General features: G+C 45.4%; 2 protein-coding genes across 2 annotated transcripts; both read left to right on the top strand.

The window, feature by feature from the left end:
• Window positions 1-5,555: 5,555 nt before the first annotated feature.
• Window positions 5,556-25,467, top strand: Ddx21 (DExD-box helicase 21). The gene is made up of 15 exons (XM_021174467.3): window positions 5,556-5,710; window positions 8,479-8,916; window positions 11,852-11,927; window positions 12,736-12,914; window positions 13,760-13,877; window positions 14,936-15,121; window positions 16,203-16,348; window positions 17,042-17,191; window positions 18,140-18,301; window positions 18,845-18,964; window positions 19,445-19,518; window positions 20,836-20,995; window positions 21,773-21,907; window positions 23,421-23,465; window positions 23,868-25,467. Exons 1-15 carry the CDS (start codon window positions 5,624-5,626, stop codon window positions 24,123-24,125), a joined length of 2,334 nt encoding a protein of 777 aa, XP_021030126.1. The 5' UTR covers window positions 5,556-5,623; the 3' UTR covers window positions 24,126-25,467.
• A 2,578-nt stretch (window positions 25,468-28,045) lies between these two features.
• On the top strand, window positions 28,046-49,612 carry Kifbp (kinesin family binding protein). The gene is made up of 7 exons (XM_021174045.2): window positions 28,046-28,511; window positions 31,484-31,582; window positions 37,091-37,170; window positions 37,924-38,107; window positions 41,621-41,705; window positions 44,755-44,870; window positions 48,205-49,612. The coding sequence occupies exons 1-7, from the start codon at window positions 28,098-28,100 to the stop codon at window positions 49,078-49,080; spliced, it is 1,854 nt and encodes a 617-aa protein (XP_021029704.1). The 5' UTR covers window positions 28,046-28,097; the 3' UTR covers window positions 49,081-49,612.
• Window positions 49,613-63,200: the final 13,588 nt, after the last annotated feature.

Here is a 63,200-nt window from a genome sequence, read left to right as displayed (position 1 = left end):
TGGGAAAGGGAGGGGAAGGGAAGGGACAGAGAGATGGCTCAGTGGTTAAGAACACAGTGTTCGGGGGCTGGAGAGAGGGCTCAGCAGTTAAGAGCACTGACTGCTCTTACAGAAGTCCTGAGTTCCCAGCAACCACATGGTGGCTCACAAGCATCTGTAATGGGATCTAATGACCTCTTCTGGTATGTCTAAAGAGAGTGACAAGATTCGCATATATTCACATACATAAATTAATCTTTTTTTTTTTTTTTAAGAGTACACTGTTCTTGCAGAGGACCCAAGTTCCGAGCAGCTCACAATTGCCTGTTAACTGTAGTTTCAGGTGATCTGATACCCCTCTTACCTCCTGCATGCACACACACGCACGTATGCACACATGTACACATACAATTAAAAGAATATGGATTATTTTTTTTTAAAGTAGGAGTAAACCAGGCATATTCTTGCATACCTTTAATGCACGAATAAGGAAGAGGCTGGTGAGTCTCTGAGTTTGAAGCTAGGCTGATACATACATAGTAAATCCCAGGCCAGCCAAGGTGATATAGTGAGACCATGTCTAAAAGGTTAGAAAACACAGAAAATTCTGGTATGTAGACCAGTTGGTAACAAACATGCTTAATTGAGTATGAAGGACTGGGAAGTAACTGCCACACATTTGTCGACAGTGAAAGCTAGCATGAGGAAAAGACAAGACTGGAAGAAGATTTGACCCGATTCCAAAACGTCAGTGAAGGGTAGGTTTGGTAAGTTACTAGAAGAAGAGGATTATAACACCAGTTATATTCCGTTTACAAGGGCTTTCGTGTGAAAGTGAAGGAGAGTGTGTGGAAATGGGTTTGACAGGAGGGCACATGGACTGTGAAGGATGGAACAGCACGAGTATGAAGAGGCTGGGTGAAGTCTGCTAGACCCAGATAGATGTCAGCTCACCCAAGGAGGGGAGACAAGTACTGCTAGAGTAAGCCCTGGTTAGGAACCCACTGCTTATAAGATGGCAGTTTACAAGATGGCACCAGTAGCATTAATCTCCTGTCCCCTAAAACCAGATTCACGAAGCTTAAAAACATACTACAAAAATCCTGGGCAGTATGGTTATAAATAACTAACCTTGAAAAATTGTATGTAGACACTGAGATCGATTACCCATACAAATAGGAGTTGCTTGCACTCCCACAGTAGAATTCATAATCTCCTCCATAGGGTTAGCAGGCCCTTGGTCATAAGGACAAGGTAGTCAACCAAGAAGATTCACTAACCACCATATTTCCCCAACTTATTTGGAAGACTAGGAATATAAGCTGGTTTAGCTTGGGTTTTATTGCTTCGTATAGACACCCTGACCATGGCAACTCTTGTAAAGGACAACATTTAATTGGCTAATAGCTTGCAGGTTCTGAGGTTCAGTCCATTATCATGGCAGGAAACATGGCAGAACTCAGGTAGGTGTGGTGCAGGAGGAGCTGAGAGTTCTACATCTTGATCTGAAGGCCACCAGTAGACTGTCTCCCAGGCAGATAAGACAGGATCTCAAAGCCCATCCCCACAGTAACACACTTCCTCCAACAAGGCCACATCTAATAGTGGCACCCCCTGGATCAAGCATACACAAACCAACACATCCCACTCCCTGGCCCCCATAGGCTTGTTCAAATACATGAGTCTGGGCACCATATGTAGCCATAGCATAATGAGAAATAGATTAGTCCGATTTCAAAAGTCCCCATAATCTATTACAGTCTCAACAATGTTAAAAATTCAGTCTCGGCCTGGCGTGGTGGCGCACGCCTTTAATCCCAGCACTCGCGAGGCAGAGGCAGGCAGATCTCTGAGTTCGAGGCCAGCCTGGTCTACAAAGTGAGTTCCAGGACAGCCAGAGCTATACAGAGAAACCCTGTCTCGAAAAACAACAACAAAAAATTCAGTCTTAAGCTGGGCGTGGTGGCATACTCCTTTAATCCCAGCACTCGGGAGGCAGAGGCAGGCGGATTTCTGAGTTCAAGGCCAGCCTGGTCTACAAAGTGAGTTTCAGGACAGCCAGGGCTATAAAGAGAAACACTGTCACCAAAAAAAAAAAAAAAAAAGTCTCTTCTTACTGTAATCTATAAGTTAAAATCAGCAGATCACATACTTCTAACATCACAGGATATACAGTATTCCAAACATCATAGGAAATACTGGACCAACGCAAGACAGGAAACCAGCTGGTCGAACTCCAAACTCTGTCTCCATATCTGATGTCAAAGTGCTCATCAGATCTCAAACTCCTTTCGTCCTTGTTACTAGCATATCTGACATTCAGCAGCAGCATACTTCTTTTGGGCAGGTTTCACTGCCTGTTAACTTTCCTTGGCTCCATCAATAACACCTTCCCTAGTCTGCATCCTGATGTCAAGACGTCTTTGTAGTACACAGGCTGATTCAATTTGATAAGTTTTCTCCCCATAATTCAATGCCTTTCAGCAGCTGCTGTCCCTACTTCATAGTAAAGTATTATGCAATCTATCTCTCAGATTTCTCCGTGAGGAAGGTTGCTGATTATTCTCGCTGAGGGTTAATGTGTCTGCACCTTTGTGATGGTGAACTCTAACTTTATAGTCAAGTCTCTACTACACTGCCTGAGTACTAGTACATTCTCATCATGTCATGGTGTGTCCACAGTGTCCTGAGCAGTTTTGAGTGAATGAGCAGTGCCTGTTTTCTGCCTTCCAGAACTCAGAATCTGGTGAAATAGTAGAATATATAAGTCCAAATTCATGGCAGTGCAGTGACTAGCAAATTCAGAGAGCAAGAGACATGATAGACCTTCACTTGGCAGAGACTGAAGAGTTGGCTTAGCTTAAGACCCAGCCCCAAGGCATCCATTGCCCTCTTCTGGTCTCCAAGGGCCACAGAAGGCATGTGCACAACCACATAGACCCACACACATACACATAAAACCAATAAAAGGGCTGGGAATAGCCATTTAGGCAAAAGCACAGAATAGCTAAAGAAATTAACATTCTCTAAGTATTACTATACGTTATCTTTTATTGCTATAGTTTTTCTCTGGAGAAAATAGTGGTGAGTGAACACAAAGGTTTTCTGGGCATTGGTTTTGTTTTGTTTTTTTTTTTTTTAAGATTTATTTATTTTACTTATATGAGTACATTGCAGCTATTCTCAGACACACCAGAAGGGGGCATCAGATCCCAATACAGATGGTTGTGAGCCACCATGTGGCTGCTGGGAAGTGAACTCAGGACTTCTGGAAGAGCTGCCGGTGCTCTTAACCGCTGAGCCATCTCTCCAGCCCCTGGGCTTTGTTTTCATCAGCTATTGAAAGGCTTCTTGTGTCATCAATTCAACTGTGATGATAAGCATGTAGCTAAATGCTGGCAAGGTGCATTTCAATGATCTACCTGCTAAAGGTTACCTTTTCTATCAGTAGGGCTTCTAACAAAATTAAATAATAGCTTCTATCCTAAAAGAAAAAAAAATATTAGCTAGGCAGGGGTGACACACAACTTTCTTTTCTTTTTTCCTTGAGTATTTTGCATTTCAGCCTTCTGAGGCTCACCTCAGACCCCAAGTCCAAACGCAGTGCAGTGCTCAAGATTTGAATCCAGAGTTTCTTCCACTACACTCCGCTGTCTCCTCAAAATTAGCGTACATTACAGTGGATCCATTTAGAAATATCTTAGGGCCTGTGAGATGGTTCAGTCCATATGGCGCTTGCTACCTCTTGATGCAAGCTTGAAGAATGGAGTTCGATACCCAGAACTCACATAAAGAAGAGAATTGGTTTCACTTTCATTTTTCAAACTACTATGATAAAATGTCTCCCAAGTCCCCGAATCACTGGTTCTTCAGAAGAAGTTCTAAAACGTATTACCAGTGTGGTCGTGCAAATATTTAATCCCATCATAGGCAGATCTCTGAGTTCAAGGGCAGTCACGGGTGTACAGTGAAAGCCTGACTCAAAACCAGCATTGTCACTGATCATTCAATTGGCCTCTTTCCCTTATCCAATGGTAGTAGTAAACTCTCCAACTTAGGCATCTTTGGGAATCCATTCCTAGTCTCAAGGCCCTGTTATGGGGCTGAGTGTGCCCTCAAACCCATTGATAACTGTCCATCTCTTTCTTACATTAGTCTATAACAGTGGTTCTCAGTCTTCCTAATGCTGTAGCCCTTTAATGCCCCTTACGTTGTGGTGATCCCCAACCATAAAATGAATTAATTTTAGTTGTTGAGGATTTATCTCAGCCGTAGAGCGATTGCAAGCACAAGGCTCTGGGTTCAGTCCTCAGCTCTGAAAAAAAAATTGCTACTTCAAAACTGTAATTTTGCTATTGAATCTTAATGTAAATATTTGATATGTGATCCCTGGTAAAATGGTCGTTGAACCCCAACAGAGTGTCGACTCACTTGAGAAACTTTGGTCTGTAGTGCTTGAGGACAAGCAGGGCTTGGATGTTATTAGAATCCTGTCTGTCCACTCTGGAGGCAGAGGCAGGCTGATTTCTGAGTTCGAGGCCAGCCTGGTCTACAAAGTGAGTTCCAGGACAGCCAGGGCTACACAGAGAAACCCTGTCTCGAAAAACAAAGCAAAAAACAAAACAAAACAAAAGAACCCTGTCTATCATACAAGAATACCCGGGAAGTTTATAAAGTGCACACATGGATAAAGGGCCAGACTTTTGTTAATTGTGGGAACTTTTTTGTTGTTACTTGGGGTCGGGGAGAGAGCTGTTGAGACAATTTCATCATGTGTCTGGCTAGCCTTTAACTATGTGCACCACGCTGGACTCGATAGATTCGTCTACCTCTTGCTCCTGGGTGCTGACATTAGCGTCTTGCACCCCATATGCCCTGCCAATTCTGATTCTTTTAAATTGTTCATATTGGGGGGCTGGTGAGATGGCTCAGTGGGTAAGAGCACCCGACTGCTCTTCCGAAGGTCCAGAGTTCAAATCCCAGAAACCACATGGTGGCTCACAACCATCCGTAACGAGATCTGATTCCCTATTCTGGAGTGTCTGAAGACAGCTACAGTGTACTTACATATAATAAATAAACAAATCTTTAAAAAAAATAAATTGTTCATATTGTGCAGCACGCATATGCGTGTCCTGGGTGCCACTGCGCGCGTGCACGATAAAACTGCACAGCTGGTTCTGTTTTCCAGGGATCACAAATTCAGGTCACCAGGACTGAGGTATCTCGCCGGTCCCTGAATTCCGGTGCTCACCAAAGCACCTGGGTTTATCTGTCACCACCCAGCCGTTTTCCACAGGTAGCGTACACATCGCACAGCTTTTCATGGGAAAATGTTGCCAGCTGGTAATCCCAGACTAGGCAAGCGGAGGCAGCAGGGTGAGATTCAAGGTCGTTCTCCAAGTCTAGCCGTGGCGATCCCGCTGTAGTCAGACCGCGCAGAGCATCTCCACGCTGCACACACGGGTCTCACCCAAAGCCGCGCGAACCGCAGCCGTGCCGGTGCACACTACTTCCGCCGGATGCACTCCGTTGCGGAAGTGACGAATAGTCCGGGCTGAGGGGCGGTCCTCTTTCTCCGTCGCCCTCTCTCCTTCGCACGCGGTTGAGGAAGCCGGTAGGCCTGAGAAGCTGCTGCTGAATAATGCCGGGAAAACTCCGCAGTGGGGCCAAGTTGGGCTCAGACGAGGCCGAGGAGAGCATGGAGACGCTGCCGAAGCCAAGTGAGAAGGTGAGCCTGCTAGGGAGTGGGGGATCCCCGAACTGGGCCGGGCCGGGAGCTCGTGGCCGGCCCTCTGACACGCCGTGCCGGCTGGTCAGGCTTGGGAGTGCGGAAGGGATTGCCGATCGCGTCCCAGTGCGGACCGGAGCCGAAGACCGCAAAGTCTGAAACATGGTCGGCATCTGCTGTGACACACAGACACAGTTCCCTCTCTAAAAAAGAAAAGAAAAAGAAAAAAAGAAAACCCAAAACAGAAAACGTGGTTGGCTAAGTGATCACCCTATTATATAGAAGGATCTGTGTGAGCACTGTTAAATCGCCTTGTCTCTTCTTAATTCCTTGCATAAAAATATTAAACTTGTGACAGTATCTAACTACCAAAGTAGGAGGGTTCGGAAATTATCCCGGAACTCCTGTGTTGTACGACTTAGTTGAGCTTTTTTTTTTTTTTTTTTTTTTTGTTTTTTTGCTGTCTCCCGGGACTTTGAAGGTAGGAGCCTTTTAAAGGAGCAGCAGTAGTATTTGAATTAGGTGGAAATCACAGGGCGCACAGCGTTCACATCCGCATGTTCAGCCACCTGATGCTGAAGTCAGGAGGGAGGGACCTAGCTACACGTTTATATTCCGAACTCGACTTACTGTTTTTCATATATGTAGCAGATACATGTTCATGGGGCGGAGAGATTGTCCATGATACAGTATTTTTAAGATTTTTTTTTTTTGTGGTACCAGGGACCAAACCTTGGGCCGCTCACGTGTTGGCAGGTGCTGTCCCACTGTAGCTCTAGCCCTGCGGTTCTTAGCCTGACAGATAGTCTGCAGATGTTTATATTATGACTCATAACGGTAGCAAAAATTAAAGTAACAACGGGATAATTTTCTGGCTGGGGGTCACTACAATATGAACTATTTGAAAAGTTGAGAATCGCTGTCTTAGGCCATGATTTGAGAATTGTGATTTAGTCCTTACTGCCTGGAACACTACTAGAGTCTATCTAGTAGGTGGCTAATAATCCCTACCAATTTTCCATGATATGAAAAGTTGCACATTTAAATGAAGTCCAAATAAAGTTTCGCATACGCAAATGATAGATGAATTTTTTGGTAGTTTTGTTTCATATGGTGTCTACGAGAATCCACATTGAAGTACAAATTTCTTGAGTGTTTTACCATATAGAAATTTTGGAGGGAAAAGAAACCTGCTATTGCTGTTATGTCTGAGGGCACCCAAAGCTAGCTTGCTTGCTTTCTTCTTTCTTAGTTACCTTTTGGACAGTGCTTGCTCACTGATACTGTGTGTGTTCCTACATGGGCATGGATATGCTTGCCCCTGCGGGTACAGAAGTTTGAGGTCAATGTTGGGTGGGTGCCTTTATCACTTACTTTCCCCACTCTCACCCCACCCTCCACCCACAGACAGTTTCTCTATAGCCCTGGCTATTCTGGAACTTGCTCTGTAGACCATGCTGGCCATGAATTTAGAGATCTACTTCCCTCTAACTCCTGAGTGATGGGATTAAAGTGTGTATCGCCACTTCCCTGGCTTGTAGTAATACACACTTTTGGGGACGCCTAGGCTGGCTAGCTGCCCACTCCAGCCCCACCAGCTAGAGTGACAGGCATGTGCCACCACACTCATTATTCAGTGGCTGCTAGAGTTTCCTGTCAAGCCCTCATACTGGCAGAGTAAGCATTTTCCCCCTGAACCATTTTTTCAAGTATGTAGTTTAGAGCCTTGGTAGTCTCTTTCAAAAATTAGTCTGGCAGGGCAGTGGTGGTGCATGCCTTTAATCCCAGCACTTGGGAGGCAGAGACAGGTGGATTTCTGAGTTCAAGGACAGCCTGGTCTACAAAGTGAGTTCCAGGACAGCCAGGGCTACACAGAGAAACCCTGTCACGCAAAAAAAAAAAAGTTTATAATGGTTGGCCAATATGACCTGAAGACTTAGTTTGAAGAACTCTTTTATTTCCCCCATGTTAGTGACTATTGCAATATACTTCTTTTCATTTTAGCTAAGAAGTGGTATTAAAAAGCGTACGTACTGTGTGACCTTTTATAATTAAAATTACATTAAACCAGGTGTAGTAACATGACTTTAACTCTAGGAAGTCAGATCTCTTATGAGTTTGATACCAACCTGGTCCTGCAGAGGTCATTCCCAGGACAGCCAGAATTATAATTACATCACTCCTCCTCTCTCCTCCCTCCAACTCCTTCCATAGAATTCCCACCTTGCTCATCCCAAATTCATGGTCTCCTGGTTTTTTGGTTTGGTTTGGTTTGTTTTTTTCGAGACAGTCTCTGTATAGCCCTAGCTGACCTGAACTCACACTGTAGACCAGGGTGGCCTCGGAACTCAGAAATCTGCCTGCCTCTGCCTCCCAAGTACTGGGATTAAAGGCGTGTACCACCATGCCCGGCACTCCTTTATTTATTTATTTATTTATTTATTTATTTATTTATTTATTTATTTATTTATTTAATGTAAGTACACTGTCCCTGTCTTCAGACACACCAGAAGAGGGCGTCAGATCTCATTATGGGTGTTTGTGAGCCACCATGTGGTTGCTGGGATTTGAACTCTGAACCTTCGGAAGAGCAGTCAGGTGCTCTTACCCACTGAGCCATCTCTCCAGTCCTGGGGGTTGATTTTTAACTTGTACAGTGTTGAAATGCCTAAAGCTGTGTTTTTCACAACTATAAATAGTTGTGAAATGCAAGTATAGCAGCTTTATTGTTTTTTGAAGTTTTTGCTGTGTCTTTCATAAATTTTTAGAAAACTAGAAAAGAGAAGACAAAATCAAAGACCGAAGAAGCAACAGAAGGAATGGAAGAGGCCGCTTCCTCCAATGCAAAGAAAACAAACAAGAAAGGGCCTTCTGAAGATGATGTGGATCCCCCTAAATCCAAGAAGGCCAAGAAGCAGGAGGAGGAGCCTCAAGACGACACTGCTTCTACAAGCAAAACCTCCAAGAAGAAAAAGGAGCCCCTTGAGAAGGAAGCAGCCTCTGAAACCAAAGAGATAATAACAGAGGAGCCTCCCAAAGAAGAGGCAGACATGCCTAAGCCCAAGAAGATGAAGAAAGGGAAGGAAGCAAACGGAGATGCGGGAGAGAAAAGCCCCAGGGTGAAGAATGGACTCTCCCAACCTTCTGAACCGAAATCCAACTCCAGTGATGCTCCTGGTGAGGAAAGTAGTAGCGAGACAGAAAAGGTGAGTGTGCGCCTGTGCATGGACAACACTTGCAGGAGTTGATGCTCCCTCCAGTGCGAGGGTCCTGGGGTGAGACTTGGGTTGTCAGGCTTGGGGATAAATGCTTTCCTTGCTCTTGTCCCAGCTGCTGGCAAAGTTGTACTAGGCTGTTTCATTGTTAGAGAGAAATAGGTAGTAACTAAGCATAATTGCAATCATTTTAAAAGTGTTTGGGCAGTGGAAGTCGAACCCGGGGCCTTGAACATGCATGCTATGTTAATAGTAGAAGAGAAGCCGGGCGTGGTGGTGCACGCCTTTAGTCCCAGCACTCGGGAGGCAGAGGCAGGTGGATTTCTGAGTTCGAGGCCAGCCTGGTCTACAAAGTGAGTTCCAGGACAGCCAGGGCTACACAGAGAAACCCTGTCTCGAAAAAGACAAAAAAAAAAAAAAAAAAATAGAAGAGAATTTGTTATATCAGCATCTCTTTGGGGTATATAACCCCTGCAGAGGGGCTCTGGCCTCCATATGCACCAGCATGTATGTGGTGCACAGACCTGCAGATAAACACCCATACTCATCCATAAATAAGTATACAAAGTATACAGAAACTATAGCCTGTCCTGTCAAGACACTGTTCACAAATGAGGAAGTGTGTTGAGGTTCAGGGAAAGCCTTGCTCCACTTGCCAAGTCTGAAGCAGCTGGAAAGTTCCAGCTGGGTAACTCGGTCCTAGGTTCCTTCCCTGTCACTGAATTTTGATCTCAGTAAATAAACCACCAAGATGAGGTGTGCTTACTGAGATTTTTTTTTCCCCTTGGCCATTGAGTTACTTGTGTTGAACACGGTGAAGTGTCCACTCTGGCATGGATTTTGTGATTGTCCAGAAACCTGGGGAAGAAGAGTGCAGGCTGGGTGTGCTGGCTCATGCCTGTAACCCTAGAGGCCAAGGCAGTGGGGATCTAGGGGTCCAGGCCAGGGGGCTCCACATGGGACCCTGTCTCAGGAAAGGAAACCTTCATCTATGAAAGCTTCTTGTGCTTAGGTTCATGTCAGTGCTTACTGGGTTTTCCTGACTCAAAAGTATCAAGAAAATCAGAGAATTTAATCTGAAGGAAAGAAGCTTCCTAGAATTTTAGCTAGCTCCCTCCCTCCGTACACTACCAAGTCCTCGGCAGGTAGAAAGGTAGCCAGTTGGCAGTTTTGATGTTTCCTTACAATGTATTTAATGTACATTTACAACATGCTGAGTATATTTAATAGGTATATAATGTATGTAATGTTTAGAAATCAACTTCCTCATTCCTTTTCTACTCAGTATTTGCTTTAATAATGTTACAGGTTTATGTTATTATTTTTGTGTGTATGGGTGTTTCACTTGGATGTGTATCTCTGAGCCTTGCTTGTGCCTGGTGCCCCTTGGATCCCCTGGAACCAGAGTTGTGGATGGTTGTGAACCTCCATGTGCATCCCGGGATGCAAACCTGGACCTCTGCTGTATGAGTGTGTCCTGTGTATGCTGTTCACTTGTCTATATGTGTGTATACCACATGTGTGTCTGTTGCCCATTTGAATCATCAGCCTCTGGAGTTGTACATGGAATTGAACCTGGCTCCTCTGGGATGGTTTGGTTTGGTTTGGTTTTTGAGACAGGATCACTACATAGCCCTGGTGGTTTTAGAATTAATTATGTAGACCAGGCTGGCTTAGAACTCACAGAGAACTATCTCCCCTGGTGTTGGGAGTAAGTAAATATATTCTTAATAATCAGTGATTGATCTCTTGGGTCTCCACTTTTTTAATACCCTTTTTTTTTTCCTTTCCTTGTGACGGGGTTACTCTGTAGACCAGACTGGCCTTGAACTCAGAGATTTGTCCAAGCACTGTATTAAAGCAGTGTGCCACATTGGTTTGTTTGTTTGTTTGTTTGCTTGTTTTAATGATGAGGTTTCACTTTATATTCCTGGATAGCCTAGAACTCAGAGATCTGCCTCTCAAATGCTAAGAATAAAGGCACACCCAGGCCTCTTTGTTAGGCATCCGGTGGGTTGAGACTGGGTCTTGCTAAGATATTTCCAGACTGGCCTTGAATTCACTGTACAGCACAAGAGAACACGCAGGTGTGTGTCTGGAAGTTGGAGGAAACTTTTCGGAATCTTTTTTTCTTTTTCTTTCTTCCTTTTTTGTTTTTTTGTTTTGTTTTGTTTTTTTTTTTAAGATTTATTTATTTTATGTATATGAGTACACGGTAGCTGTACAGTTGGTGTGAGCCATTATGTGGTTGCTGGGAATTGAATTCAGGACCTCTGCTCCCTCCAGTCTGCCCGGCTTCAGCTCCGCTCGCTCTGGCCTTGCTCGCTCTGGAGCAAATCCAAGGATTTGTTTATTATTATATCAAAGTACACTATAACTGTCTTCAGATGCACTAGAAAAGGGTATCACATCTCACACATTGTGGTTTCTGGGATTTGAACTCAGGACCTTTGGAAGAGCGGTCAGTGCTCTTAACCACTGAGCCATCTCTCCAGCCCAAATCTTTTGTTGTTGTTGTTGTTTGTTTGTTTGTTTGTTTTTTCTATCATGAGGTCTGAAGGTTGAACTCAGTTGTCTTGTCAGGTTAGCCAGGGCTTTTATGCACTGAGCCATTTCCCCAGCCCCTCTTTGATTGGTTTGTAAACTGGTGTGTTTAGGTGAGCTTTTTTCCTCTTTTTAAAAACCATTCAGTTTTTGTGAAGGGCTGGTGCACATACCATGGCGAGTGTGGAGGTTGGACAGTCTCTGGAATCAGTTCTCTGTCTGCCCTGTGGGTTCTGCTGTTCACACTCAGTTCCTCGGGGTTAGACAGCAAGTGCCTCTGCTCTGCTCCAGAGCTGTGCGAGGATGGCTTTTCTTTCTTCAAAGGTTTCCTGCATTCACTTGTGTGTGAATTACTGATTTCTGTGATCTTTTGCTTTGATAGGAAATACCTGTGGAGCAGAAAGAAGGAGCTTTCTCTAATTTTCCCATATCTGAAGAGACTGTCAAGCTTCTTAAAGGTGAGGTCCAGAACCTAATAACTTAGCTCTCTGCTGTGGCGAGTGGAGACCACTTCATCCCGCAGGCATCTAGGCTACAGTGGAGGAGGCCTGTGCATTAGACGTGGGGTTGTGCAGTTTGAGGTCAGTTACTAAAACGTAGTCCACATTCAGAAGTGTGATCTGTCATCTTCTCCCACCTAAGATTAATGTCCACAGGTGTCTTGGGTCTTCTGATCTGTGTGTTCCCGCTGAGTGGTTCAGATGCTTCCCCTAGCACAGCACAGTATTGAAGGGTAAATGAGTCATAGAGCCTCTTTTTTTAAAGTTCAGATGAGCTTGTGAGTGAAATTTGATCAAAAGTAACATCATACTTTAAATTACAATTAGAAGTTATTAAAAATACTTTTCAGTCTAGTGGGTTCCACTAGGAATATACTAGGAATATATTGACTCAGACTTCGTAGATGTTCATGAAAAGGTAGAATCTGGGCTGGAGAGCTGGCTCAGTGGTTAAGAGCACCAACTGCTCTTCCAGAGATCCTGAGTTCAATTCCCAGCACCCGCATGGTGGCTCACAACCATCTGTAATGGGATCTAGTGCTCTCTACTGGTTTGTTTGAAAGCAGATACAGTGTACTCATGCATAAGATGGGGGGGGGGGGGAGGGAGGAAGGGAGGGAAGGAAGGAAAGGGTAGAGTTCCCTAATTCTGCAGGACCACGAGTATGACTGTATTAAAGTTGGGGGTTGATATTTTAGCAAAGGCTCGGGGTTTGCTCCCTGATACTGAAAATAAAACAAAGGTAACACAATTGATGCGTTCACAGCTCGTGGGGTGAACTTCCTGTTTCCTATACAAGCCAAGACCTTCCACCATGTGTACAGTGGGAAAGACTTAATTGCCCAGGCACGGACAGGCACCGGGAAGACATTCTCTTTTGCCATCCCTTTAATTGAGAAACTTCAAGGTGGGCTACAAGAGAGGAAGAGAGGCCGAGCCCCTCAGGTAACTATCTTAAGTGCCTCACAGGCTCAGGGACAGCTGACAGAACCTGTGAGGTCCTTGTTTCACTCAGTGTATCTGAGATAGGCAGGGGTGAATCTTTGAGACTGTTGGCCATCAGCTCTGTGTGTCGTTCCTGTGGCTGTGATCATCCATGCTTACTAATGTTCTTATTTCCTTTCAAATGTTGGATGTTCTTGGGTCTCACAGGCCTGGTCCTGGGTATTTATTTTTGACAGAGTCTCTATAGACTTGGCTGGTCCCTAACTCACAGAGATCTGCTTGCCTCTGCCTCTTGTGCTGGGAATGTAAGCCATGACTGGCTTCTGGATCAGTGTTCCTGCTATTGCCCAGAGTGAGCCGAATGAGTGTAAAGGACTTGTCTACCAGGGTTGGGCCTGCCTGCTGCAGTTTGAGTTTAAGCTTAGTCTCCATCTGGCCCTTGGACTCCAGTCATTTACTCTTTTAATGTCTGCCTCAAAATGTGTTGAGAATTAATTTGGAATAATAAGTAGAAAGTACTTCTCAGCACCTAGGGCAGCAGGGAAAACTGGAACATCAGCTAATGTTAGGTTGTTTTACTGGACCTCTGTAGTTGTTCACTAGTTCTCTGGAGCAGCAGTGTGTGAACACTTACTCCTGATTGGTGTGACCACAGGCTCTTAGAACACTGCTTGGGGATGGTATAGCGCCTGTCCATGTAGTGTGTGGGATTTCTCTCCGAGCACATGGTGACTGGTTCCATGTATGGCAGGATGGGGTAGGACGAACACAGCGTTGTGGATTCTGGAGGAGCGGAGAGACAAATACCGCATAGCACTTTGAAATCCTGGGTTTCTCTCTTTCAGGTGCTAGTCCTTGCACCCACAAGAGAATTAGCAAATCAAGTGAGCAAAGACTTCAGCAACATCACCAAAAAGCTGTCCGTAGCTTGTTTTTATGGTGGAACACCCTACGGTGGTCAGAGTAAGTGCATTCAAAAGCTGGGGAGGGGAGGCTGTTGTGGGTGCCTCCTCAACTTGAAGAGTATCACATTTTCGGGGTTTCTTGCCTGCTATTTAAGGATGGTGAAGAGTGGGGTCCTAGGTGATTCTAGGTAAGCCCTGGTTTGGGTGTTCAGTGCTCTAATGACTCAGAGGACAGACACGGTGTCAGTCTCACCCCTTTTATATGTGCATTTCTTGCTGCAATGGCCCTTTTTTTTTCACAAGCATCAGCCAAGGGTACAGTCCCTTTGTCCCATTCTAGTGCTTCCTAATTAGGACCATGCTGTCTCTTGGAAAGGAGAATCAAACATTGGCACACAATGAGGATGGCACACAGCCATCCTGCTTTGGAAGGCCTGGGTTTGATTGGCTCTTGACTGATCCCATACTAATTAGGTGTCCATGTTGCTTGGTTTTTCCTCTTTGTGAAGGTTGTGTTGAATAACGTAGGATGCCTAGTGTAGTCCATAGACTACAGCGGCAGCACAGGCAAAAAAGCCTCCGGATTGCCTCCACGGCAGGTGCAGAGGGTGAGCACCGTGGTCCCAGTGTTCCATAGAGTTCCATAGAGTAGTCGCCCTTCTGTGCCCTCTCACTTTCTTATGCCCACTCAGCCACACCACAGGAGGTGCCTGGTTTTTAGTCTTGAGTGAGTGATGGCAGGAAAGAGGGCTGAGTTTAAGAGCATTCTGAACTACATACTGATGCCCTGTCTCAAAACCAAAGTAATACTGTTTCTATTTCTCTAAGAGTATCACTTATGGCCTGAAGTCTTGACATTTTCTGCCAGCCAAACAGGAAGTCATTCTTGTGCCACTGTTTCCTGGTGGATCATTTTCCTATTGTGTTGGTGCGCTGGCCCAGCCATTCAGGCAGGGGTGGATGCACCCCCGGGGTTGTTGCTGTCATGACTTTGTAGCTGTGTATTACTATATATACTATATTTTAGAATAAAAAGTATTTAAATGGGTTTTCCATGATTGATAAAAGGAGTTTGAAAACAAGGCGGCATCTCTTTTCGTTGGTAATTTTTTACAGTTGAACGAATGCGGAGTGGGATTGATATACTGGTTGGGACCCCAGGTCGTATTAAAGACCACTTGCAGAATGGCAAGCTAGATCTCACCAAACTTAAACACGTTGTCCTGGATGAAGTCGACCAGATGTTGGATATGGGTTTTGCTGATCAAGTGGAAGAAATTTTATGTGTGGCATACAAGAAAGGTAAGCCCCAAATTTAAGGGACTGATGGAGGGGACCTCAGGAAGGGTCATGGTGATCTTGTCTTCTAGGAGATAATAAGGACACTCAGGAAAACGTGTTTTTTGATACAGGGTTTCTCTGTGTAGCCCTAGTTATCCTGGAGTTCAGTCTGCTCAAGGCTGGCCTTGAACTCAGACTCTCCTGCCTCTGCTCCCTGAGCACTAGGGAAGGCTTGTGCCACTACTACCTGGCTAAAGTTTGGAAAAATTAAAAAATTAATTAGAAGGTTATATAATTGGCAAAAGCTTGGGAGAATAAAAGAAAAAATTCATAATTGTGCCAGCTTGATCACTGTTCCTAACAGTTTTCAGTGTATTCCTGGTGTGTATGTACTGTTAGATACTAAAATTTTGTCAAGTGATTTATTCAACCACCTACCTCGTTTTATAACCGTCAGTCATATCAGAGGGTTCTGGTCACGGTTGGAGTTCTACAGTACCTAGAGTTGGTTCTATAATACAGACCTTCATAAGTAGAGCTACTGATCAGCTGTAAAGTGCACTGGACCTGTTCTGTCAGCTTGTATCCTCAGGGCTTCTGAGAATAGTAGTGTCCCTAAATCCAGATGAGCACATACATTGAGGGTCTTTTGTCGTTTGCGGGTGCTGAGAATTGAGCTGAAGGCTTTGTCACTGGATTGCACCCCTAGCCCTGGTTCTAGATTCTTAATCTACTAAACCGCTGTGGGATTCGTTTGATTGTGGGCTACTTGGTTAGCGGTCTATGCTGGTTGGTTCCTGGGCTTCCAGGATTTTTCATCCAGTTGGCAGGCCTCCTTCCTGGGATGGATTTCCTGTGAGTGACAGAGGCTGGAAATAAATCTGATTGCACATACTTTTGTCATTTGGGGATCCATTATGATGACAGATCATTTCAGTTTCTGTGTGGTGGGAGTGTTTGGCTTCTTTTTATTGTGTCTTTGATGCATGGCTGGCTGCCAGTGGTCCGTGGTAATGTGCTGCGGTGGAGGTGCCAGGTGAGGTGGAGTGCTGTGTATGCAGGCTTGCTTGGATTATTCACACTGACTTCTTTTTCCCCCAAGATTCTGAAGACAACCCCCAAACATTGCTTTTCTCTGCAACTTGCCCTCATTGGGTATTTAATGTTGCTAAGAAATACATGAAATCTACATACGAACAGGTGGACCTGATTGGTAAAAAGACTCAGAAAGCAGCTATAACTGTGGAGGTAAATGATTCATTTAGTTGCCGGAAGTAGTTAAATCATTCTGTTTCCTGTCTGATAGTTTTAACAGTAGCAAATCCAAGCTCTTTTTCCAGATAAATACTCAGTCCCTATGCAGAGCCAATTAACATTTCTTTTATGTATGGTGTCTGTGCTTTCTGGATTGCATCATCTAGCAGCCTGATTTCAGTCTTTGGAACCTTGCGTTTGAATTAGATAAACAAAGTGGTTACATTCGGAGTTCAGCCACTAGTGGGCAGCAGAGCAATCTGGTGCATCATCTTGAATCTGTTTCATCTTAGGCTCCGGTACCTAGATGAATTCATTTCACCCAAGAGCGGGCCTGTACAGTAGTTACTGCAGGTTGTATTTTAAGTGGATGAAGGGGCATAGCATGCACAGGCCTTTCTTGTCTGTTATTTGGTTTCCTGCGGGGGTGTGGGAAATAGTGTTTCCTGATTACATTAGAATGCAATGAAACCAGATGCTCTTTGGAAAAAGGATAAGCCTGGAGGTAGCCCATGCTGCTCCTGACTTGGGTTTATTTAGTTTCCTGTTTTCCCTTTAAGCCATGGTGGCAGCAGACAGCCCTGTAAGGTCTGCGTTTACTTCCTGTACCAAGCGTTAGATGTAAGAGTTGAGAAGGGAGCTGCAATGTCCAGCTAGGCTTTAGTAAGTGTTCCTTCTTTTCTTCAGCACCTGGCGATTAAGTGTCACTGGTCAGAAAGGGCAGCGGTGATTGGGGATGTGATCCGAGTGTACAGTGGTCATCAGGGGCGCACGATCATCTTCTGTGAAACCAAGAAGGATGCCCAGGAGCTATCTCAGAACACGTGCATAAAGCAGGTTGGTCCTTCTCATACCTGAAGCCTGGGTCTTCAGTGAGTCTTTATCTTGGACTCTACTTTCATTCTGGTTTTCAATTATCCAGTGACTTCCATGTTGTGTTAGATTACGGGAAGTGTCTCTGATGATCAGGGTTTATGTAATCTACCAGTCCTGCCTCATGGGTGGTGGTTCACTGTACAGAGTAGGTGTAGTCTCCTGTGGCTTATATTCTGAACCTTGGAGAGTGTAGTTAGAAACAGTTGATGTGGGCTGGGGAGATGGCTCAGCGGTTAAGAGCATCCACCCATGGAGCATCTGACTGCTCTTCCAGAGGTTCTGAGTTCAAATCCCAACAACCACATGGTGGCTCACAACCATCTGTAATGGGATCGAATGCCCCCTTCTGGGGTGTCTGAAGAGAGCTACAAAGTACTCATATAAATAAAATAATTCTTTAAAAACAAAAAACAAAAAACGGCTGAGAGCTGCAAACAGTTTGAAGATTTTTCCATGTAAGAAGCAGGTGCAAGGGGTTGGGGATATGGCTCAGTGGTAAAGGCCCTGGGTTTGGACCTCAGCTCTGGGAAAAAAAAAAAGACAAAAAAGAAGCAGGTGCAAGAAGACATCTGCTCTTCATAAATAAATCTTTTAAAAAAGGAAAGGTTTGGAGAGATGGTTCAGTGGTCCTGCTTGCTTTTCCAGAGGTCTTGAGTTCCCTGCAACCATGTGATGGCTCATAACCATCTATAGTGAGATCTGATGCCTTCTTCTGGCCTGCAGGTGTACTTGCAGACAGAGTACTCATGTATAAAATAAATAAATTTGAGAGAGGGGGGAGGGTGGGCGAGTGGGCATCTGTTTTCACTTTGTGTCATTCCCTGTCCAAGCTGAGCTCTTGTTGCTGGTGGAGAGTGTCATGTTGTGTCTGGAATTCTGAATTCTGAGGTCAGTTGATTTCTTTGGCAGGATGCCCAGTCCTTACATGGCGACATTCCACAGAAGCAAAGGGAAATCACCCTGAAAGGTTTCCGAAATGGCAGTTTTGGAGTTTTGGTGGCGACCAATGTTGCTGCCCGTGGGTTAGACATCCCTGAGGTTGACTTGGTTGTTCAGAGCTGTCCACCAAAGGTATGTTTGGTCTTGTGCTTGCTTTTTCTTTTAATAACAATACAAAATTACTGCTTTTGTTTCTTTGTGTTACTAAAAGTCCTTTTACTGACTTTTATGCAGTTTTCAGGCCCTTTCTGTTTTTCTGAATTCTGTACACAGTCAGTTTAGATGGTTGGATGGATGGATGGAGAGAAAGAGGGAGATTACAGTTAGGCTGTGCACTCAGTCTTCTGCGTCAGCTTCTCCATTTTCCCACAGATCTCATCATCTCACTGTTTGTGCTGTGTACATTTTCTTATACATTCATCTTTTGGACATGTGGATGGGTTCATGTCCTGTTGTGAATAGAAACATTCTAACTTGTGAGTGTACAGAGTAAACGAGACATATTACTAAAATATACTTGAACGCTTCTTCTGCAGCCACTTGAAGCTTGGAAATACACAGAACCTTGGGATCTTTGGACACAGGACAGGGACCACTCTTTGAGCAGTTTTGTCACTGAGCTCTGCACAGGCTGCCTGATCTTTGTCATGTCACTCATACACTTGGTTTCCACAGGATGTAGAGTCTTACATTCATCGTTCGGGGCGGACAGGCAGAGCTGGAAGGACAGGGGTTTGCATCTGCTTTTACCAGAAAAAAGAAGAGTACCAGTTAGCACAAGTGGAGCAGAAAGCGGTAAAGTGGTTTCCAAACTTGTATTCAACACATGCTAAGCTCTGAAGGCAAAGTCAGTCCTTGGAATCATGGCAGCAAGCTGTGTTTTCTTTGTTGGTCCATGGTAGAAGGCCTGCTGACTAACTTGCACTGAAGAGCTTCCCTAAAAGGCTGCCACACAGAGTAGAGAGGTGGGAGGAGGGGATCAGAGATGGATGAAGAGTCCATTGCCTACAGAGAGGGAAAAAGATGGGTGTTCACCTGTGGAATTAGTTCTGTCCCCAATCCCATAGCCTCAGTCTACGGGATGAGAAAAGCATCGTACAATTTCGCATTGTGGCTCACCCTCAGCCTAGAACATAACTCCTTAGAACTATTAATCCAGGAAACAGGGCACAGAGTAAAAAGGTTTATTTGATAGATTTAAGGAATAAATTACTTAACCTCAGTAGAAACAATAATCTTTGAAAACCGTGAAATTGTGGTTTGTTTTTTTTGTAGGGAATTAAATTTAAACGGATAGGTGTTCCTTCTGCATCGGAAATAATAAAAGCCTCCAGCAAAGACGCCATCAGGTACAGTCTATACCAACACCAAGGTCTGTTTTGATGCTGCTTTTTGGACCATTTTTGTTTTTCTTTTCTTTCTTTTTTTTTTTTTTTTTTTTTTTTTTTGTGGTTTTTCGAGACAGGGTTTCTCTGTATAGCCCTGGCTGTCCTGGAACTCACTCTGTAGACCAGGCTGGCCTCAAACTCAGAAATCTGCCTGCCTCTACCTCCTGAGTGCTGGGATTAAAGGTGTGCACTACCATGCCCGGCTATTTTTTATTTTTTAAGTGCATATGATGAGTAACATGGGACTGGAGAGATGTCTCAGTGGTTAAGAGCACTGGCTGCTGCTCTTCCAGAGGGTCTTGAGTTCAATTTCCAGCAACCACATGGTAGCTGATAACTATGATCACCCAGGATTTAGTAAGAAGTTGGTTTCTACTGAAGTGTATAGTTTGAATGGGTAGTAAATAGGCAAGGGAGTCCATAGGCAAAGGACATGTTAGGAGACCTTGGGAGTCTTCCCCAAGCCGCATTTTTAATTGATTTTATGGTAGCATGTTTTCCTTAAGGAATTGTGGCACCGTGGGGTACTGTGGGATACTGACTAGTTCAGGAAATATGGGCTTGGTGACCAGGAAGAAGAGGCAGATTCTAGTAGTGGGTACGCAATGTTCTTTGGGATATCAGCCCTTTGCCAGTGCAGCTTACCTTACTTAGTATACTGATGTGCTGATTTGTACGGCCAAGACAGAGCCAGCCTGCACACATACGGTGTTCTGAGATCTGCTGTAGAGCACTTGGGAAAAGTGTAGAATGTAACTGGCTATAGTTTTTTCTACTTTTAAAAGTAGCATCACATACTTGCTTGTGATCAGTGTTTTGTTTAGAGTTAAATACTTTATAATCTCTCACTTAAAGGTAGTATGTGGGCTGGGCATGGTGAAGCATGTCTGGAATCCCAGCAGGAACCAGGAGTGTCAGGCCAGTCTGCTCTGCACAGCAGGTTTTCAGGCAGATAAAGTCCTGTCCCAAAGGGCACAATAAAAGCAAACAAATGCACTACTGGAGCCCCATTGTATCTTATACTGAGGCAGAGTTTTATATCCCAAGAGTGCTTGGAACTCACTGTAGTAGAAGATGACCTTGAACTTAAGATCCTCCTGCCTCTGCGTCCTCAGAGCTGGGAATGTGGCAGCGCCTCCAGTTAATGGAGTGCTTGGGATTGAACCCAGGACTACTTCTTCCTGCCAGTTTAGCTACACCCCCAGCGTGCTGAGGCCCGTTCTAAACCTCATTCACTTTGTTACTGAAGTGTTCTTTGTCTTATTCTCTCACACACAGGCTCTTGGATTCTGTGCCTCCCACTGCCATTAGCCATTTCAAGCAGTCAGCTGAGAAGCTGATTGAGGAGAAGGGAGCTGTAGAGGCCCTGGCAGCTGCTCTGGCCCACATCTCAGGAGCCACATCCGTCGATCAGCGCTCCCTGATCAACTCGCAAGCAGTAAGTAAGGTTTGGTACTTTACAAAGGGGCTTAAGCAAAACTAGAAGAGTTCATTTAAACTTCCTCATTGGTTTCCCCTTTCTAGAGGCATGAAGGCACTGGCTGTGTTTTGCCATTTTCCTAATTAAAAACAGAATCAATAGGGGCAGAAGAGATGGGTGTTTCCCAGGGGTGGGTTGGAAGGAGAAATGACGCTGACTGCTATGGGTAATGGTTTACTACAGTTTTCTTTTAAATGAAGGGCCAGTGAGACTGGGCAGGTAACAGCCTGCCATCAAGCCTTACAACCACCTAAATCCCATATCCGGGATCTTTATAGTGGAGGGGGAGAACAGATTTCTGACCTGATCCCTGGCTTCTACACGGGAGCTCACAGACAAATGAGAAAGTTAAAATATGCTAAAAAACAGGTGCTAGCTAGAATGGAATTAAAATGCACTAACTTGTTAGTTGCAGTGGTGAATTCCTTTGACACTTTGAAATCTGGTGTGTTTATTGATTGTAGCCCCATGTGACATAAGAAGTTCACTGATGGATCCATTCCTCATGCCCAACCAGTCCCCTTCAGTGCAGATCCTTTAGAAAGCTAAGGACTGGGTACTGGTGATGGTACTCCCAACAGTCTTCCTAGGACTGCCCCAGTCTACTGGCATCCATTGGGTGACCGGGGGGGGGGGTGCGCTGTCATGGAGAGAGCTTCTCTAGAAGTCCTTCCCTCCCCAGAGCAAAAGCTTCTGCCGATTGGTTTTCAAGGTTGTGTGCCTTTCTCCCCCAAGGGCTTTGTGACCATGATCCTACGCTGCTCCATTGAGATGCCCAACATCAGTTACGCTTGGAAAGAACTTAAGGAGCAGCTGGGCGAGAGCATCGATGCCAAAGTGAAAGGAATGGTCTTCCTCAAAGGAAAACTGGTGAGTGCTAGCCCTCCGGGACCTCAGCACACCTCGGGGTTAGCCTGGGCCTCAGGGTGTGTCCTCTCCCTGCCTGATGGGGTGCTGATCTCACTCTCCACAGCTGTCCTCAGCGCTGTCTTCAGCCTAAGCTGGACGCAGTGCTAGACCCCGTCACCCCTTCACAACTTCAGTATTTTGAGTTAAAGTTTGAAACGTCTAGTCTTAGCACCCAAACATTTAAGCTTTTGCTACATTATGGGAAATGAGAATAAAAAGGGCAGATAAGTATTATTAGAGAAATAGTTTTGACTATGGGAATCCCTCTGTGGTCACACAGACACACATGTGTACATATGGAAAACCCAGAGCCCAGTATTAGGTAAAGATGTTTGTGAACTGGGTAATGCCTGATCAGAGAAGCCATGAGCCATCTTCAGAAGCTGAGGATAAACTTGTCTAGTTCCCCATTGCCACCCCTAGCACCCAGCACTACAGGATACGAAGCACACCATCTTATTCCCACTGGCAGCTGACCTTGGTCACTGTCTTGGGTTTCATTGCTCTGCAAAGACTCCATGACCAAGGCAGCTCTCATATAAAGGCAGACATTTAATTGGGGCTGGTGTACAGTCTGTTAGCATTATGGTGGGGACAGTGCTGTGTGCAGGCAGACCTTGTGCTGGAGGAGCAGAGAGGTCGAAATCATGATCCAAAGGCAGCCAGGAAGAAGCTAACTTCTGTAGCAGTCAGGAGGAGAATCTTCTGCACTGGAAGGAGCGTGAGCACTAGGAGGCCTCAAAGCCTGCCTACACAGTGACACTTTCTCCAGCAAGGCCATCCATCTTAATAGTGCCACTTCCCATGGGCCAAGCATGTTCAAACCACCACAGCCACAGCGTCTTCCACTCCTCGGTGTCCTTCACTGAGCTCACACTCAGCGCACTTTCCCAGTCCTTACCTGTATGGCAGAGTTCTTGGGGTATAATATTTTCTCCCGCTCTGATTACTTACAATGGACGGCCTCAAGCCTGTGACCCTACTCCAGGCCAGAACCTCTCTGGGATACCCGAATGCCCAGTGTTTTGGAGAAGCCCACAAATGCCAGAGTCCTTCAGCACCTGAGCTGTGGCTGGGTAAATTCATGGGTGGAAAAGTGTAGCTCAACTGTGCCATTACAGGAGTCATTTGGTGCTGATGGCGCCTTCCCCGACTGATAAGGAAGGGAAGTGCTTATCAAAGATCTGATAATGTGGACTAGATAGATCCCTTTTCTAGTGTTCTCACAGAAAACTGAATTATGAAAAACTAGAAGACAGTTTAATTTTCTTCTTTTCATTGTCATCCTGGCTCCGGGTTAGCACAGTACACTAGCCATGACTACTTGCTTGGGTAGCTGCAGACCCTTCCCCTCCTGCTGCTGTTCTCAGGAGTTAGCCATGCTCTAGGGTCCGCTGTCTCAGGGCCTGCTACTTTCTTTGTATTTTGGTGTGTCTGTGTTGGTTGGAATAACTCTACCTCCTTTGGTTTTTAGGGGGTTTGTTTTGATGTCCGCACTGAAGCAGTCACAGAAATACAGGTATTTTCTTCTTGATTTTACTATTTGTAGACCATACAGTATTTATTCTGGCAATGTGGGCTGCAGAGATCTGTCCCCCCAGCACTATTGTGACCTTGCTGCTCGGCCTGCCTTGCTCCTTCCAGGACCTGGGCCCAGCATCTGCAGAGCGCTCCCCTGCACACTTGCTGCTGCTGTGTTTTCTAGCGCTGTATTGAGTGTGTGCTTCAGACAGCTGCAGCAAACTCAAAATGTAGAATGAGGACTGGCCTTCAGAAGGCTTGTCCCCACGCTAGCCACATGGCTTTGGTACTAGCAGCTTTTTAAAACACGTAACAGCTTGTTCCTTAGAGACATGACAATTAGTTTTCTTGTGGCTTTACCAAATTTAATAAAACCATGGAACAAACCTTCTACCCACAGGAGAAGTGGCATGATTCGAGACGCTGGCAGCTCACCGTGGCCACCGAGCCGCCAGAGCTGGAGGGACCTCCAGACGGCTATCGAGGCCGCATGGGTCAGCGTGATGGCAGCCGCGGTGCTTTCAGAGGACAGCGGGGTGGAAGCAGGAACTTCCGGGGCCAGGGACAGCGGGGTGGAAGTAGAAACTTCCGAGGACAGCGACCAGGAGGTGGCAACAGGGGCCAGAAGCGGAGTTTTGGTAAAGCGTTTGGTCAGTGAGTAGAGGCCAGAAGGGACTGTTCCCACTGTGGACCCCAGGGTCCACCCTGCTGACAAAGCCCCAGTGCTTCCTTCCTTTTTTACCACTTCTCGGCGCCCCCTTTCTTGCAGAGAGGCTTCTGAACTGTCCGACTAACCATCACAAACTCTTCATTTTGAAAGAGGATAAGGATTCATTGCATCATTTTCCAACATACTTTTAGATTTACAAAGTAAAACCAACCATGAATCTGCCTATCTTGGTGTGTTGATCTTGTAATTTCATCTTGTGTGTGTGTATGTGTGCACTCACTGGGGCCTAAGCTCAGAACCTCACACAAGCAGAGCATACACATGCCCTGCAACTAAACTACATCTCTAGTCCCTATACACGTGTCCAACTCATCCTTCAAAGAGAGTCCCTAGGGGCTGCCTCAGTCTCAGGAGGATTGCAAGAGCCAGGGCGGAATGTGTTTGTTGCATTCCTTGGCATCCTGGACTCCTTGCAAACAATTGCTGTGTTTATATGTGTCTGCTGAGGTTTGATGCTGAGCAGTGCTTTTCAAGAGCCACTTCAGACTTAGCTGATTTGAATAGTTTGTGCCAGGCTCTGGATGTTGAGGGTAGAACAGACAGCATAGATTCACTCTAGTGTCTTCACATACTCATTAGGTGATTTGTGTTCCAGTGGATTCTCCAGACAAGTGTATATAGAAGTACATTTTTATAGGACCCAATGTCTGTAAAGTTCAAGCCCAAATGCCTGACATGTCTAGCTTTTCTTGTCAGTAATGAGACTGGATCCACTTTTGGAAGATTGATTTACCCAGAAGAAATAATGGAGCATGGGGCTCAGTTGGTGTTGCTGACAAATGTCTCAAAAAAGCCACAAAGGTGTCTTTGATTGTGACAGGGAAGGAGGTGGAGAAGCGTGCTCTGAGTGGTGAGCACGTCCTGAGTCGTGGCTCCTGGAGGGCCTGTGTCTGCTAGTGTGCAGTCTGGGGCTATTAAAGGGCACAGTGGGACAGGCTTGTTTTCAGTGGCTTGGATCTTAAACCACAACGTAAAATCTATTTCTGTTAAGCTGCTTCTCTGAAAAATTATCACAGCTCAGAGAGTCCTTCTACAACAAGGTGTGCCATTTTAAGCTCTTACTTTGAGGGAACTGAAGCATAGCCCCTGCCTACTGCTCGGTTTTTTATTTGGGAATCATCCCACCTAGCACAGAAGCTTGAGTAGTGGTGTCCTCTAGCTGTACCGGAGATTCTGTGCAGGGATCTTAGAACAGGCTTGGAAGGAAAGTCAGAACCACACACTGTCATTTTATTTTGTTATTTTTCTTAATTGTTTGGATCAACTAAGACCTTCATTTTAGTATGGTCCTTTACCGCCTTTACCAATCACCTGCCATTAAAGGGCTCTGATAACCCATCAGCTCCTGGTAGTTGAAACAATGCCCTTTTTTTTTTCTATTTAGATTCAGTTTTCCCCTTGAACTCTGACCAGATGGCTCATCCTCTGCTCAGGATTTGTTGGTTTTTGTTTTCTTTGTTGATAACTGTAGCTTGTAAGAAATGTGGGCATGGTTTAATGAAGCATTTCACTGTTGGGATAAAAGAGTTTGCCATTTCAAGATGATGAAAGGACATACTGGCTCTACTTGCAGGATGAAAGGCTAGAAAACATTTAAAATTTTGAATTAATGGGTTACCCTATAGAAAAATGATCTGTCATAAACCAAACAGTGAAGGGGAAGAAGGGAAGAATTTCAGTTGACACAATTTAAATGAAATATGACTTTTCAAGCAAATGAAGTTTCTTTTGGATTACAGAAACTAAACAATATTTATTATTTGGTTTAAATGGGCTTATTGGGAAATGTTATCATTTTTACTATTTTCTACAGAGAAAATATTTTCCACTTTATCAAATAACTCTGGACTTTGAAATTACAGCCCGTTTTTATGTTCCAGCTGTCTACGTAGTTGTTTTCCTGAAACTGTACTTAAAATGTTTTTACATTAAAGTGAATTACTGTATAAAGTACTGCATTATGCCATAATAAAGATACCAATGCTTTATATTTAGTTCTTGGTGGCTTTTATTTTCTAAAACAAAAATAGCTTTACATTTTTATAACTGACTGCTAGGTCTGCAAATCTAGTAGCTTGGCTTGCCTTCTGTGTATATTGCATTAAAGCAGGGAGATTAGGTTATACGGGAAGTTAGCCTTGGCTAAATTGTCATAAAAATAAAAGCAATCCTATGTTAACATACCGTCACTGTCTTCAGACACACCAGAAGAGGGCATCGGATCCCATTGCAGATGGTTGCAAGCCACCATGTGGTTGCTGGGGATTGAACTCAGGACCTCTGGAAGAGCAGTCAGTGCTCTTAGCCACTGAGCCATCCCTCCAGCCCTTCCGTGGGCAATTTTATACAAGTAAATTTCTTGAATTATCCATTCATGTTTTGTGAATTGCTCTCTTTCCCTAACATTCTATGTTTACCTTCTGTGTGTACATACATACATTTTAAGACTTAAAAAAAATAATTTTACATTTAATAAACTTTTCAGGACAGATCTCACTGTGTAGCTCTGGCTGTCTTGGAACTATGTAGACAACCAATTCTGAGCTTATCCCTGACCGGCTTACAAATAAGTGAGATTCACACTATGGCTTTGACAGTTACTGGGGGATAATCTCTACTTTTCCAACTGCTGGCCTGGCTTCTTTCCCAGCAGTGTTCCCCCAAGTAATTGCTGTTTCTCCTGCCCTGTGCTCATGGTCCATCTCTCCTGTCCCTCTTGTTCTACCCCTCTCCAATGCTCAACAAGGAAACCCACCTACCTCCTACCTCTGATCCCTGCAGTTATTAGCTGTAGCCTTTTTTGTTTGTTTTTGTTTTTTCGAGACAGGGTTTCTCTGTATAGCCCTGGCTGTCCTGGAACTCACTTTGTAGACCAGGCTGGCCTCGAACTCAAATATCTGCCTCCCAAATGCTGGGATTAAAGGCTTGCCCCACCACGCCCTGCAGCTGTAGCCATTTTTATTTAACCGAATTAAGTTTTTTTTTTTTTTTTTAAAGATTTCTTTATTATATGTAAGTACACTGTAGCTGTCTTCAGACACTCCAGAAGAGGGCGCCAGATCTTGTTGCGGATGGTTGTGAGCCACCATGTGGTTGCTGGGATTTGAACTCTGGACCTTCGGAAGAGCAGTCGGGTGCTCTTACCCACTGAGCCATCTCACCAGCCCCCGAATTAAGTTTTAAATTAAGGAATAAAGTTTGTACAACAAAAGCTGGTAAGCATGAGAATTCAATCATAGGCTACAGAATTTAGCATTATAATACATATCAACACTGGCCCCTGTATCAGCCTGCAGATAATTGGCACCATGCCTAGCTCACCTTTATAGAATTTTCAGGGGCAGGGCGCGGTGTTGGTGTGAGGTGGCTCTAGTAAGTAAAGGCTGCGGAGGCTGAGCCTGAGGATCTGAATTAGACCGGGGTACACGTTTCCTACAACTATAATTTTTAACTGTGATAAACTAATACATTAATGGTGAAAGATTCCTGCCTATCAACTTAAGCATTTATCGAAAGATGTTGGTGTTAACAATATCCTGAATTTCATTTAAGCTAGGGATTGACTCTACGATAGCAAGTATCTTACCCCTAAGAATCATTCTGATTCTGAACATTTTTGTATAAACTACATTTTGGGATGAAGCAGGAGAAGCCATACTGCTCAAGGGTGGCAGCGGAAAGCTCTGTATTCCCTGACAGCTTCGTTTCCCTGACGACGGCTGTTGTGGCGACCAGAACGCCCTCCCATTGGCTGCTGCCGAGCGTCTAGCGCTCCCCTCTACCGACTTCATTGGTCGGCGCTCCACAGTCACGACACGTCGTAAGTGAAGTGTCGCAACGCGGAGGCCTCCAGTGACTGACGGTCCACGGGCGGGGAGGAGGCGGTCAGCGCAGGCTGCGATGGCGAACGCTCCTGGGCCAGAGATCCGTGAGAAGTTCCAGGCAGCGCTGGCCCTGTCGCGGGTGGAGCTGCACAAGAACCCGGAGAAGGAGCCGTACAAGTCCAAGTACGGCGCGCGCGCGCTATTGGAGGAGGTGCGCGCGCTGCTGGGCCCAGCGCCCGAGGACGAGGACGAGCCGGCTGCTGACGATGGGCCCGGCGACCAGGCCTTGGGCGCGGGTGAGCCCCGGGAGGCGGAGGGCCCCGGAGCGCAGCGGGTGCTGCGCCTCGCGGTGGTCGAGTTCCACCTTGGCGTGAACCACATCGACACGGAGGAACTGTCTGCCGGCGAGGAGCATCTGGTCAGGTGCCTGTCGCTGCTGCGCCCCTACCGCCTGTCGCTCGGCTGTGTGTCTCTCTACATCCAGGCGCAGGTGAGATGCTGAGGCGGGATTTCTGCATCCAAAACGCTCCTCCTGGCTGCGCACGTCTCTCAGTTGGTTCAGTCCCCAGCATCGCACAACACCCGGCCTGAAATCCCAGTACTAGGAAGGTTGCGGCAGGAGGATTGCTTTGGGTTCTTGGCTAGCCTGGGGTTCATAGCGAAGTTTAGTCCCTTTTAATTTGTCATAACACCTACCCTCCATCTGCCTGCCAACTCCCTCTGAATTCTCGCCGCCTACTCCAGCCTCACTTGCTACTTTCCGTAGTCCTGGGCAGAAAACCTAAGCGTCCGAATCAGCGCCTCCCAACCCAATGACAAGCTTAGTTTCATTCTGTGAAGAAATAATGCAACGGGATTCGAATGGAATGAACGCGACAAGGGATCGCAAGAATGATCCGATCTTAAGTGTTGTTGTTAATGGCCAAAATCTTTTTTTTTTTTTTTTTGTTTGTTTGTTTTTTTCGAGACAGGGTTTCTCTGTGTAGCCCTGGCTGTCCTGGAACTCACTCTGTAGACCAGGCTGGCCTCGAACTCAGAAATCCGCCTGCCTCTGCCTCCCGAGTGCTGGGATTAAAGGCGTGCGCCACCACGCCCGGCTGGCCAAAATCTTAAAACTATTCTTTACCACATTCATCTTGTTTGCTCAGCAAGGAATTCCTACCTTTTCCTTAAACTGTCTCAACAACCTTTTAATAACTTTTTACCTTTTATTTGTGTTTAGACATGCATTTGTGTCTGCAATGCTTAACTTCAACTGTCTTCACCTCCTGAGTGCTAGGACCCCCTCCCCCTTTTCCTTTCAGACAGAGTCTTTGTAGCCCAGGCTGCCTTTAACCCATGATCCCCCCCCACCTCAGCCTCCCTGCTGAGGTTATAGGAACTCTTGTTTGGACTAACTCTATCTGGCCCAAATTGATCTCACCTTCCATCCTTTACATTTTTATAAGCAGCAAGTGCGACTTTCCAGGCTCTTGGGTGTAGCTCAGTGGTACAGCATTTACCTAGCGCTCCAGGTTTCATCTCCACACTTTGGAGAAAAAAAAGACAAGTAATGTCAGACTCTGTTGTGCCAGGTTACTTTCTTAGGGTTATAGACGGTTTCATCCTCCAGTCCAGATATGTGTACCAGGGAATATTTACTAAGATTGATTGTTGGGTAGGTAAGCCTTTCAGGAAAGTCTCAAAACTTAGAAGAAAATGGTATGCCATGTTCTTTTATGGTGGCTCAAAATTAAAAGCCAAATAATAACAGGCACTACCTGTTCCTTTTGCTCACAGCTCCAGTAGGCGGCACAAATAGGGATATTTTACATGTTCGTTTGTGAGCTAAAGACATTAGTAAGAGGTTCAGTTCAAGCAACACTTCAGTGTGATGGTGGTGCACACCTTTAGTCCCAGAACTTGAGACAGGAGGATTTCTGAGTTTGAGGCCAGACTGGTCTACAGAGTGAGTTTCAGAACAACCAGGGCTACACAGGGGAAAAAAAAAAAATCTTGTTTCAGAAAACCAAAAGGAAAAAGAATAAAGTAACCCTCTTCATTGATTCCTAAATTAAGCTTTAACCCTGTGTTGACTGGATTTGGAATCAACCAAGAGATGCCCCTTGTCATCTGGGAGGGTGTTTCCAAAGAGATTAAACTGTGAATGTGAGTGGCTGCCTCCCTTGGATAAAGCCAGCAAGTGCCGACATTTCCCTCTACTGAGTGTGGATTCAGTGACCCCGGCCACACTGTGCTCCTTCCACAACACAACAGTCTCCAAACTGAGAGCAAATAAATCCTTATTTTAAAAGTTGACTTTTGTCAGGGTACTTTGGAACAGCGACAGAAAAATCAAGTTTTGTTTTGTTTTTTAAAGAAGTTTGAAACCTTTTGAGGTCTTAGAGAGGTGGCCTGGGGTAAAGGCACTCTTCGCTTGCCCTGGCAACTTGAGTTTCATTTCTAGGACCCGCATGTTAAAAGGAGAGAATGGCCTCCATTTGCAATCCTCCATATACACACCTCAGTATAAACACACATATGTACGTACGCACAATATGGATGGATATTAACATGCAGCTTTTTGAAAGGGTATCTGCAGTGTATACTGTATTTTATTGATTTAAAAATGCATGCTTGACATCTTGGTGCACCTAAAGTAAGAGTATCTCATGGTGGGCTGGAGAGATGGCTCAGTGGGTCAGAGCATTGGCTGCTCTTCCAAAGGTTAAGGCTTGGATTCCAGCACCTGTATGAAGGCTCACAGCCATCTGTAATTCCAGCAGATCCCATACTCTCTTTGGCCTCCACAGGTACTGCACACATGTGTTCCACAGACACACATGTAGGCAAAATACCCATACACTAACATAATAACTAAAACTTAAAAATAACTAAGTAGCATTGTTTGCATATGAGGTAATGGTGTACCTGAGAGCTCAGTTCAACAAACAAGAAAAGTAAGTATAAGGTGAATGCTATGCTTAAGATGCATAGAGCCCGGGCAAGTGGAACATCCTTTAATCACAGCACCCGGGAAACTGAGGCAGGTAGAGCTCTGAGTTCCAGACCAGCTTGGTCTGTACAGGAAGATTCAGAACAGGCAGGGCTATGTGGTAAAACCCTGCTTCAAAATCAACAAACCTAAAAGATGCACGTACACACACACACACACACACACACACACACACTCACCCTACCTGATAAGGTTTATCAGCAGTATCCCTGTACATAAGTCATAGCTAGTTACAATACTTTTGAAAGTACTGAAAGGGAGGAATGGTCTGTTTCAGGTTTAGTCCAGGTTAGCTTGGCCACATGGACTGTGGCTGTAGTAACATGACAGCGGGACAGCTCACGGGCAGGAAGCAACATGGTGAAAACAAAGAGGGCCAAGCCTGCCATTAACAAACACTGACTGAGACTGTGACTCACCCTCACTGGATGCGTCCAGTTACCGTGTTCCCTTTCTCTGATCCCCAGAATAACCTGGGCATCCTGTGGTCTGAAAGGGAAGAGATCGAAACCGCGAGGACCTACCTGGAGTCATCGGAAGCCCTGTACAGTCAGTACATGAAAGAGGTGTGTTACTTGCAGATAAAAATGTAAATTTGGATAAAAACTAGTCAAGAATTGGTGGGCTGTGGAGGTGGCTCCCTTTATAACGTGTTTGCCTTGCGAGCATGAAGACCTGAATTTGACCCCCAGGAGCCATAGCAAGGAGCTGGGTGAGGTGGTGCATACTTGGAATGCCGGTGCTGAGTCAGAGACAGGGACGGTGGAGCTCGGGGTCCAGCCAGCCTAGGCAACTCAGCATGTCCCGAGCCAATCAGATTTCTTGGAACTGGTTACAGTTTTGAAACCACTGCTTGGGTGCTGGGAACTAAACCCAGCCAGATCCTCTACAAGAACGGCCAGTACTGGTAACCACTGAGCCATCTCCAGCTCATTTTTGTACTTAGATTACAGATTTTACTTTGTTTTCATTAAGGACAGCAGTGCTTTGAGGGAAACAAGCTACCTGCACAACACATCTGAAATCTTTGTGGCGGTGGTGTGATATCAGACGCACTCAAAAGGTTTGTTAAACCTCAATAGGCCATGGAGGCTCCTGTAATCCCAGCAACTTGGAGGAGGAGTTCAAGACTAGCTGTGCCATCACCAAGACTGTCTTAAACCAAGCCCCAAACTGTAGCAGACCTGGCTTCAGGCTCTTCTTCAGCAGTTCTGGGGCTGGGCCTGAGAGTTTGCTTTTTTGTAAGGTCACCTTTATGCTGCTGTTGTGATTACTGTGTTCCGAGAGCCCTGTATCAGGGAGCCTGTTCAGGGCCATGTTTTTCCTGATGATGTTCACCCATGTCTGAAATGCAGCATATGCATCTCTGTATAAGAAGCACATAGTGGGCTGGGCTAGACCCACTGCAGCTTCCAATCTCCCCACGGGGTGCAGTTCAGGAAGGGCTGACCAGTTTCAGAGGCTCTGCAGAACTTAGATGGAAATTCTCACTTCAGGGGTCACAGTCCTCAAGATGGCAAACGTGCCAGTTACCATCTGCCTCTCCTCTTCTTCTCCAGGAAAGACATTATCAATGCACAGTATTTTTCTGTGAATTATCACTGTTGCTGTTACTGGCTTTAAAACCCACTAATGATATGCTACTTGTTTTTGTTTGAGACAGGTTTCACTGTGTAGCCAGAATTGGTCTCAAACTCGTGATCCTCCTGTCTCCAGCTCAGGAACAGTGAGTAAGGTGGTACCAGTTCTGCCTACGAGACAGAGTCTTAGATGTCAGCAGCGCTTTAGTTCATAAACAGTATTTAGAGAACCTACAGACAGTCTTTATAGGTAATAACTCCTTTAGCCATTGTTACTGTCCTAATTTATAGAGTACCCCCCAAAATTAAATGACTCACCCAGAATAAAGAGTAGAATATGGGATTCTGCCTATGCCATACTCAGTTATTGTTGTTGTGGGTTTGAGGCAGGTTCTGATGTAACCCAGGCTGGTCTTGAACTCACTGTAACTAAGAAGGAGAATGACCTCAAACTCCTGAGCTTCCTGCATCAGCACCCCAAGTGCTGCTCTTACAGGACTGGTCCACACCCCCCTACCAGAACCCACATTTTAAGTGACATTCATACTCTATTGCTTCATTAGGCATGCTTAGACTGGAATACAAAAAGTGTGTTCCTGTAGCGCTATATCAAAATGATGGTATCAAAGAAAAAAGACTGAGCTATAAATGGGACACGTACCCTGTACACTGCTGTTTGCTTGGCCAGTCTTATTTGCTAGATATGGTTTAGACTGCACCAAGCCCTGTGCAGCATGTGAAGTAGGCTGTGAAAAATACCATCACTAGGCTCCCTTCCCTTGAGGATAAAGATTGGAACAGACAGAATCACATCAGCCCGAACTTTCAGAACTCCGGGATGGGATATGTTTTATAGGCCTTTATCACAGGTGCACCACTAAGAACCTTTTTTCTTGGAAATATCTCCAAGTTAGAGACTTTATTTATATGAGACAGAGGCTCACTGTGTAGCTCTTGCTAGCCTATACCGTGGTCTATAGACAGTATAGACCAGGCTGAGTTCGGAGAGATCCTACCTCTGTCTCTGTGTGCCTTAGCATGTTACCCCTGAGGAAGTACTGGGAGAGACAAACCTGTAATGTAGGATGCTAAAGCGTCTGCGATCGTTCCTCAGAGCTGTTATGTCTGTGGCAGCATTACACACATTACACACAGCACAGCTCTTTGTGCTTAGTTATGTCTCCGTTTCAGGTAGGGCGACAGAGGTGTGGCTTCCCTCAGCAGTGAAGTGTGCATGGTAGTGCCTACCTGTGAGGCAGCCGGGTCGGGTTCTCCTCATTCTTAGCCAGGTAGAAGGATTAGGATCAACCTGAGGTTCATGAGAACCTGTTCCTGTCGCAAAAACAAACAAACAAAACAAAACAAAAACAAAAACAGAACAGGGAGCTGCAGAGATGGCTCAGCAGTTAAAAGTCCTTCCAGAGAATCCAAGTTCAATTCCAACATGTACATGGTGCCTTACAACTGTTTTGTTTTGTTTTTTAATTTTTTTCCAGCCCATTCCAGCCCCGCTCCCTCACACGTATTTATTTATTATATTTGAGTACACCATAGCTCTCTTCAGACACCCTAGAAGAGGATATCAGATATCATTACAGATAGTTGTGAGCTACCTTGTATTTGCTGGAATTTGAACTCAGGACCTTTGGAAGAGCTGTCAGTGTTCTTAACCGCTAAGCCATCTCTCCAGCCCCCTTACATCTGCTTTTAAGTTCTATGGGATCTAACGCCTTTGGTTGGTGTTTTTTTTTTTTTTTTTTTTTTGGTTTTTCGAGACAGGGTTTCTCTGTATAGCTCTGGCTGTCCTGGCACTCACTTTGTAGACCAGGTTGGCCTCGAACTCAGAAATCCGCCTGCCTCTGCCTCCCGAGTGCTGGGATTAAAGGCGTGCGCCACCACGCCCGGCTTTGGTTGGTGTTTGTGTCAAGTTACTGCAATGAAACACTCTGGACAAGAGAAACTTGAAAGGCCTGTTGGCCTTAACACTCACGGGTCCATCACTGAGAGAATTCAGGGCAAGAATTCAAACAGGAGCTGGATACCATGGGAAAGTGCTGTTTGCTAGCTTGTTCTGTTGGCATTCTTACATAGTTCAGGGCCATTGCCTAATGGTTTATCCTATAGTGAATTGGACTCCTATTATTAGTAATCAACTATTCACCCATAGACCAATCTGATCTAGCCAGTTCCTCTTTCAAATGACTATGCTGTGTCAAGTTGACAGCCAAAATTCAAATCGTATGTTTAAAATCCTATCTCAAAAAACAAAAGCAAACAAACAAAAAGCCTACGTAACTTTGGAGAGAAGAAAGAGAAGGGAGAAATTATGTAATTATAATCTCAAAAACAAAACAAAACCAACCAAAATAGACCCACAAATAACACCTGACATTCTGATAGTTCAGCGTGTAAGATCGAATTCTGTATAGACGTGTTATTGTCCTTGGGAACTTGATGAATTCAATTAAAGCAAGGATGGGGGCCTGTGGTGAAGCTCAAGAAGCAGACTGTTTGTAATAGCATGTGCAAGGCTTTGGGTTCATTCCCAAGCACCACAGAAGCTATAGCAAGGACAGACTCGTTGTTGGGACTGTCCTCACAAAGGGTCAACGTTTGTGCCCACACAGAAGCCTTCATGTTGTAATGGATTTGTGTATAGTCACTAATTGAGTCACCCTGAAGCCGTATGAAGGATGTGCTACGATTGACACATTTTCATAGATGAGGAACCAACATAAGAGATTGGCTCCTATAGCCGGGCGTGGTGGCGCACGCCTTTAATCCCAGCACTCGGGAGGCAGAGGCAGGCGGATTTCTGAGTTCGAGGCCAGCCTGGTCTACAAAGTGAGTTCCAGGACAGCCAAGGCTATACAGAGAAACCCTGTCTCGAAAAACCAAAAAAACAAAAAAAAGAGATTGGCTCCTAAGACAGTAATCATTGTGACCCCTGGTTCTTACTTAGCTATTGAAACAGTAATGTTAACACTTAATGTATCTTGAGTTTGAGGCCAGCCTGGTTTACAGAGTAAGTTCCAGGACACCCAGGCTACACAGAGAAACTCTATTTCGAAAAATAAAACAAAACAAACCAAAACACTATCCTTACTTCCCTGAATTGATTTTCATTAGTATTGACAGTTTAAGCACCGTTACCCAAGAAGATATAAATCACAATTTTTATGCTTTTGTAGATTTTCTGTTTTATTTCACTTACTTGTACACCGCACTATGTACACATGTGTGGTTGGTTCTTTTTCCACCCTGTGGGCTCTAGGGATTAAACTCAGGTGGTCAGGCTTTGCAGTAAGGTGGTGTTTGTGAGCCTATTTTAGCTGTTTTGTTTTGGTTTATTTGTTTGTTTGTTTGTTTGTTTGTTTGTTTTCGAGACAGCGTTTCTCAGTAGCCCTGGCTGTCCTGGAACTCACTCTGTAGACCAGGCTGGCCTCAAACTCAGAAATCCGACTGCCTCTGCCTCTCAAGTGCTGGGATTAAAGGCATGTTTTGTTTTGAGATTAGAATTACATCATTTCTTCCTCCAAAATTATGTAGGGTTTTTTTTGTGTTTGTTTTTAAATTTTATTTATTTATGTTTATGAGTACACTGTAGCTGTATAGATGGTTGTGAGCCATCATGTGGTTACTGGGAATTGAACTCAGGACCTTCAGAAGAGCAGTCAGTGCTCTTTACTGTTGAACCATCTCTCCATCCCCTGTTTTACCTGTTTATTTATTTTTAAGATAGGGATTGGTTTTGTGTGTGTATATGTGTGTGTGTGTGTGTGTGTGTGTGTGTGTGTGTAGTCTTGCTATAGACCAGGCTGGTCTTGAACTCATAAAGATCTGCCTCCCAAGTGCTGGGATTAAAATCATGCACCACCATTGGCTGGTTTATATAGGTTTTTAATAGAGCCTTTTTAGTAGACAAAGCAATATACAAAATACTTAATTATTCAACTAAAGCCAGGTATGACGGCTCACACTATACTCCTAGCACTCAGAGTACTGAGACAGTGTATTGATGGGGATTTGAAGCTACCCTGGACTACATAGTGAGTGGTTCTAGGCTAGCTTAAGTGAGACCCTGTCTTTTTAAAGGTTGATTGCTTTGTTTATTTATTTATTCATTTATTTTTATGTGCATGGGTGTTCTGCCTGCATTTGTGTGAGGGTGCTAGGTCCCCTGGAACTGGAGTCACAGATAGTTGCGAGCTGCCCTGTGGGTGCTAAGAATTGAACCTGGGTCCTTTGGAAGAACAGCAGTGCTCTTAACCCCTGAGTTATCTCTCCAGCTCTATCTGAAAAAAAAAAAAAAAAAGCAACTGCCTGCTCATAGTTCCAGGAAAGAAGACCATGAATTTGAGGCCAGCCTGAGTTTCAGAGTCACATGGTAAAGCTGTCTCAGACAAAGACAAAGGTCATTTCTCCAGTCCCTCCAGAAGAGAGCGCTTGGTGTGTGTGTTTAAAGTTCTAAAGAGCTATGTTCTTTAACCACAGATTGGGAGCCCGCCTCTTGACCCGACTGAGCATTTTCTTCCTGAAGAAGAGAAACTTACTGAGCAAGAGCGATCAAAAAGGTCAGTCTTCACAGAGACCATGGGAATACCTCATAGTTTCACTAGTGCTTGCTCAAGAATACACACTTGGAGCTGGAGAGATGGCTCAGAGGTTAAGAGCACTAGCGGCTCTTACAGAGGACACAGGTTCAATCCCAGAACCCACATGGTGGCTTACAACCATCTGTAACTCTGTCTCCAGGGGATTATGCTGTCACTGGCTTCTGCTGACATCTATAAAATGTGGCATTCACATATATAAACACACAGGATAAATAAAATAATTATTTAAAACTTTAAAGATAAGCTGGTTTCTTAACTTGATGTAAATCCAAAAATTAAAATTAAATAAATAAATAAAAAAGAATGCGCTCATGGTGTCTGCTGCTTTGCAGTGCTTCTCCAGGATTCGGTGTGGATGCTTCTGTGCATAAAACCTCCATTTGTTGAGCCAGGAGTGGTGGCACACGCCTTTAATCCCAGCGCTCGGGAGGCAGAGGCAGGCAGATTTCTGAGTTCGAGGCCAGCCTGATCTACAGAGTGAGTTCCAGGACAGCCAGGACTATACAGAGAAACCCTGTCTTGAAAAACCAAAAACAATGAAAAAAAAAAAAAACTTCCATTTGTCGCTTACAAGCTCCATGACTTTGTTCAACTCTGAGACCCAGTTTCCTTGTTTGTCAGATCTAAGGGCCATGTGCAACACAATTATATATGAAATTTTCTTATAAATTGTAAACTATTATGGAAATGTCAATTTTTTTTCCTTCACAGATTTGAGAAGGTTTATACTCATAACCTGTATTACCTGGCTCAAGTCTACCAGCACATGGAAATGTTCGAGAAGGCCGCTCATTATTGCCACAGCACACTAAAACGCCAGCTTGAACACAATGCCTACCACCCCATGGAGTGGGCCATCAACGCCGCTACGCTATCACAGTTCTACATCAATAAGGTCTGTGTTCATAGCGGCTACCCAGCGGCCTTGACAGTGGTGAGGCTGGGGCCAGCAGTGCTGGCAGGGCAGGACTTAAAGCTGGGTGGAGAATGCAGCCAGCTGCTGGGATGCTTGAATGCATGAATGCTTGGAATCTTTAAAAAAAAGATAATGGTTGTATTTATCATTGAGAATTTCATGCAGTATTCTGGTCAGGATCCGTCCCTCCCCCTCCATTTGAATCTTTGAGTGCTGATTTTTGTCATGCCCCTGCATGTTGCTGTCCCCTCAAAGGACAGGTTACCTAACAGCAGTTCGGTTCTGTGTCAGCACACGGACATTTTACTTCTGGGATGTCTTACCTTCAATTGCACAGTTTTATCTTGCTGCAGATAAAACTTTATCTTTGTGTGATGCTAATCTTACAACTGTGAGAATTCGTCTGAGGAAGCTGACAGTTAAATGTGGGCTTTGATAAAAACGTGATGAGTCTCAGTTACTTTAAGAATTAGCTGCTCTCCAATAACCAGTTTTGATGTTAAAAACATGTGCTGAGGTGTAGAGTTCCAGATTTTATGACAGACTTCTGAACTGTCCCTCTGGGACAAATTAGAGCATTAGAGCTGCTCATCCAAATCACTTAGCATTATGTATTTTGAACACATGTTTTCCAGTCTTTTTTTTTTTGGTTGTCTGAGACAGGGTTTCTCTGTATAGCCCTGGCTGTCCTGGAACTCACTATGTAGACCAGGCTGGCCTCGCTCAGAAATCCGCCTGCCTCTGCCTCCCAAGTGCTGGGATTAAAGGCATGCGCCACCACTCCCCGTCAAGTCCTTTAGTCTCTAATACTAAAATCCTTCGGGTTTTTTGTTTTTTGTTTTTAAATTTGTGTGTGTGGTAGAGGAGGCAGGGTGTCACTGTGTAGCCTTGGCTGGCCAAATTGGTTATCTGTAGACCAGAGTGGCCTTGAACTCCAAGAGGTCAGTGTGCCTCTGCCTCCCAGAGCTGTGACTATGTGCCACCACGCACCGCAATGCCCATCCGTGTAGCTCTAATTCCTAAAGCTCTGACACTGGATAAATCTTAGCCCACCAGCATCACATCCCTCTCTCACCCCTCGGTGGCCTGCGCCTTCCCCTCGGCCTTTTCCTTCTAAGCCTTTGTTAGTTGGTTCTGCAAATGTGCCCCTAAGTTATGTCCCACAGAGTGCCACTCAGAATAACTTTTAGCAGAAGAGAAAGGGCAGCGGTGACTGCGGCATCGCTTCTAAGAGTTTGGTCTCAGATCAAGCGTGTAAGTAAGGCTTTCTGCATTCAGTCACACCCAGCCCCTATAACTGTTTCATCGTGGTCATCATCGAGAGGCCCCTCTGCTGTCCCCCTCCCTCAGTTTTTTAAAAGATTTATTTATTTATTCATTTTATGTATATGGGTACACTGTAGCTGTACTGATGGTTATGAACCATCATGTGGTTGCTGGGAATGAAGATTGCTCGCTCCGGACTAAAGATTGATTTATTATTACATCTAAGCTGTTTTCAGACCCACCAGAAGAGGGCGTCAGATCTCATTATGGATGGTTGTGAGTGGTTGCTGCAATTGAACTCAGGACCTTCAGAAGTGCAGTCAGTGCTCTTAACCGCTGAGCCATCTCTCCAGCCCTGTTAATCAATTTTTTTTTTTTTTTTTTTTTTTTGGTTTTTCGAGACAGGGTTTCTCTGTATAGCCCTGGCTGTCCTGGAACTCACTTTGTAGACCAGGCTGGCCTCGAACTCAGAAATCCACCTGCCTCTGCCTCCTGAGTGCTGGGATTAAAGGCGTGCGCCACCACGCCCGGCTCCTGTTAATCAATTTTAAATGTCCTTGTTCGGTACGACTTTAATTAACACCTAAAACTCCATGGATATTCATAGTACAAAAATGTCTGGATACTGACACTGAATAACATGTGCCTTTGAAGTTGCTAAATATTTCTTTTGTGGAGCATGTGATAATTTTCATGAACTCCCTTGGACCCCATACTTTTTGGGTTTTTCTACATCACAACTAGCTAAGTTCTGTTACATAAAGAGAGCTTGCAGCCATGGTTGAAAGTGATGTTGATATTGTTACCACGGGCATCTGTTTCAGTTGTGCTGCTTGGCGAGTCCCATATTAACCAGCTACCCAGGGGGCACAAGCCCCTCTGTCTTTAGCAGTGGCTGCTCATAGAAAGACAATCTGGACAGATCCAAAGTGGTACCATGGTTAGGAGCCTGAACAGAGCCAAGTAAGTTACTTCAGGTGACCTGCGGCTGCTCATCCTGTTGGTGCTCATGGCTCCCAGCTGGTCTCAGTGATAGCTCTGAACTCAGTGTGAAGGAGCACGGCCACTATTCAAGCTCACTGACAGGAAGCAGGCATTCTCTAATGAGGGCACCTTCCATCTGTGGTAGGCTTCATTCTGCCGGGTGATCCTGCATGTTCATGACAGATGGCAGGTGTTTGGGGCTGACACAGAGATGTTCTTAAAGTGTTCAAGACATTTTCTGGGCCTAGATTTGAATCATGAGTGCTTTACAGGCATTGGCAAAGTAGTTCCAGAAAGTTTATCTATAGAAATCTGTTAACTTGAAAATGTAAGCCGGGAGTGTTGGCGCATGCCTTTAATCCCAGCACTTGGGAGGCAGAGGCAGACGGATTTCTGAGTTCGAGGCCAGCTTGGTCTACAGAGTGAGTGCCAGGACAGCCAGGGCTACACAGAGAAACCCTGTCTCGGGAAAAAAAAAAAAAAGAAGAAGGAGGAGGAGGAGGAGGAGGAAGGAAGAGGAGGAAGGAGGAGGAGGAAGAAGAAGATAGACTAGTGAAGAAGATAGGACTTTATTCCTCGTTTTTGTCTGAGTGGTAGAAGTAGAAAAGGGGAATTTTGGGGGGCAGGGGTTGGCTGGAGATAGCTCAGTGGTTAAGAGCACTGACTGCTCTTGCAGAGGTCCTGAGTTCAATTCCCAGCAACCGCATGGTGGCTCACAACCATCTGTAATGAGTTCTGATGCCCTCTTCTGGTGTGTCTGTAGACAGTGGCAGTGTGCTCACATATATAAAATAAATAAATTGAAAAAAGAAAGAAAGAAAGAAGAAGTAGAAAAAGGGTCTCTAAACCTCACACAAGTCCACAGTCCTCTGACAGAGTGTAAATGGTCTAAGGATGGACTGTGTGTGGGACTTTGGCTATTGAGGCTGCACCTGAGGGTGTGGTGAGCTGATGCCACATAGGACGCCCTGTGTGTCTATCACAGTGCAGAGTACTGTGACTGGGTGGACTGTCAGTCTTCAGTCACTTTCCCATCGGAGTGTGGGACATTGTTAGTTTATTCTCTGGGGTAGCTTTTCTTTTAACAGATAATACTGTTCTCCACCACAACTCCACAAGACCCCTTTAGTGGGGAACTTTTCCTGATAGTATAGCTTTCCCCATATTAATAAATATAGATATTGCTAGTTTTAAACAAGGCTTTGTCATAGTTACATTTGTTCTTGCTTATTTTCCCAACAGCTCTGTTTTATGGAAGCCAGACATTGTCTGTCAGCTGCTAATGTTATTTTTGGTCAAATTGGAAAAATACCAGCTACAGAAGACAGTAAGTTTGCATGTACATTTCATTAGAGGGTTTCTCACTCAGATGATCTTGCCTGTATTGGCCTTGAGTTCACGATCCTCCTGCCTTAGTGTCCTAAGGGCTCCAGTGACAGGCGTATACCACACCCAGGTTACTACAGGTTAAAAACATCTGGAATTCTGAAACTTTGTTAACTTTTTTTGGATTGGTTTCTTTTATTTTATGTGTGTGAGTGTTCTGTGTGTGTGTGTGTGTGTGTGCGCCTATATATGCATGGTGCCTGCAGAGATCAGAAGAGGGTTCTCATCCCACAGTACTGAGTTAAAGATGGTTGTGAGCCACGGTGTGGGTGCTGCAATCAGAACCGGGGTCCTCTGCAAGAGCAGCAAGCACTCTTAACCACGAAGCTGTCTCTCCAGCCCTCACATCGGAAACTGATTAAGCTTTAGAAAAGCTATAAGAATACAATTACCATACACCTCCCCCTAAATCCACGGCTGTTTTTCATTTGTTCCTTTGTTTGTTTGGGTTTTCTGTTGTTTTGTCTTGGTTTTGTTTGTTTTTTTTTAAAGATAAAGTTTTTCTGTGTAGCCCTAGCTTCCCTGGAACTCATTCTTTAGACCAGGCTGGCCTTGAACTCATCTGCCTCTGCCTTCTAAGTGCTGGGAGTAAAGGCTTGCACCACTACTGCCGGGCTCCGCGGTTGGTAATATTTGTGAATCTGTACTTATTTGTCTTTCTGACCTAGTTGAGTGGAGGTTTTATACGTGAGGCCTTTTTACAACAGTAATACTCTAATGCATGTTTTCCTAAGAATGAGAATATCTTCAGGCTAGGCATAATGGCTCATGCCTGGAATTTCAGCACCCCAGAGGCTGAGGCAGGAGGAGTGCCACAAATTTTAGGCCAGCCAGCCTGGGCTATGTTTCAAGTTTCAGTTTCAGGTCAACCTAAACAATAGAGTAAGGCTCTCTCTCTCTCTTTCTCTCTTTCTCTCTCTCTCTCTCTCTCTCACACACACACACACACACATACACACGCACGCACACACACACACAGATTCAACACATGTAACAGCAAGCCGTCCTGCCTGCAGTGCGCATTCTGTCTCATCAGCTGTCCTCTGTCGTCCTTTGACGATTTCTATTCCTGGGGGTTTGTGTGATGTTTCTGTTCACCATGACTGACATTCTGGTCTCTGCACTGCTTACGTAGGCTGTCTTCTCCCACCGTCTGTCTGTCTGAGAGGTTTGCTTTGGGTGCTGCTTTGTGTGCATGCGATGCTGAGGACTGAAGTGAGGCCTTGTGTGTGCAGGCAAGCCCATCCCAGCACCGAGGCCGGGAGGTGTGGGAGGAAGGTGAGCAACGACGTGGCCACGGCTCTCCTCATGCTCTGTCCCACACAGAGCACTGTAGAAACGGCATCTGTCAAAATAATTTGGCAGCTTTTATGTATGTATGTATGTATGTATTTTGGTTTTTTGAGACAGGGTTTCTCTGACAGCCCTGGCTGTCCTGGAACTCACTCTGTAGACCAGGCTGGTCTCGAACTCAGAAATCCGCCTGCCTCTGCCTCCCAAGTGCTGGGATTAAAGGCGTGCGCCATCATGCCCAGTGAGTTCCAGGACAGCCAGGGCTATACAGAAAAACCCTGTCTCGAAAAACCAAAAACAAACAAACAAACAAAAATTAAATATTTTAAAGTGTATGAACTGTTTGACCTAGTAAATTTCATTTCTAGAGATCGGTCCAGATTCTGGACAGATGTGTATACAGAGATCTGTAGCTAGGAAGAATTGGACATAGCATATCCCCTCTGCTGGAAGAATGACTGGAACAGGAAGCAGCTGTTGGATTGTGTGGGATGATGTACTAAAAACACGGTTTAGCCGGGCGTGGTGGCGCACACCTTTGATCCCAGCACTCGGGAGGCAGAGGCAGGGGGATTTCTGAGTTTGAGGTCAGCCTGGTCTACAAAGTGAGTACCAGGACAGCCAGGGCTACACAGAGAAACCCTGTCTGGAAAAACCAAAAAAAAAAAAAAAAGCCACAGCTTAAGGGGCTGGAGAGATGGCTCAGCGGTTAAGAGCACTGACTGCTCTTCCGAAGGTCCCAATTCCCAGAAACCACATGGTGGCTCACAACCATCTGTACAGCTACAGTGTACACATATACAATAAATTAAATAAATAAATAAATCTTTTTAAAAAATACAACTTAAGAGTTGATAAAGAATATATATGAATCTTTTTTTTTTTTTTTGGTTTTTCGAGACAGGGTTTCTCTGTGTAGCCCTGGCTGTCCTGGAACTCACTTTGTAGACCAGGCTGGCCTCGAACTCAGAAATCCGCCTGCCTCTGCCTCCCGAGTGCTGGGATTAAAGGCGTGCGCCACCACGCCCGGCTTTCTTTCTTTTTTTTTTTTATATATATGAATCTTATTTGCTTCATAATATATGAAGAAAAGCTACTGAAAGTGAACTATACGTTGTGACGGTAGTGTTTTGGTTTTTGGGTTTTTTTTTTTTTTTTTCAAGACAGGTTTTCTCTACCCTGGCTATCCTGGAACTCACTCTGTAGACCAGGCTGGGCTCGAACTCAGAGATCCGCCTGCTTCTGCTATTTTTTTTTTAAATAACTGTTTTTTTTTTTTTCCTTCTCTCTCCCTGGCCACGCTCACTCCAGCCCAAAGATTTATTTATTTATTTATTGTATATAAGTACACTGTAGCTGTCTTCAGACACACCAGAAGAGGAAGTCAGATCTCATTACAGATGGTTGTGAATCACCATTGGTTGCTGGGATTTGAACTCAGGACCTCTGGAAGAGCAGTCAGTGCTCTTAACCACTGAGCCATCCATCTCTCCATCTGTGATGGTAGTTTTTACCTGCAGATGAGACATAAGAAAATGGAGCATCTGCAGCCCAACACTGAGTGCCACATGGCCGGGGCCTAGGTAGGCCACTGTTTAGTGAGGGTTCATTGCTGTGTAGTCAGGAAAAGCTGAGAGCAGAGGACAGTGCACAATGCAGACGACATGACCGTGACCTACAGTCCTGTGTGGTTTTAGCTCCTGAAGTTGAAGGAGACGTGCCAGAGCTTTACCATCAAAGGAAAGGGGAAATAGCAAGATGCTGGATCAAGTACTGCCTGACTCTGATGCAAAACGCGCAGCTCTCCATGCAGGTATGCACGTGGAAGTGGCCTGCAGCTTCAGTGGGGCTCATCATCAGGCCCACTGTGTGTTTTGTTGTTTTGAGTTTTACTTTGTGCGTGTGTGTGTGTGTGTGTGTGTGTGAGTGTTTAGGTGCCTGCGTGTATATGCAGGTTTGGGGGCATGTGTATGTCTGCCCTGGGTTTTTAGGACAGAGTCTCTCACTGGACCTGGGGCTAGGTGATTAGGTTGGGCAGGGTGGCCCAGCAAGCCCACGGGATGCACTTATCCTGCTTCCCCAGCACCTGGGTTATAAGTACTTGGTACCGTGCTCAGCATGTTTGTGTAGGTCCTGGGGATCCAACTGGGGTCCTCGTGCTTATGGCTGGCACTTTCCTGATGGAAGTCCCTCTCCAGCCCTACTCGCAGTGTTTCATTCTAACAGTCTCTCTGTAGTCTAAGCCGGTCCTTCCTTAGCCTCTCCATCCTCCTCCTTCGGTCTCCAGATGCTGGGATAATGAGTGTGCACCACAACTGGTAAGGACCATACAAAACACTGCCTCATTCTGGAACCCTTTCTTCAACTAGGCTGTCAGGACTATGGAGGACGGACGGGGTCAGCATCAAATCCCGGTTGTCACATGATTGTCCCAGTAAATAGTGGTTATTTTTAAAACTAAGTGTTGAATGAGCAGGGTTTTTTTTAATCCTCCACAGATACTATCTTGTTTCTTGAACCTCATAGTTTTTAAGTCACTTAAATTCTATTTTGTAAGCCAGGCATAGTAGCACATGCTGGCACTCAAGAGGCAGAAGCAGGAAGATCTCTGTAAGTTTGAGGCCAGCCTGGTCTACAGAATGAGTTCCAGAACAGCCAGGGCTACACAGAGAAACCCTGTCTCTAAAAGACACAGCAAAACAAAAACCAGCCAAACAAATAAAACTGAGTAAGGCCTTCAGAGATTGCTAGGGCTACTCTGCCAGAGGACTGGGGTTCAGTTGCCAGCATTCACACAGTGGCTTACAACCAAATGTATCTCAGTTCCATGGGATCCGATGTCGTCTTCTGGTCTTTACAGATACCAGGCACCAACCTAGTACACAGAGATCTATGCACATAAAATAAAAAATAATTTTAAAAAGAAAGGAAGAAAGAAGATGGGATTTGGTGTGGTGGCACAAGCCTTTCACCTGACCTAAACAAGTGACTAAGAGCATATACGAGACCCTCTCGTGGCGCTCCCGTCTTTTAGTCTTTCCCGAGCTTGTGCTGTGAGCCTGTTTGGAGACAGGCTCTCTGTTTAGCCCTGCTGCTATGGTGGTCCAGCCTGGCCTCAGATCTGTAGCACGCCTCCAACTCAGCCCTCCTAGTGCTAGGATCACAGAGCGAACCACCACACACGGCCTAATTAGTGTTAGACTGCAGATCCTCGAAGGCAGGGAGTAGTTCTCACTCAGTTTTATGTCTTTGCAGTGTTGCCTTTTGGACTGACAAAATCTTAAACATGGCCGTTAAGTGCAGCAGTTAAGTGAAGCACGGCTCCAGAGCTTAAAATCAAAACAGATGATAATGCCTGCTTAACTTTGTTGTTGTGAGAGTTAACATATAAAGGCCTCAGAAAGTACCTAAGCAGGTCTAGTGAGTTGGCTCAGCAGATAAAGCTACAAAGTCTTGAGGTCCAGAGTTTGATCCTCAGGACCCATGTCACAGAAGAAGGAGAGAGCCAGCTCCTGCAAGTTGTCCTCACATGTGCCATGGCTCATGCGAACGCAGGCATGCACATGCACACGCACACACACACACATGTGCGCGCGTGCGAACAAACTCATCTGAAATATACCAAGTCCTTATTGAATGTTAACTGTACCTTCATCATTCTTACTAATCTACATGGGACCCTAATTTCTAGCCACCAAGAAGAAAAATAAAATAAATTACCTATTTAAAAATAGAAAATAAAGTTTTCTATTTTTGTGCTTTTCTTTTTTTCTCTGTGCATGGAAATAAAATAATTTTAATTGTAAATGATCTAGAACTTATAAAGCTGTAAAAATAATAAATCCAGAAGCTTAAGTTTGAGAAAAGATCATTTTGGGAAAAGATCATTAAGATAGGACATTCTGTGGGCTGAAGATGTGGCTTAGATAATAGTGTACCGACTTAGCATGACAGAGCCATGGGTTCAATCCCCAGCACTGCATAAATACAGTGTGGTGGTGTGGGTCTGTAATCCCAGCTCTCAAAGGGAGGCAGAAATATCAGAAATTCAGAGCCACCCTTGGCTTTGTAACAAGTTCCAGGCCAGATTAGCCTACAGGAACCCTTACCTCAAGAGACTTGAGAGGCTGTGGGTGCAGTAAGGAGAAGATGTCTGGCGCGGGCTGGGTGGCACGTGGGTAGTACCTTGGCACTCAGGCTGTGAGTTAGAGCCAGCCTGGGGCTCCCTGGGCACTTGGACACAGATGCACACACACACACACACACACACACACACACAAGTAAAAGTAAATCTTTGGGGAGAAAAAAGGTTTTCAGATCTCAGTGGGCCCGTGGTGTGGCTCCTTAGAGGAACACTCACCTAACATGTTCAGAAAAGATCATAACCTGCCTCAGCCATGATGCACTGTCATTATTTTTTGATTTGATTTAGTTGATTTACTTCTTTAGTGTGTATATACACGTACATGCATGTGCATGTGTGAGAGGTCAAAGGACAACTTGAAGGACACTGTTCATTTCTTCTACCATGAGAGTCCTGGGGAACAATCTCAGGTTGTCAGGATCGGTGGCAGATAGCACCATGTAGTATGTGCTGGCCTGGAACTCACTGTGGAACCCAGGCCTCAGCCTTGCTGGGACGACTTAGCTATGAGAACTGAAATTACAGATGTGACCCAGCCACCTTGTGTCAGATCTTATCCTTAGGTTGACAATTTGTTTGGAACCGCTGGTGTAGACCAGGCTGGCTTTGAACTCACAGAGGTCTGACTGCCTCTGCCTCCTGAGTTTTTGTTGTTGTATTTCCTTTATTTTATGTATATGAGAAGTATATGAGCATGTCTGTGTACTATATGTCTGCTGGTGTCCAAGCAAGTGAAAAGAGGGCATTGACTTCTCTGGATTTTAATGATGGTTGGGAGCCTCGGTGCTGGGAGCTGAACCTGGGTCTTCTGCAATAGAGCCATCTCTCCAGCCCCAACTCTTTGTTCTTTGAGACTGGGCCTTTCTGTGTACCTGCAGCCAGCTTTGAAACATGCTATTTAGCCCAGGCTAGTCCATTCTGCAATCCTCCTGCCTCTGCCTCCTAATGATTGGGATTACAGGTGTGTTCCAGAGCTTCACTGTGGTTTCTCCTCTTCATTTAGGACAACATAGGAGAGCTTGACCTGGACAAGCAATCAGAGCTCAGAGCTCTACGCAAGAAGGAGCTGGATGAGGAGGAGAGCGTCAGGAAAAGGGCTGTGCAGTTTGGAACCGGGGAGCTGTGCGACGCCATCTCTGCAGTGGAGGAGAAAGTGAGATACTTGAGGCCCTTAGATTTTGAAGAAGCCAGGGAGCTTTTCCTGCTGGGTCAGCACTATGTGTGTGAGGCGAAGGAGTTCTTCCAGATCGATGGGTACGTCACTGACCACATTGAAGTTGTCCAGGACCACAGCGCTCTGTTCAAGGTGCTCTCCTTCTTTGAGGCTGACATGGAGAGACGGTGCAAGATGCACAAGCGCAGGATAGCCATGCTAGAGCCCCTGACTGTGGACCTGAACCCACAGTACTACCTGTTGGTCAGCAGGCAGATTCAGTTTGAAATCGCACACGCGTACTATGACATGATGGACTTGAAGGTCGCCATTGCCGACAAGCTCAGGGACCCCGACTCACACATTGTCAAAAAAATAAATAGCCTGAATAAGTCGGCACTCAAGTACTACCAGCTCTTCCTAGACTCCCTGAGAGACCCAAACAAAGTCTTTCCTGAGCACATCGGGGAAGACGTCCTCCGCCCGGCCATGTTAGCTAAATTCCGGGTAGCTCGTCTGTATGGCAAAATCATCACTGCAGATCCCAAGAAAGAGCTAGAGAATTTAGCAACATCTTTGGAACATTACAAATTTATTGTTGATTACTGTGAAACTCACCCCGAGGCTGCCCAGGAAATAGAGGTTGAGTTAGAACTTAGTAAAGAGATGGTCAGTCTTCTTCCAACAAAAATGGAGAGGTTCAGAGCCAAGATGGCTCTGACTTAAGCCTTGGTCAAAGGAAAGAGACGTGCAGCTTGAAGCCACTCCCCTCCCCTATAGCAAATGAGGCCCAGCCCCACAGTCACCTTCGCCAGGGCCAGAGGGATGCACTCTGGGCTCCAGAAGCAGGCAGGTACCCGAGTCTATGCTAGGACCTTAAGCACCATAAATTAATAATTTATACCTAATTATGTAAGTTGCCTTGCTAAAGTGACAGGTGTTTTGCATTTTCGATCGCTTGTTTTCCTGTTTAAGTATAAACATCTCCTGCCTTGAGTTCTAAACGTTAAGTCCTTGCTGACGGTACTTGTTAGATTTCATACTAGGAACAACACTGGGTAGTGTACCTGGTAGAAGAGCCTGTTACTGTGTTGAATGTGAGAAAGTCACTTCAGATGTCATTCTTTGTAAAATACTTACTTTCTTAAACTCCAAAATAAATCTCTCCCTTTTGAAAATACTAAAAACTTAATAATGTTGTAAAATGGCTTAATTATAGGACTGAAGAACTTGCACATAATAAATTTACTTGTTTCAACTAGTAAGTGCTTTTATTACCTCTTTTTTCCTTAAAGATTTATTTATTGTATGAAAGTACACTGTAGCTGTCTTCAGACACCAGAAGAGGGGGTTAGATCCCATTACAGATGGTTGTGAGCCACCATGTGGTTGTTGGGAATTGAACTCAGGACCTTTGGAAGAGCAGTCAGTGCTCTTAACTGCTGAGCCATCTCTCCAGCCCATAAGAATGGTTCTTTAAAAAAAAAAAGGTGTGTGTGTGTGTGTGTATGTGTGTGTGTACACCAAGTACAAGCCTGTGGATCATGTGCCTGTAGTGTCCCTGGAGGCCAGTAGAGGGCATCAGACTCCCCTGGAACTGGAGGTACAGGCAGCTGTGACTGCCATGTGGGTACTGGGGGCCAAGCCCTGGTCCCTAGAAGAGGAGCCAGTTCTTAGCCATCTCTCCATCTCTCCAACCTGTTTTCTTGTTTTTATAAAAAAAAAAAAAGTCTTATTTTTGACACGTTAAAGGTATTGCCTTAGAGAATAATATTTTAATGTTTTTATTAGCACATGTTAATTACTCATAGTTGATTTCACTTTGGCATTTTGATACACATATATAATGCATTCCAATCACACTGATCCTGTTACTCTCTCCTGGACCCCTCCCTCAGTCTCCTTCCTCAGAGAAGACTATTTCTCTAATAAGACTGCACAGTGAGGAAATATCAAAATAGACAACCTTGCCGGGAGTACTGTTGTACTCCTTTAATTCCAGTACATGGGTGGCAGAGGCACCAGAATCTCTGAGTTCAAAGCCAGCCTGATCAACACCAGGCGTCAGGTGGAGGAAGCTTTGTAGGTTGGGGACAGTTTACATTTTATTCTAGGCTCAATGGCTCCTAGAATGTTAGCAAGATGACTGGCCAATCTAATTGGATTTGTTTGTTTGTTTGAGACAGTCTTTCTCTGTGTAGCTCTGACTGTCCTACGACTCATTCTGTAGATCAAGCTGGTCTTGAACTCACAGAGAACCGCCTGTTTCTGCCTCCCCTGTGCTGGGATTGAAGGTGTGCGCCACCACCTCATGGCCCTGATTAAGAGCTTTTAGGAGACCAGCTCCTATGGGCTGGGAACATGGCCCAGATGGTAGGTGCTTGTCCAGCATGCTCAGAGTCCCGAGTTCAATCTCAGCACTGCATACACTAGATATGGTGTTCCTTCCCTGTGCTCTTAGTGCTGAGGAGGCTGGAGAAACATACATTTGAAGTCTATTTGAGCTACCCACTGACTGTGAGGCCAGCCCGGGCTCTATGAGGCCCTCTCTGGAAGAGCAAGAAGGAGCAAGAACAGGGGCTTCTGCAGGGGATGGGTTGATACAGTTGATCCAAGTCAGAGACAAGACGGTTTGGACCAGGATGATGGGGAGGGAAGGTCACCCTCTGGTTTTAAAGCAGAAGCCACAGGCCATGCTAAAGGTTTTTAAGGGGGAGGAACCAAGAGCCACAGTGGAGGAGGCACACAGACAGCATGTTTTAAGTGAGGCCTGTAGGGTTAGAAGCCAGAACTCTGCTTAGGTCACGTTGAGTTGAGGAAGTTAAGCCTGAGTTGAAACAACCGCTGTTTGATAGCTTTTCATGAGACCTTCCTTAAAAGGGAATGGAGGAAGCTTAAAGGAGCCAAAGAGGGCCGGGCAGTTTCTTGAGGACACAGATGTGACAGGGAATCTGTTCTTAAGGGAGACTGAAATGCATCTCCCTGTTTCAAGTCTTGCTTTTACCAATGTTGATGTGTATGGGTGATTTTCATGGGTGTCTATGCACCACGTGTGTACAGTATCCTTGGAAGTCAGAAGAGGGTGTCAGACTCCATGGAACTGGAGTTAAAGATGGTTGTGAGCCACCACGTGGGCTCTGGGAATCAAAGGGTCCTTTGCAAGAACAGCAACTGCTCTTAACTGCTGAACCATCTCTCCTCACCGCTCCGCTCCCCTCCCACTCACACGCACACCAAGCCTTTCCTGATAACGGTCATTTTCATAACCTCATCTTAGTGTCTGCTTAACAAGTACCTGCTGGGCTTTGGATGCTACGCTTTGAGGATATGCCACAGCTCACTGTCTTTTGTCTTTGCCTCTCTTCTTTCCCGGCAGTGCTAGCTTGATTTCAAAGGGTAAAAGGCCAAATAGTACCAGCAGTGACCGGAAAACTGGTCTTCATCCTTCGTCACTTGCTCTCTGTGACTCTTCACACTGGGACACGTTGTCTCTGGTTGGCAGTAGAGATCCCATCCTGTATTCTCCTGACACATGCCTCCTGAAGGCACTGGCTGCTTCCCTAGAGAGCCCTGTCTCCCATGTTCTGTTCTTAAAACCCCCTGACACAATACAGAGGGCAGCAGAAAGCTGGTGCTCATGGGGTTTAAACATGCTATGGAAATGGGACAGTCGGTGAGTGGCAGGCATATTTGAACCACAGATCTCTTACAAAACTAAGCTACTGGTCCTGCCAATTGTGTGAGAATGGACCTTGAGAAAAATTCCTCACAAACGGAGGGGAAAATTGACCTGAAATTCCACATTATCCAAACCATAATTAATTAAAGCCATATGAAGAGGATTTTTCAGTTACCAGTTTCATTTCTTTTCTTTTTTTTAAAAGATTTATTTATCTCTTGTGAGGCTATGCCAGTGCCTGGCAAATACAGAAGTGGATGCTCACAGTCATCTATAAGATGGAACACAGGGCCACCAATGGAGGAGCTAGAGAAAGTACCCAAGGAGCTGAAGGGATCTGCAACCCTATAGGAGGAACAACAATATGAACTAACCAGTACCCCCCAGAGCTCGCATCTCTAGCTGCATATGTAGCAGAAGATGGCCTAGTCGGCCATCATTGGGAGGAGAGGCCCTTGGTCTTGCAAAGATTATATGCCCCAGTACAGGGGAATGCTAGGGCCAGGAAGCAGGAGGGGGTGGGTTGCGGAGCAGGGCAGGGGGAGGGTATAGGGGTTTGGGATAGCATTTGAAATGTAATTGAAGAAAATATCTAATAATAAAAAAAAAAAAGGAAAAAAAGATTTACTTATTTTGTTTGTGAGTGCTCTATCTGCATGTACACCTGCATGCCAGAAGAGGGCATTGGATACTATTATAGATGGTTGTGAGCCACCATATGTATGCTGGGAATCGAACTCAGGACCTCCAGAAGAGCAGACAGTGCTCTTAACCACTGAGCCATCTCTCCAGCCCCACCAGTTTTGTCTCTAAGTCTTTCCATAACCACTTTTCATTTATTGGGAACAGTTTCTAATCATGAGTTGTGAAAACAGAACCCTCAAATCTTTGGATGACAGTAGTATTTTTTTTAATGGCCCAAGACATATGGGGATGCATTTCTTTTCCTCTTTTTGCTTGTTTTTAGCCTTTAATGGCTGAGTCATCTCTCCAGCCCTGTGTTTTGTTTTATTTCGTTAGTTGGTTTGATTTGATTTGATTTTTGGGACACATTCACTCTCTAATCTTGGCTGGCCTAGAACTCACCCTGTAAACCAGACTGGCCTCTAATTCACCCTGTAGCCCTGGCTGGCTTTGAACTCACAGAGATGAGCCTGCCTCTGCCCTCAAGTGCTGGGATTAAGGAACATGCCACCATGCACAGCTACAGTTATTTTTTCATCATCATTTTGACATGTTAGGGCCTTCCATGCATTAAGCCCAGTGTCCGTTGTACTGTACCTCCAGACCCTATTAGCAGGTTTAGGAAAAAACTAGGATGGAAAACAGTTTCAAGAAAATAACCCAAGCCAGGTGGTGGTGGTGCATGCCTTTAATCCCAGCACTTGGGAGGCAGAGGTAGGTGGATTTCTGAGTTCGAGACCAGCCTGGTCACAGAGTGAGTTCCAGGACAGCCAGGGCTATACAGAGAAACCCTGTCTCGAAAAAAAAAAAAAAAAGAAAGAAAGAAAATAAGTAACCCAAAACTGGGTTGGAGGTGGAGATCCTATTGTGCACAAAGTTGTAGGTTCAAGTCCCAGCACTGCACAGACCTAGTGTCGGGACACATGCCCACATCCCAACACTTGAGAGACAGAGACAATGGGAATGGGAGCTCGAGGTCACATTTGGCTGTACAGTGAGCTTGCTCATAACTTTAGGCTCTTCAGGCAGGTCTTCCCTTTCTCAGGAAGGTCATGACCTAATGTTACATGTTTATCTACCGGAAATGACAAGGTTGTATAATGATGTTCTATGTAAAAATGAGGCTCGAGAATACAGTTAAGAAAACCTGAGGTGCCTGCTGGGTGTGGTGAGCTGTTGGGTGCACTGTGACCTGCAGCCGTCGCCACCAGCTGTATCCGTGCAGAGCTCTGGCTGGCTTCCTTCTGAACGCCTCACTTGGGGTCCCTGAGTGTCTTCCTTCGTCTTTGCTGTTACCAGCAGACTTGTCACGATCAGTGATCTCTGATTTGGTCACCCAACAGCTGTTCTGCAGAGGCTCAGAAAGTCACCCAACCGTGGGAAGTCTTAACAGAGAAAAAAAAAATCCAAGTGATGCCCTCTGCCTGCCGATGTGCGCGGCACTGGGGTGCCTTACATTAAGGACCTGCTGTCCCTCTGTATGGTAACTCAAGAGGTGCAGACTTCCTTTCTTACGCAGTTAGTCATTCGTTTCCTTCTTAACATGGTGCTCATAAAGATCTAACTTCTCCCCACCGACACATAAGTGGAAGTGACTTGTCAGAAAGTAGCCTGGATTTTGTTCATTGAAGAGATCTCAGAGTCCCAGATTGTAAAAAAGTAGATAACTCCTGGGGCTGGCTCAACAGTTAAGAGCCTCACTGGCTGCTCTTCCAGAGGACTGGGGTTCAATTCCCAGCACCCACATGGCAGCTCACAATTGTCTGTGACTCCGGTTCCAGGGGATCTGACACCCTCACACAGATATGCATTAAGGACAAAACACCAACGCACATAAAATAAAAATAAATAAATCTTTCTTTTTAAAGGTAATTCCAAAGCCTCCCACTCTTTACTTCTTAGTTAAAACAAAACAAAACAAACAAAAAACCCAATGTGTTAGACTGTCAAGATGGCTCAGTGGGTAAAACCTGGGGACTTGAGCTCAGTCCTGGGACCAAACCCTGAAAGTTGTCATGTGAGCTCCACACACACACCTCTCCCCATACACATACAATAAATAAATAAATACATATTTTTAAAGAAAATTTTAACCATATAAAGTAGTGCATTTTCTTTCTTTTTTTTTTTTTTTAAAGATTTATTTATTTATTATATGTAAGTACACTGTAGCTGTCTTCAGACACTCCAGAAGAGGGCGCCAGATCTTGTTACGGATGGTTGTGAGCCACCATGTGGTTGCTGGGATTTGAACTCTGGACCTTCGGAAGAGCAGTCGGGTGCTCTTACCCACTGAGCCATCTCACCAGCCCAGTAGTGCATTTTCTTATGACATTTCTATAAATATTTAAAAATAATAGATTTTGGCATGTAAATTTAGCAAGATAGGTCCAACAAATCTAGAGCCTATGTGTGAAGGTCCTGACTTGAAATTTGCTTACTTGTTCTAAGGGAGTGTCACTCTTTTTTTTTGTTTCTGTTTTTGTTTTTGTTTTTTTGAGACAGGGTTTCTCTGTGTAGCCCTGGCTGTCCTGGAACTCACTTTGTAGATCAGGCTAGCCTCGAACTCAGAAATCCGCCTGCCTCTGCCTCCCGAGTGCTGGGATTAAAGGCGTGCACCACCACGCCCGGCTCGGGAGTGTCACTCTTAATTTCTTGGGTGCTTCTAGAGACAGGCAGCCACCCTCCAGAGCTCCTGATGATAAGGTGTGAGAGGCCTTTGAATCTTGCTCAGCTGGCGAGGGGCTTGCCTGGCATGCTCCATCATGCCAAGCTGTGATGGCACACACATGTAATGCCAGCACTTAGGAGGTAAAGGCAGTGAAGGCAGAAACTCAGGCTCAGCCACAGCTTCATAGAGAGAGGTCAAGGCCAGCCTGGGCTACATGAGCCCCAAGAGGGGGTGGGGCAGTAGTGATGTGCACCTTTGATTCTAGCACTTGGGAGGCAGAGGCAAACCGATCTCTGTAAGTTCTGTCTCTCTGCCTCTCACCCCCCAGTGACACTTTCCCAACAACGCCCACACCATGCTGGCCTCGAATTCAAGAGGTCCTCCTGTCCCTGCCTTCCAAGGGCTTAGATTAAAACCATGGCACCATCATGCCTGGCTGCAGAAAATATTTTTAACAAAGTATTAGAGGAACATTTCCACCAGGCGGTGGTGGCGCACGCCTTTAATTACAGCACTGGGGAGGCAGAGGCAGGCAGATCTGTAAGTTTGAGTCCAGCTTGGTCTACAGAGCAAGTTCCAGGAAAAAAGGAAAAAAAGATAATTTCCCCAATATAAAAAAGGAGATGTTCTTATCAGTAACAAGAAGCATATATAACGTGACATAGATATAATGAAAACACTAATCAGGGGGCTGGAGAGATGGCTCAGCCATTAAGAGCACTGGCTGCTCTTTCTGAGACCCCGGGTTCAATTCCCAGCACCCACATGGCATCTCACAGCTGTCTATAACTCCGGTTCCAAAGGATCTGACACCCTCACACAGACACACACAAACACCAAATGTACATTAAAATAAATAACTTAATTTAAAAAACAGTAATCACAAAGAACAAAGAAAGATAGCAACAACTGCAAAGGAAAAGACCAACTCACATATAAAGGTCGGCCTTACCACCTAGAGTAACACCTGGCTTCTCAGTGGAGACTGTAAAAGCTGGAAGGGCCTTATACAAGCTCTGAAAGACCACAGAGGCCAGCCCAGACTACTGTACGCAGCAAAACTACCGAGGTGTTCTGCTTACCGGCTTGCTCATTGTGGCTTGTTCAGCCTGCTTTCTTATTGAACACAGGACTATCAGCTCAGGGATGGGACTACCCACAGTGGGCTGCCCCTCCTATCACTAATTAAGAACATGACCTATGGGGCTAGAGAGAGGACTCAGTGGTTAAGAACACTGACTGCTCACCAGTCGGGCAGGGGTGGTGCATGCCTTTAATCCCAGCACTTGAGAGGTAGAGGCAGGTGGATTTCTGAGTTCGAGGCCAGCCTGGTCTACAGAGTGAGTTCCAGGACAGCCAGGGCTACACAGAGAAACTCTGTCTCGAAAAACCAAAAAAGAAAGAAAGAAAGAAAGAAAGAAAGAAAGAAAGAAAGAAAGAAAGAAAGAAAGAAAGAAAGAAAGAAAGAAAGAAAGAAAGAAAGAAAGAGAAAAAGAAAAAAGAAAAAGAAAAAGAAAATGACTTACAGGTCTGTCAATAGCCCAACCTTATTGGACCATTTTCTCAGTTGAGGCTCTCCAGTGACTCTAGCTTGTGCTAAGTTGACGTAAAACTAGCCAGCACATTCTCTACATGGTCTGGCTGTCCTGGAACTCACTTTGTAAACCTTTGCTGGCCTTGAACTAATAGAGATCTGCCTGCTTCTGCCTCCCAAGAGTTGAGATTAAAGATGTACATTGTCATGTCTGGCTAAGACTTCTAGAATAAAAACTTTAAGACACTGAAGAAAGAAATTGAATATGACATCCAAAAATGGAAAGATCTTCCATGTTTGTCCATCAGTGAAAATGGCCATCTTACCAAAAGCAGTCTACAGATTCAATGCAATCCCCACCAAATTTCCAGCACAATTCTTTACAGAAATTAAAAAAAAAATAAAACCTTCAGTTTCATATGGAAACAACGAAGATACGGATAAGGATTGCTAAACCAATCCTGAATAATTAAAAGAACTGCTAGCAGTATTACAATTCCAGATTTCAAGCTGTACCTCAGAGCTAAAGTAATACAAACAGCATGGTATTGGCAGAAAGACACATTAATCAATGGAATTATGGAATTGAACCGAAGACCCAGACATCTCCACATGCCTAGGGACTTCTGAATTTTTAAGATTTATTCATTTTTATGTGCATTGGTGCTTTTGCCCGCATGTGTGAGGGTGTCAGATCTTGGAGTTATAGACAGTTGTGAGCTGCTATGTGGGTGCTGGGACTTGAACCTGGTCATTTGGGCCCAGAGCAGTCAGTTCTCTTCACCACTGAGTCATCATTCCAGCCCGGACACATAATTTTTGACAAGCCAAAATACATACTGGGGGAGTCGGGGGTGGGCGGGCCTCATCCTCAACAAATGGTGCTGGTTAAACTGACTCTGTGTAGAAGAATGTAAATAGATCCATATTTATCACCCTGGACAAACTCATCTCCAAATGGATTAAAGATCTCCACATAAGGCCAGATCCCCTGAACCTGATGAGAGAGACAGTGAGGAAAAGCCTTGAGCTCATTGGCACAGGAAGAGACTTCCACAGCACAGGAACCAAGAGCAACAATTAATGCATGGGACCTCGTGAGACTGAACAGCTTCTGTGGTCGGACACCACCAGTCAGGCAAAGCAGCAAGCTACATAAGAGGGACAGATCTTTATATATTTTTAAGATTTTAAAGATTTATTTATTATATGTAAGTACACTTTAGCTGTCTTCAGACACACCAGAAGAGGGCATCAGTTCTCATTATGGATGGTTGTGAGCCACCACGTGGTTTCTGGGATTTGAACTCAGGACCCCTGGAAGAGCAGTCAGTGAGTGCTCTTAAACGCTGAGCCATCTCTCCAGTTCAGACCTTTATCGTTATACATTTGAGAGAGGGTTAGTATCTAAAACACATAAAGAACTGAAAACCTGAACATCAAGAAAGCAACCCAATTCTAAACTGGGACACAGAAGTAAGGGAAGGATTCCCAAAAGATGAAACTCAAATGACGGGGGTCGCGGGGGGAGGGGGCCACACCTAAAACTGTCCTGCATCCTTAGCCACCAGAGAAATGCAAACTAAAATGAGATTTTTATCTTACCCTAGTCACAGTGGCCAAGATCAAGGAAACAAACCACAGCTCATGCTGCTGAGGATGTGGGGTCAGGGGAACACTCATCCATCACTGTGGGAGTACAAACATGAACAGTCACTATGGAAACCAGTGTGGCAGTTCCTCAGGAAGCTGAGAATAGATCTACCTCAAGACCCAGCTAGCCCACTCTTGGGCATCTGCCCAAAGGGCTCTCCATCCTACTCCAGAGACGCTTGCTCATCTGTGTTCAGGGCTGCTGTATTCACAATAGCCAGAAATTGGGAACAGCCTAGCCGTCCATCAGCTGATGATGGATAATGAAAATATGGTGCATTTATACAATGGGATATTATTCAGTTGCTAAGAAAAATGAAATTTGTAGGTAAATGGGTGGGGCTAGAGACCATCATCTCGGATGAGGTAACCGAGACCCAGATGACAGACATCGCATATTGTATATGTATATGTTAGCTTTTAAGTTTTTGCTATGCCGGGCGGTGGTGGCGCACGCCTTTAATCCCAGCACTTGGGAGGCAGAGGCAGGCGGATTTCTGAGTTCGAGGCCAGCCTGGTCTACAAAGTGAGTTCCAGGACAGCCAGGGCTATACAGAGAAACCCTGTCTCGAAAAACCAAAAAAAAAAAAAAAAAAGTTTTTGCTATGTGTACTTCATAACCATAAAGGTTAGGTACCTGGTAAGGGACCCGAGGGAGGAAGAGACCTTCCAAGGATGGAGAAATAGAATATCGAGCTGTCAAGAGAAAGGGGAAACTAAAACAGGAGGATTAAATGGAGAGGGCGGTGGGAGAGCTGGGTAAAGCGCTAAGAAGGAAGCTAGCGCTTTCATAGATAGACAGGGACCTGGAACCAGAAACTCCTGAGCTTTTGGTTCCCAAAGGGACCCTAGCCTGGGGACAGAGGGACAAACCAAACATCCCTAGAAGCCTCCTGTAGCCTAGCAGCTTACTGCCCTCCTTTGCACTCCCTGTCCTGAGGGGATTCTGCTGGCTCCATCACAGCCCTGGGTCTCAGCTCCGAAGGGAAGGTTTCCCAGGTGACAAGAAGACACTCCCTCAAGACTCCTGAAGAATATTCTAGACTGTGCCCAGGGAGGCAAGGAAAGAAAGGGAAAGCGGGTTATTTAGAAACAGCACACAAGCAGCAAGTCTCGTGGACTCGAATGGAAAATGCCAATGGCCGCCCTAATGGTGGCACCAACTATTGACGACAGGTAAAGTCGGACTGTCTCTTAAGAACATGCTTGAAGTGAAGCAGATGCTCTTGGATCACCCATTCATACCTAATAAGGGATATATATGGTCTAGTGTGGTCTGACCCGGACTAGCACCCTTTAGCAAGTGCAGTACCTACACTGTCCTCAAGGTGGAGCTCAAGGGTGACCATGTCTAAGGCTGAATTCCCATGATATCTCAAGGTGGCTTCTAGAATCTCTTCCTGCTTCTGGGCAGGGGGTTGGGCTGGGGAAGAATGTGTGTGTGTGTGTGTGTGTGTGTGAGAGAGAGAGAGAGAGAGAGAGAGAGAGAGAGAGAGAGAGAGAGAGAGAGAGAGAGAGAGAGAGAGAGAGAGAGAGAGAGAAAGAGAGAGAGAGAGAGAGGCGAGAAGGGGGAAAGGGGGAGGGGGAAGGGGGAAGGGGGAAGGGGAGGGGGAGAGGGAGAGACCAGGCTGCTGTCCAGCGCGGAGGAATGGATCCACCAGCGGCTGCTTCTGACACAGTTGCCACACTGTAGAGAAAGAACCATCCTTGGGCTCTGCTGCCCAACAGTTATTAAGGCTCACCCAGGTCAGACAGTGCCAAGTACTCCTGAGCGCCTGGGACGTGAGCGCTCCAAACCACTAAGCACAAGTTGTAATCAAGGCCCGAGCCAAAGCTGATGGGTGTCTAAGAGGGTGAACCTCCTGGGGTGGGCTGCCTAGGCTCTGGTGCCAGCTGTTAGAGCAAACTTTATTCTGAGGCTGAGGCTGTAACTTAGTGGTAACTTAACTGGAATGTTCAAGACCCCGAGGAACACCCTGACATCTCAAAACAAAACAGAACCCAAACATCCTTTCCGTGTTCATGAAGCATTTGGAAGATAGTATTAATTATTTTTAATTAGTAGACTTTGAGTAAAACAGATTACCAAGATGTGGTAGACAACTGTCATCCCTACAGAGGTTCAAGGTCAACTGTGACTACATTTGAGTTTCAAATAAAAACACAAAAAGCAGATTTCCTTCCCAAATGTGGTGGCCCTGGTCCAATTAGACAGTCTTTTTTTTTTTTTTTTTTTTGGTTTTTCGAGACAAGGTTCCTCTGTATAGCCCTGGCTGTCCTGGAACTCACTTTGTAGACCAGGCTGGCCTCGAACTCAGAAATTGCCTGCCTCTGCCTCCCGAGTGCTGTGTGCCCACTGCCCTGCCAATTAGACAGTCTTAAGGCTTCATCTCCCTGGGAGGAGGAAGGACCCGGCTCCCAGGTGCCTTTGATGGCAGCTTTGCTAGAATTTCTGTCCTTTCTGTAGGTTTCAGATTCATCAAGCCCCACCACAGCACGGCCCATTTCCCTCAGACAGTTAAGCTGGGTGTCATTAAAGATAGGGACACAGACCCAGGCACCGCCACAGCATACACTTGGAATCCTGGCCCTTTAGGGAGGTGGAGACAGGAGCATTGGAAGCTCAAGAGAGCTCAAGTCTCTCTGGATTTGAGGGGAAGTGGGTCATCTGGGAGTGGGGCTCATCACTGTCTTAAGGCAGTAGTCTCCATCTGTGTTAGAATGTTAGTGTAAACTGGGGTGTGGTGTGGTGCACCTGTCGTGTCACACCTAGTGGCTGAGGCAAGAGGATGGTGAGAGGTCAGCCCGGGTCACACCAAGAGAGCCATGTCAGGAACGAACAAACCATCAATATTCTTTTAGAGCAGGTACATAGGAAGAAAGCCTTCAGCCTCTGCCCTGGGAGTGCATCCGTCCATCACGGTTTATCACCAAGACCTCTGCCTATATCTCAGCCATGCCAGGCAACAGCTGTGACCTCGGCCTCAAGCCTTTTGCTTGCTCATCCTCCTACCTGGGACAGTTTTATGTCAACTTGACACATGCTAAAGTCATCTGAGGGGATCAGACCTCAGTTAAGAAAATACCTCTGAAAGATCCAGCCCTAAGGCATTTTCTTAATTAGTGATGGGTGTGGGAGGGCCCAGCCCATTGGGTGGTGCCATTCCTGGGCTGGTAGTCTTGGATTCTATAAGAAAGCCAGCTGAGCAAGCCATGGGGAGCAAGCCAGGAAGCAGCATCCCTCCATGGCCTCTGCATCAGCTCCTGCCTCCAGGATCCTGCTCTGTGTGAGTTTTTGTCCTGACTTCCTTTGGTGATGAACAGTGATGTGGAAATATAAGCCAAATTAATAACCCCCACCTCCCACCCCCCCCCACACCTTAACACACACACACACACACACACACACACACACACACACACACACCTTGTCTGAGTCACGGTGTTTCACTGGAATAATAGTAACCCAGAGGGAGATGCCTCCCTTTCCTTGTCTGTGACACAATCTTTAGAAAATAATAGTTCTGAGCTTTGTTGAAACAGTTGAGGGGCTGGTGTCTTACATGGGGACCTTGCAGAAGGGCTATGGAGATGTTGGCCTCTGCAAGGTTGTCTCCCCTTTACTTACCTGTCACTGAGCACTGGGAGCAGGGACCATTTCAGATCTCTCTCTCTCTCTCTCTCTCTCTTTCTCTCTCTCTCTCTGTTTTGAAAAGAAGGGTATTGGGCTGAAGAGAAGGCTCAGTGGCTAAGAGCACTGACTGCTCTTCCAGAGGTCCTGAGTTCAATTCCCAGCAACCACATGGTGACTCACAACCATCTGTAATGAAATCGACGACCTCTTCTGGTGCGTCTGAAGACAGCTACAGTACATATACATAAAATAAATAAATAATTGTCTTGTCTACCCGACGCTGATGGTCTCAACTCTTGGTCAACCGCTGGGATTATCCCACCCAGAGCCACTGCCCCCAGTATTCCTTCTCATTTTAAACAGAGTTTAAGGCGAATTCCAGCAAGTGAACCAGGAAAACCCTGGGATGGAATGAGCCAGAAGGATACAGAAACGGGAACCCTCAGGGAGCAGAGCTGGCTTCAAGCTTACTACAACTTCTGAGAAAGGGGGAACTTCACGGTTACACAACTCCGTGCTGTCGTCCATCCGTGAGGTAAAGACAGCTAATGGTTGCGGGAGAAACCCAATGGGGCAGGACCCTCTTCCTTATCTACCTTGTGATTCCCACAAAACGAAATCGTTTCTGAGTCCTCGGGAGGACCAGTCATCTTCAGAGGTCCCCCTTCCCATCTCCAGCTGAGCCAACAGATAAGGTCCTCTGGCCAGAGACCTAATCTCAAAATAAAGCTAAAACCTTTCGTTTCTGAAACTAAAAGTCGTCTCGGACAGAGGACAAACGATACATGGTACACTGCAGTTAGACTGTTGGTAACCACACGGTTCATCTCCGTCTCAATTCACCATTCAGAGGAACCTTGACCCTGAGTTCAGGCTGCTCCAGTGTCCGTCTGGGCTCCAATCGGTGCCAGCTACCACTGAGGCTTCCGTGCACTTTATCCGACTCAGCACTCAGCAGTTTTTCTGAGTATTTCTTTCATGCGAGGCTCCA

Source organism: Mus caroli, unplaced genomic scaffold (assembly GCF_978045245.1).
Source record: "Mus caroli unplaced genomic scaffold, Mus_caroli_1 scaffold_9, whole genome shotgun sequence".
In the NCBI taxonomy this organism is placed as follows: Eukaryota; Metazoa; Chordata; class Mammalia; order Rodentia; family Muridae; genus Mus; species Mus caroli.
This window is presented reverse-complemented; position numbering and strand designations above follow the sequence as displayed.

Coding starts and splice junctions, on each gene's coding strand:
- Ddx21 (XM_021174467.3), top strand. CDS start 5,624: ATGCCGGGAAAACTCCGCAGTGGGGCCAAGTTGGGCTCAGACGAGGCC. Junction 11,928..12,735: donor GACTGTCAAGCTTCTTAAAG/GTGAGGTCCAGA, acceptor ATGCGTTCACAG/CTCGTGGGGTGAACTTCCTG. Junction 18,965..19,444: donor CACAAGTGGAGCAGAAAGCG/GTAAAGTGGTTT, acceptor TTTTTTTTGTAG/GGAATTAAATTTAAACGGAT.
- Kifbp (XM_021174045.2), top strand. CDS start 28,098: ATGGCGAACGCTCCTGGGCCAGAGATCCGTGAGAAGTTCCAGGCAGCG. Junction 28,512..31,483: donor CTCTCTACATCCAGGCGCAG/GTGAGATGCTGA, acceptor TCTGATCCCCAG/AATAACCTGGGCATCCTGTG. Junction 31,583..37,090: donor ACAGTCAGTACATGAAAGAG/GTGTGTTACTTG, acceptor CTTTAACCACAG/ATTGGGAGCCCGCCTCTTGA.